This window comes from Anastrepha ludens, chromosome X, assembly GCF_028408465.1.
Source record: "Anastrepha ludens isolate Willacy chromosome X, idAnaLude1.1, whole genome shotgun sequence".
In the NCBI taxonomy this organism is placed as follows: domain Eukaryota; kingdom Metazoa; phylum Arthropoda; class Insecta; order Diptera; family Tephritidae; genus Anastrepha; species Anastrepha ludens.
In genome coordinates this window covers 90,633,231-90,705,319 of record NC_071503.1, presented here as the reverse complement: position 1 = coordinate 90,705,319, position 72,089 = coordinate 90,633,231, and the positions used below count along the sequence as shown (strand labels likewise).

The following is a 72,089-nucleotide window of genomic DNA, read 5'->3' as shown; positions in this document are numbered from 1 at the left end:
AGGCAGAACTAACAGCGCGATTAAGGCCGATGATCAGCGGTATACTCCATCAATTGGACGCTCTTATAAAAATTGTGCCTGAGCGATTAAGTTCTGCGGCTCGTAAGGTAAAGGTAAAGGTAACGTAAGTGTGAATTTATTTGTCAAACTTCGCGGGATTAAAATTTCGCTCTAGTTATTTTTTCATGAGTTGGCAGCACTGTTAATAATATCTGGGCCAACTTTCAAGTGAATGTCATTATCAGTAATATATTTACGCTTGTGTTTACCAAACGACCAAGAGGGCATTTTTCGATTTTTACAATGTCTGATTTGATTGAGCAGAGAAGTGCCATCAAATTTTGTTTGCGGAATGAAATTTCGGCTGCGGAAACGTTCAGCATGTTGCAGAAGGAATTTGGTGATTCGACCATGTCGCAGAAAAATGTTTATAAGTGGTACAAAGACTTCAAAGAGGGTCGAGAACGTGTTGATGACTTGGAGCGCTCCGGACGACCATCGACGTCAACAGATGACCAACACGTCAATAAAGTAAAGGAGTTAGTGCTCAAAAATCTTCGGTTGACTGTTAAAGACCTTACTGATATGATTGAAATATCAGATGGATCTGTGAAAACCATTTTGAAAGATTTGGGCCTACGGAAAGTCAAATCTCGTTTGGTACCGAAAACTCTCGATTTCTTGGAAAAAAGTCGTCGCGTTGATGTGTGTGCAACAATGCTTCCAGACGATCAGGACAAGCTCAAATGCATCATTACGGGAGATGAGACTTGGATTTATGCTTACGATCCTGAAACAACCGACCAATCAAGCGAATATCGTGCTAAAGGCGAGGCCAGAGCGAAAAGAGCACGTCAAAGTCGTTCAAAAATAAAGGTCATGATGACAGTTTTTTTCGATTTTCGTGGTGTGGTGCACAATGAATTCCTTCCACCTAGCCAAACTGTTGATAAGGAATATTATTTATAATCTAAAAAGACCAGAATTATGGGCCAACAACTCTTGGTTTTTGCATCACGACGCATCAGCGCCGTCTCACACTGCACTCGTTCTTCGTGACCATTTCGCCAACAATTCCACGCATATCGTTCCGCAACCACCGTATTCGCCTGATTTGGCTCCGTGTGACTTCTGGCTAATCCCAAAACTCAAGAGACCACTTCGGGGAACGCGTTTCGAGTCGATTGAGGAGATAAAAGCTGAATCGAAGAAGGTGCCGATGGCTATACCGGAAATGGACTATTTGGCATGTTTCGGGGATTGGAAAAATCGTTGTCATAAGTGTATTTCATCGGGAGGGAATTATTTTGAAGGGGATGAAATTGATTTACAAGAATAAATAAAGATTTTTCATTTTATAACCAAATTCCCCTTTCTTTTTGCCCACAGTAGTACAATCCTCTCCAACATCAGGTTAAAAAACCACACGACAGCGAGTCACCCTATCTGAAACCTTATTTGGTATCAAACGGCTCGGAGAGGTGCTTCCCAATTATGACGGCACCGCTCGTATTGAGCAACGTCATCTTGCATAGCCGTACTAGTTTTGCGGGGATACCAAATTCAGACATCGAGGCATATAGGTAAGTCCTTTTCGCACTGTCGAAAGCAGCTTTGAATTCGACGAAAAGATGGTGTGTGTCTATTCGCCTTTCATCGGGTTTTTGCAAGATTTGGCGTATTGTGAATATTTGGTCGATGGTAGACTTTCCAGGTCTAAAGCCACTGTGATAAGGCTCAATCAGTTGGTTGACGGTGGGTTTCAGCTTTTCATACAATACCCTCGCTAGAACCTTATAAGCGATAGGTAGGATACTAATCCCACGGTAATTGCCACAGATTGCAGGATCGCCCTTCCTATGGATTGGGCAGACCACACTTAAATTTAAATAGGCAGGCATGCTTTTATCCGACCATATTTTGCATAGGAGCTGATGCATGCACCTTGCCAGCTCCTCGCCGCAATGTTTGAACAGCCCAGCCGGCAGTCCGTCGGTTCTCGCGGCTTTGTTGTTCCTTAGCCCAGTGATCGCTATTCTCACCTCGTCATGGTCGGGTAGCGGAACGTCAATTCCGTCGTCAACGATTGGGGTATCAGGTTCGAGAAATGTTCCCTTCATAATTTAAGTATGCTCTGGATGCCAGTCACCAGATAACCGTCTTTGTTCTTACAGAAAAACGCCCCGGTCTTAAAACCTTCTGTAAGCTGCCGAACTTTCTGGTAGAATTTTCGGGCGTAGTTCCTATGGGCCAGCATCTCAAGTTCCTCGCACTAACGTATTTCGGCCTCTCGTTTCTTGTTTCGGATAATACGTCTCTCTTCCTTTTTTAGCTCTCGGTAGCGATCCCACATGGCTCGCGTTGCTCCAGATCGCAGCGTGGCTCTATAGGCGGCATCCTTTCTTTCTCCGACAGCATGACATTCCTCGTCGTACCAAATGTTTTTTCGGGCTCGCCGGAATCCGATTTCTTCTTCGGCGGCGGTACGAAGAGAACGAGAAATGTTGCACCATTGTTCGTGCTTGCCGGTTTGAGAGCAGGAGTAAGAGTCGAGTGGAGAATCTTCTGGCTGTCTGTGGTGATTGCAGCTTTTCGATGTTGAACATTCTTTGCGTAGTTAGATGTACGTTTTCTGCTGCACAGAGGCGTGCGCGCAGTTTGGGTGCAACAAGGTAATGATCCGAGTCGGATAGTATGTACATCTTAAACACTAGAAGCGTGTCTTCCATCTATCACAACATGATCGATCTGGTTTCGCGTTTTCCGATCAGGAGACAATCAGGTAGCCTGGTGTATCTTTTTATGGTGGAATTTGGTGCTACAGACTACCATGTTTCGGGCCCCGGCGAAGTTGATCAGCCTCTGTGAGTTACCGGATTTTTCGTTGTGTAGGCTGAATTTTCCGACTGTGGGACCCAAAATTCCCTCCCACCTTGGCGTTGAAGTTGCCATGCACGATTTTTATGTCGTGGCGGGGGCAGCGCTCATAGGAACGCAACTCAGAGGATGCTTGGGCTTATCCCGGGAATGGTGTGCTGCTTGAACCATATACTGCTCTTCAACTGCTCAGTGATAAAAGTACCATTGGAATACCTTTTCCCACGAGTAAACTAATAATCAAAAACAACATTATCCAAAAGACCAATAGGTCATGGAGATATATAGATACATGGGTAACAGCTAGGCTAGTATGACCGCAAATAAACAAGAAAAGGGCAAAGGAATTGCTTAACCTCTCAAGAGATGATATCTCAAGGGTCGTTGCTTATACTACCGGTCAATGGCTATTTGGCAAGCATTCCTCGAGACTAGGAGTTTTCTCTCATGAATATTGCAGAAGTTGTAGAGATGATGAAGACAAAGAAATAATTGAGCACTTCCTTTGCAATTGTCCAGCCCTAGCTAAAATCAGAGCAGGTTACCTAGGTAAATACTTTTCCAATTCCCTTACAGAGCTGTCTGGCGTGGGATCAATTCTACGCTTCATAATAGCCACAAAATGGTTTCACGAAGGAAAGTAAATGGGGTTCCCGTACAGCACAGTGGTATCACAACGGACCTGTAAAGTCTAAGTCAGTTGGTCGTACAGATCGACTGCCGCCAAACCTAACCTAACCTAACCTAATGTCGTTGTCTTGTTCGAATTGTATAAATTAATTTTTTTAATAAAACACAATTTATTTTCGATGTTGTGTTTATTATCCTTGCTATGCAAGGGCAGCCGTAACGCTGAGCGAGTTAATACAAACTGATAAATTCGGTGACTGCACCTGAATACCTAACTTCCCTGACCTTGAAACTTAGCTATTGCATGTGGACAACGCAAGACTTGAAGTTGCTGATAGAGCATCTGCCGCATGTTGGTGATATCGGCTTAAGCTCGCTGCTTGAACGTGGGAACCACTGACGATCGCTGCCTAACTCCGCGACTGAATTATGCTGTGGGTATTGTTACTCATGCTGCATTGCTTGCTCTGAGGATATGGTGGATATTGTTACATTTATTGTTGCGACTACTTTGTTATTAGAGCCGCAACATGGGTTATTGCTGGTGTTGTTGTCATGTGCCAAAAATTATTATGTGTTAACTTATATAAACAGCTCTTTTGGCTATCTCATCTACAATTTCGTTTCCTGCTATGCCCTAATGACCGGGTATCCAATAGATGTATGACCGTCTGCTTGCAGCTAGTCTCTCTATGGCGACCCTGGTCCTAAGAAAATTTTTGAACGAAATTTCATATGAGTTTATTACCTTTATTGCCGCTTGACTGTCAACGTATATATTTATGTTGGAGTTGGTCGTTGCCCTTACTAGTGCTGTTTCTGCAGCCTTTCCTACCGCAAAAACTTCTGCTTGAAAAATACTGCAATGATCAGGGAGCTTAACTGGCCGCCTGATGACCAGCTCTGCACAATAAATCCGTGCACCTACTCCGTCCATCATTTTCGTGCCGTCGGTAAATATGTTAAGCGTATTGGGGCTAGGTTTCATACCTCTTTTCTACCCTCATCTTCTATTGTTGTTCGGAATCTCTTCACCCAATTACATTTCGGAGTCATATAGTCCGTATTGGTCCGATAACTCATACCTATTGAGCATTGTCCGAATATTTTACAGGTAAATTCTCCCGTTGCGTTAAGTCTTGCATCCGATCTAGCTGCTAGACCTTCTGCCGCAATGTCAATGGGTGGTAAGTTGAGTATTCCTTCAAGTGCTGCCGTAGGAGTAGTTTTAATTGCCCTTGTCGTGCTGAGTGCACAAAAACGTTGACTACTTTCAATAGGTGTTTTGTGTGTCATTTTTCTCAATGCAGTCCACCACACTAGAGCACCATAGAATAATATTAGCTTTACTAGAGCTGAAAAGCACCAATACATTATTGAAGGAGATAGACCCCATGTAACCCCCAGCATTCTTTTACATGCATTTAGTGCGTTATTGGCCTTTTTCTTCCTCTCCAATATATTGTGCTTCTATGATAGTTTGCTATCCAGAATTACTCCAAGCTACTTTGAGTGGCCTTTAAGAATCAGTTTTACGCCGTGTAGTTTCGGGGGATGCCAATTCGGCGTCTAGTAAAAAGTATCATATCCGTTTTATCGGTGTTTATCCCCAAGCCTGTCTGCGTTGCCCATTGATGCACTGTTGCGAGTATATTATTTATTATGTCACTCACGGTATCTAGGTATTTGCCTCTTACTACTATGGCTATGTCATCTGCATATGCTATTAGCTTAGATGCCGTGCCTTCAAATTTCGTTAATAGCTCATGAGCTGCGAGTAACCAGAGAAAGGGCCACAGAACATCACCTTGTGTCGTACCGCCACATGCTAGTTTAGTGAGTTTAGCTTCGTTCCATTCCGGTCGTATTATTCTCCAACCTAAGAGGTTCTTTATCCATGAATAAGCAGCGGGTTCTGTATTTGTTGTATCTAAGCCCCTTAGAATGGCTTCCCTCACACATTGTTGAATGCACCACTATTGTCTAGAAATACTTCTAAAGCGTATTCCTTGTACTCTAGAGCTTTCTCTATAACTAACACTACTGAGTGTAACGCAGTCTCTGTGGATCTGCCTTTGCGTGTTGTGCCTTAGACATAAACTTTGACATCCTATTTTCTCCAATATGGGCGTCGAGGATTTTCTCTAGCGTTTTCAGAAGAAATGAGGTCAAATTGATTGGCCTATATTCCTTTAAGAGTATGGGGTTGCTTTTATCTGCTTCCCGAATAAACACAACCCTTGCTTCTCTCCAGATAACAGATATATAAATAGTTACACCTCAGCCATCCTGTGTATATCGCTTTTAACCATGGTACCAACAGATTGCCTAAAAGATTGTCAAAAGTGCTTATTGCCCATTCTATTTTTTGCGTTCTAATAATGTGCTCCGGAATGTTTACTACATTATTTCTTACAGGCTTCTGACCGAAGAAGCCTATGCATCCTGGAAAATGCGTACAGACTAGTGATTCTTCACAACTATCAGTCCAGTCTACTTTGGACTTACTTATTAAGTTGGGCGTAGTCGGGTGTTTTTATAACAGTTTCCTGAGCCTAGCCGCTCTCTCTATGCTTTCCATATTGTCACAGGAGTCTTTCCATGACTCTGTCTTGGCTCTTCGCACCTCTTTCTTGTATGCTCGTCGTAGATCATTATGCTCTTCCCAGCAGGATTCATTATCGGCTACTCGAGCCAGTTTATAGAATTCTATTACGCAACGCCTTTTTGATCCCAGCGCCTTGTTCAACCGAGGTGGCTTTGATCTGCATTTTAAGCGTAGGAGAGTGCATGCTGCGTGATGTGCTTTATTAAGTGCCCTTGTTACCGTTCTAACACTCTCTTCCAGTTCAACAAGAAGCTGAAGCTGCGAGGTCTCAATGGTTTGTGCAATAGCACTTTCCTAAACAGATCCCAGTTTGTGTTTCTAGGATTTCTGAACGTTTTGCTCCTTAGCTTAGGCGGAAATGTTATTTTGAATTGAATGTATTTATGGCCGGAGAAAGGTGGCGTTTTTAATACTCTCCACACTTCCACAATCGTTTACGAATAGTTCGTAAAGAGAGTTAAGTCTAGAACACTTTTGGAGGTAGGCCCAATAAATGTTGTTCCTCACCCTGGTTTGCTGTTCCTAGGCTAGTCTGAATAGTCACCACTGTCAGATCATCTGTGGAGAGATTGGTATTAAAGTAGGAACATACACTTAGTTTGGTCAGGCCAGTCCAGATACCACGTTTCCCGAACCAATCTATGTTTCCTAGACTAGAACCACTTCTTAGTTGACCCCTTCTAAATTTTGAAGGAGCTCAACTGAGGCCTCCTTGTGAAGGTTAATTTGAAAGATCTTCAGGATACCTGCTCCAGCTCACCCACCTTCTTGTCCAAGTTCCTAAGATAGGTTTCGAGGATGTCTTCAATGTCGAGATCCTTCTCCCTTTCCCCAATTTTGAGCGCGTTTTCGTTTTCATCCGTTGGATTGCGTTTTTTGAGACGAAGGAACACGCTTCCAATGCCCCACACCATCGTTCATTCCCAAATCGTTCATACAAAATATCCTCCGCCGTTTTATTTATTTCGAGGATGTAGGCGGCCGCCGTAGCCGAATGGGTTGGTGCGAGTCTACTATTCCGAATTCATAGAGAACGTACGTTCGAATCTCGGTGAAACACCAAAGTGAAGAAAAATTTTTTTTCTAATAGCGGTCGCCCCTCGGCAGGCAATGGCAAACTTCTGAGTGTATTTCAGACATGGAAAAGCTCCTCATAAAAAATATCTGCCGTTCGGGGATGGGGACCATTTGTGAAAAATGTGTACGCGCCAATTATATATATATAAATATATATATAGTTCTGGCTTCGATCTGCGTTCGTTGATTTAGCTACTTTCAACACCTTCCAGTCGTTGGTAGGAACTTCTTTGTTCTGCATTTGTAACAGACGCAGTGCATGCTCCGCGTTGACCGTGCGCGGTATTAACACCTTCGCCTTTGGTATCAACGGTACACAGATGCGATCTACTATTTCAAGTGATGCACCTTTTCATATACATTACAACTTCTTCGCAGCCTCCTTAACCCATGTGAGAGAGGGGTCGTCCTTGCACTTTATGCTTTTGACGCCGCTGAACCATCCTGCTCCATCGAATGTAGGCATAGATGTGTTCGGATCTGCGTCCATTCCTGCGAAAGAAGCTTCCAACGGCTACATTTCCACTGATTTCCACTGGTCCTGCGACATTTACCCCAGCGGGTTACCTTGATCAATAAATGCCACAGTCAGGGGATTTTTGGCAATCTCATTGGCCGCCGGCGCTGCTTTGGACGTTGTCAGCTTTTCGTCGTCCTTTTTACTGTGCTTCACATTTTCGCACTTTCTTTTTGTGGTGAGCATCCTACCGTCGGATTTCGGATTTCCTCAACCTTATTGACAAACTCCGGGCCTGATGCAGCACATCCAGCGCGATTCGCAAAGAGAGCACGGCCCTTTTCAACTTCCTTTTTAGCCCATGCCAATCGTTCCGCTTTAGCTTGCGTCAGATTGGACATACCACTAAACCGGACGCAGATTTTGACCGCAGCCTTGTAGGGTGCTTTCGCTTTCATCCCCTCCTTGGTTGGCTTAGCTCTAGGCCCTATCTTACCCCCAGAACTAGCACCATCAAGCTTCACCGGAGAGCGAAGTAAAGCTTCTTCTTCGGAGGTGTTCACGCTTGTAACACTTTCTACGTCAGAGTCTTTGCGGACTATGACACCCGTACGTTGCTTAGCGTTTTTCGTATGTTTGGCAGTATCACTACGACCACGGTAACCTGCTCCCAATGCAGTAGAAGTTTGGTCGCCTGAGTCAATATTTGAATTCATCTTTCTCGTACGACCACCTGCTCGACAAGGCAAGCGCAGTGGGGGAATTCAATGGTCCACCACGGCAGCGCTCCATGCCGTGACAAGACCACAGTTACTCACTAAGGCGGACCGGTATTAGAGAGTCACCGTTAAGATACAACCCGTCTGGTAAGCCCCCTGGCTGCAAGCCATCCAATGGGCACGGTGTGGTATAACACCCCGGACTAGGGGGTGGGCAAGGAGAGAAAATAATGGGATGCCGGGGGCTTAGCAATAACAAGGGATCTTCGCCGGTACGGTGATCTTCGCATGGGGATTAGATGGCCACCAATTTCGCCATAAAACGGATGGATACTAGCTAATTCTCATATGGAGCTTCCCTCTTACTTCATGTTGAGTTAGTTCCCATTTAAGCCTCATTCCCGCGACAAGGAGACCAACATGATGAGAGGATTCCAGGTTAAGGCTATATTAATTTTTATTTGATTTAAATTTATTAATCAACAAACAATATATGCTCACAGACTACGATATTAAAATAAAGATAACAGATCCACACAAAAAAGATATAACAATATTATTGTAACTGGCGTCTTACTAATTGATTCTTAAAAATTAGCGTAGAAGAGAAGAAATCAAATTCTATGGGAAAAAAATAAGCGTTGTCTTGTGATAGCGCCGCCTTAAGAGAGTACTCATGTCATATGCAGCTTAAGATATATATACGCTTACTTCTTTTTTCCGTTATTTAATAGCCACACCGCATATATAATATATATATAGAACCTCGATGTTCTATATTGCGTTTATTCAAATCAAAGTAATTATAAAAGACAAATGTTTGTTGTGTACTCGCGTGAGTTTTTACATCGAATGAATAGTCAGTTGCAATTCAATTTTCTTCAGCGAACTTAGCTACGGTTCCTAACAATTAGCTGTTTCAATGTTGCCACCTCCTGTTATACTTGTAGTTAGGGTACTCACTACATCTGCCCCTTTCCAAAAAAATTGAGAAAACACCTCACTGCTTAACCGCTATTCGTTACTTCTCCCCATCGGAAAATATGCCGGTTTAAGTCTGTCGATCGATACTGTGACTGGTTTTGACCCCATCAGTATGGTGTATGTCTTAGGGTATCTGCTGATCACCAGGTATGACCCGTCGTACGGTGCTTTCAGTGGCTTCTTAATAGTGTCATCCCGCAGAAAAACGTGACTACAAAATCGTAGATCCTTAGGAATGAATACAGCAGGTTTCCCATGTTGCGAAGTCTGTACCGGCCTAACTGTTTCGAAATGTTGACACAATTCTCGTACAAAATCCTGTTGATTCATGGAGTTGTCTTCATCCGTCTCTATTATATCGCCCGGGAGTCTGATAGTTTGCCCATATAACATTTCTGTCACCGAGACGCCTAAATCTTCTTTCACTGCCGTTCTTAGTCCCAACAGAACTATAGGCAGCACATCTACCCAGTTCGCATCTGCAGAGTGACACCTAAGCGCAGCCTTTAAAACCCGGTGCCATCTTTCCACCATACCATTAGCTTGTGGGTGGTAGCTGGTGGTGTGTATATGTTTGACTCCCAAGAGCTTTGCCAACTCCTTGAACAAACTGCTGTCAAATTGACGTCCTTGATCAGTGGTAATGAATTTCGGTAAGCCAAACCGACTGATCCACCCACTAAGGAATTCCCGGGCTACAGTCTCGGCTGTCATATCCTCCAAGGGAATTACCTCTATCCATAGTGAGAAACGATCCACACTAATCCAATGGCTACAATGTTGTCAGCCCCACTGATGTGTCGTATACCTGAAGAAAACTGACTGATGAAGTTCAGTTGTCGAGTTTGTCGTGGCGAAAGCTTCTCCCATTTTTGCTCAAATACGTGTGTTAACGGTTTGTGGTCGGTGAAAATTGTGAAGACAGATCCCTCTAAATGGTAACGGAAATGTCGAATGGCCTTATAAATCGCTAACAACTCACGATCATAAGCACTGTAGCGTTGTTCCGCTGGATTAAACTTTTGTGAAAAAAACCCTAATGGCATCCATTTACCGTCGACCAACTGCTGTATAACTGCTCCAACCGCGATATCTGAGCCATCAGTCATCAAACCAATTGTAGCATCCCGCATTGGAAAAGCCAAAAGGGTAGCTTCAACTAACTGCTTTTTAAGTTTTTCGAATGCTTCCGTCGCTTCTTTCGTCCAGTTGATCTCTGTCTTGTCACGTTTCTTACACGGACCCATTAACTTCTGCAACGGTGCCTCCGTAGCAGCAGCATGAGGCAAAAATCGCCTATAAAAATTAATGGCCCCCAAAAATCTTCTCAGCTCCTGTACTTGCTTCGGTTTTTTGTACTGCAAAATACCCTCCACCTTCTGCGGCAGCTGCCTGATACCCTCGGCTGAAACTAGATGACCCAGGAACTCCACCTTCGCTTGACCCAGTTGACATTTTTGAGCATTGATAACCAACCCTTTCTCACGATATCGTGCGAAAACCTTGTTAAGATGTTCTGCATGTTCCTCTGGCGACGTCGAAGCAACGATCTCATCAATGTAGCGTTGAAATGTTTGGGCAGCGTTTCTAAGCCCGAAGGTCATATATTTAAACTCAAAAAGTCCAAAAGGCGTCACGATAGCTGTCTTCGGTACGTCTGCAGGGTGCACTGGTATCTGATGATATGCCGTTTTGCAATCAATCACCGAGAAAATCGTCTTCCCGAACAAATCGCTTCCAAAATAGTGAATATGTCGTATGGGATAGTTGTCAGGAATTGTTTTGGCATTTAGCCTTCTATAATCCCCACAGGGTCGCCACGTTCCGTCGGACTTCTGCACCATGTGCAACGGACTTGCCCACTGACAACAAGAACGCTGACATATACCTCGTTCGATGAGATAATCAAATTCTCTTTTTGCAGCTTCCAGTTTTTTAGGTGAGAGACGGCGCATCTTCTGCACTACTGGTGCTTTTCGCGTTTCTATATGGTGTTGTACTGCTGTCATAAGCCTTTTATTTTTTGGTATGTCGTCAGTCAGATCGGGATAGCGCGCTAAAATTGTATGAAAGGAGTCCGCTCGCCTCAAAGAAAGTACCCTATGAGGCGGCATCATGACTTGGCATAATGCTTGAGTACTCGTTACTCTATCGATAATAGTTTTGTTTTTTAAATCTACCAAAACGTCGTAGTGCTTTAAAAAATCCGCACCTATTATAGGCTGCGCTACATCAGCAATGATGAAATGCCAATTAAATTTTCGCTTAAGGCCTAAATCTATCGTGATATGTCGCCTACCGAAAGCATCAATTGTAGGGTTGTTTGCGGCAACCTGTCTCAAGACGGAAGGTTGTTTACTCTCATCGTTACGCTTGGGCACCACCGACACCTCGGCCCCCGTATCGATAAGAAACTTCATTGAGGAAATTCTGTCTCTAATAAAAAGGCGGCTGGAATTAGTTTCCTCCTCCGGTTTAGCCGCTTTAAACGGAGGACTGACTAGTTTTCCGAGCGCTTTCGATGGAAAACACACGGCTGTCGGCATCGTGTTGCCTTCTCGCCGAAAGTGCGATGGTACCAGCAAAAATCGTTATACCTATCTCGTGTTGCTCCGCTGCGACTGTTTACTGATCTTGCCCGTTGCGGAGGTGCGCCACTCCGTCGACCTACATTGCGGCTTTCTAAACGATTTAACCTATTTACCAATTCGGAAATGGTTGCTGGTTTGCCAAGTCCTTCATCTCCCGCAATAACGATGTAGGTTTCTTTTGACCTAACTCGCAACTTCCCACTAAACGCCTGAGCCGCTTCTCATTAGTCTCGCCGAACTCTCCAATTAGCCCCTGTTTTAATGCATCATATTTTCCCACACTAGGTGGAGTCGAAATAATGTCGCTAGCATGCGCCAGTACCGCTGAATCGAATCGTTTCGTCAGTGGAAATTCCAGCTCGCGCGAATTGAGCTTCCACCTGCGCAAACCATAGCCGCGGATCTGGTTTCCAGAACGGTGGTGGCTTAACTGCTACTGCATCTTGAAAATTATCCTCATTCTCGACAGGCATGATGTTGTATATGTAGGTGTAATTTACGTATATGATGTTCCACTGCCATCGGGGTCACCAATTATAGAACCTCGATGTTCTATATTTCGTTTATTCAAATCAAAGTAATTATAAAAAACAAATGTTTGTTGTGTACTCGCGTGAGTTTTTACATCGAATGAATAGTCAGTTGTAATTCAATTTTCTTCAGCGAACTTAGCTACGGTTCCTAACAATTAGCTGTTTCAATGTTGCCACCTCCTGTTATACTTGTAGTTAGGGTACTCACCACATATATATATACAATACTTATACGAAACACATATATAGATATAAATAAGATTTGATATATATATAAATATATGTATATATTTAAAGTGGTTTCGATTCGCCCCTTCTCTGCTCGATTAAAAAAATGGTGAGAACTCAACCTTAAAAGCGTTTGAAAGCGGTTGAAATTTTGAGTTAATGCATTTTATTTAACTAGCTGTCTAATCTGTGCTTCAGATAGTCTAGTTTGGTAATCAGTGAGTTAATTACTTGTCTAACATAGATTTAAAGAGAGTCAATCACTAAACATTGGTTTACTTGCAAGTCCCAGAACTAACGTTTTTACCTATAATTACTATTTTATGCCTTTTAATAACTATTTTATACAGCAGAGATATGCATATACATACACTTATTAAAAATATTATATATATATTACATATATACATATTAAAAATATTTTTAAAAAATAATATCTCTTAACATTAATGCCCCAAAATAAAATATGATTGCTACAAGGAAGCCCCTCATTATTACTCAAAGTTAGCCCAAGTTACGGATTTTGCGTATACCAGCATCTTTATATAAGTGCATGTATGTAAGTGTATGTTGTCCAAGTCTTTCAGAACCTTGATGTTGGGTAGCCAGTATGCATCGTTACTTTATCTACATGTATATATATATGAGTACAAATTGCTCTCTTACAATAATTGTTCCATTTTACACGATACATCGGTATTAAGGCCAATAATTTCAAACACATTTACACCAGATCGGAAAGCCAACAACATGAGTCAACCAATCCTCACCAGCTACAAAACCAAGAATCGTGATATAAAAGAGTTATTATAATTTTATAAAGAAGAAATTAGTAACTATATCCTTTATATACATAGTACCTAGCGCAAAAATAACAAAATCATGAACTGTCACTGTCATAAAATCCATTCGTAAAAATCCTTTCAGATCCATATGTTAAGGTGTGGCTTCAATTCGGCGATAAACGTGTTGAGAAACGAAAGACTCCAATATTTAATTGCACACTCAATCCTGTCTTTAATGAGTCCTTTAGTTTCAATGTACCATGGGAGAAGATACGCGAATGCTCCTTAGATGTTATGGTAATGGATTTTGATAATATTGGACGAAATGAGTTAATTGGAAGAATTTTATTGGCTGGTGAGTAAAAAACAACTAAAATACATTCAAAATCCTTTAAAAAATCAAATATGCAAGTGTAATATAATTTCAAATGATATAGGAAAATTATGCGTAAATTAAATGTACATACATATTTGTGTTTGTACATAATAAACTATGCATTATTTATGCAAATACTAAATACTAATCACATGATATAAAATTATGCTTATATCCGAATAGCTCAAATGGAATTAAGGTCTTGAATAATGGTTTTCCTACTATAGTAAATCATATTTTTTGCATGCCCTTTTCTTACAATAATATACCTTTTAAGCAAGAAATATATGTATGCGTACTGAACGCACAAAACTCAAGTTTTATAAAATTGAGATCTGCTAGTATTATAATGTACCAAAATATACATCAACAGAATATAAATTCATATGATTTTGTAGTAGAGCATGAACAAAATTTTGAAATTAATATTTAATGCGGCTTTAAACTGGCTTTTCTCTTTTACGTACAAAACTATTGAAAATGAATTTGGAAACCATTCTATAAAAAGTGGAAAGCGAATTTAGCCAATAAGTTATTTTGATACAGGTAAACCACCTGCAGCAGTGTTTTTGACAGAAACCGTAGGCGCTCCTACTTTACTAATTACTGGAAGATACTATCGACGCAACTAAAGAATTTGTATTAGAAGGCCTTCAGAGTTATTCATCTAGTTTAACTCGGAATAGGTTTGCTTGTCTATGTTCAACTTTATTATCAGTTGAGATAAAAGCAATACGATCAGAGATGAATAAACGCCATATAGCGCCAGTAGTGCCAAAGTGCGAAATCCCCTGTGGCCATAAAAAATAATAATGATCAAAAATGATATATGATTATAATGATAGAAAAGTTTTTTCTCATCACTTGCCAATCGGCATGCAATGGCGAATCTCCGACTGTATATCTGACATGAAAAAGCTCCTCATAAAAATCACAATATTCAAGACGCCGTATAACTGTAGGTCCACCCATTTGTGGAGCAACATCAAGACGCACAATACAATACACGAAGTACCATATACATATGCATATAATCCTGCAATCATTTTAAGAGTTTAGACGAATTATTACAAAATGCTTTAGTATTATAAGAACATTCCCAAAAAGAATTTGCCGAAATGGTTACTGTCACGACGAAAAGTATTTTTTTACTTTAAGAACCCAGTTAGTAACGTAGTAATTTAATTCCAAAAAATTCGCTTTGGATCCAAATAAAGTTTCAATAGTTTTGAGGTTTTCTAAATTAAATCGTTTCTGATATAAGGAAACTTTATATAACTGTTGCACCCAACTACAAGTAACGAAAAGTTAAAAAAGTAGCACTATACAACAGCAATGGATTCTGGTAGAGTGGAAAAAATATATAAGTTTAACGGCGATTTAAAAATTTACGTCAGATTATATTTTAGCGGGGGTCAAATTTATTAAAATTAATAATTATTTTTAATCTAGAAATCCTGAATTTTTTTCAGACTATGAAAATCAAAATAATGCTAAACAAATATGTTTTAGTATAACAATTCAATTAAAAATGATTTAAACAGTTTACAAAGTACGAACTTTATAGAATACTTAGAAACTAGTACGAGTATTTTGCAATAGTACCTTGTGGAAGAAAAATCAAGACCAATAGGATTTGAAAGCGAATTAAATTATCTCAAAGGTTTAAAATCGGAGCATGCGGAAACATAATTAGTTCAACCATCCCTAGTAAGAAAATATCAAGAGGCTTTGCTGAGGAATATTGAAATTAATTTCCTTGGTTAACAATTTTGAGTCAAATGGGAAACGAAAGTGAAATAGAGAATAGCTCTTCTATATACTATCTAGTGATTTTAAGTTAAGGAACAAGAGTCGACCTCTGTAGGATGGAATTGAATCAATGAAATTCGAAGAATGCAAAGTATAACGGACACAGACTTTCTGGACGCTTTGATTTCCAAAGAAAGACTGCATATTCTAGATTTAAACGCACCAGAGAGGAATATAACAGCTTAAAATAATATTATTATTATTAGAAGGCCATTACGCACTGCGATCAGAGCTGATCTATTGTGAAAGGCCTATTTTTGTAACCCCAATTTTAGGTTTGTTGTTCCAAAGATTTCATGGAGATACTACGATACCACCAAGGTGATGAAGTCTCTGCCTGCAACGCAGGACATTCACAAAGCACATGTTCTGAGCTTTCTATGTCCATTTCGCAAAAGCGGCAGACATTGGTCTCAGATAGACCAATATTATTTAGATGATACCTGAGGCTGCAGTGACCTGTAAGATATCCTGTTAAAAGACGCAGATCTACTCTGCTTAGTGAGAGTAGCTTGTCAGATTTTTCTTTGTTGGGACTTAGGAATAGCTTGGCTTGAGTTTAGCCAGTGTGCAGCAAATTTTCATTCTTCCCATTTCCTAAGGAATTCATTAATGTGGCTTTTTGTGAGTCCACAGAAAGTCTCAGGACCAGTAAGTTGCATATTTGCTCCTTGTTTTGCAATGTCATCAGCCATTTCATTTTCACCATGTAAGTTGCATATTTGCTCCTTGTTTTGCAATGTCATCAGCCATTTCATTTTCACCATGTCCTTCATGTCGCGGAATCCAGTCTAGTGTTACTATGTTGAGGTTTCCTAACGTGTTGAGAAGGTTTAGGCAATTATTTACCAATTTAGAGGTGATAGTTGTTGATAGAAGGGCTTTTATAGCAGCTTGGCTATCTGTAAGTATGTAGATGTGAGTACCTCTCATTTTCCTGCTAAAGCATTCTCTCACACATATTTCAATGGCATGTATTTCTGCCTGGAATATTGTTGGGTAAAGTCCCATCGGAATCGATTTTTTGAACATGGATTCCGATGGATTCCTGCCCCTGTTACCATTTTCCAATTTGGACCCATCAGTAAACCATAGCTGAGAGCCAAGTTTGAAAGTGATAGAATTAGTTCTCCAGTCTGTGCGTTCATTAATTATAACTTGGAAGTTCCTGGAGAGTATTGGTTTGGGTGATAGTATATCATCCCTGTGAAGAATGGGACTATGTAGGAAGTCTTCTAAGATCTTTAAACGTCCTTTCATATCCCCACTTTTAAGTTCAGATATACTTTTAATCTTAAGGCACTCGAGCGAGCTTCCCTTTCAATCAAGATTGGAAGCGGTGGTATGTTCAGGAGCACACCCAATGCATCTGTGGGACATGTTTTCATAGCCCCTGTAATACCAACACATATCAGGCGATGCAGTTTGTTTAATTCGTTTACTGATTTTCTTTGCTTGAGCTTGGGCCACCATGCTAAGGATGCATAAGTGACTATGGGTTTCATAACTGCGGTGAATGTCCAGAAGGGCATTCTAGGGTTTAGTCCCCATGTCTTACCAAAAAGCCTTGTGCAGGCAAAGAATGCCCTTGTGGCTTTTGAAGTAACTCTCTCAATATGGGAATTCCACGTAAGCGTTTTGCCAAGACTGACTCCAAGATAGTTCGCTTCTGTCGAGGGTTGAAGTGTTGTTCCATTAAGGGTCGGACATTTGAGATTTATGTTCCTTCTCCTAGTAAACGGTACAAGTGCTGTTTTGGATGGGTTAATGGAAAGCCCGTTTTCCGTGCACCATTTGTTTATTATTGTAAGGGTTTGCTGTTTGCGATCCGAAATGGTTTCCTCATGCCAGTCTAATGCATAAACTACTAGTTCATCAGCGTAACCCTGAGTGTGAAAACCTAGGTTGTTCAGTTTGTGGAGAAGTTCATTCATGACTAGAGTCTACAAAAGAGGAGAGAGTACGCCTCCTTAGGGGCAACCTCTTGTGGCTTTGATAGATTTGATTGCTCCTCCTAGTTTGGTGCTGATCGTCCCATATTTCAACATGAATATTATCCATCTAGTGATGGGTTCAGGTGCCTCCCTTAGATGTAGGGTATTATAGATTGCCTCATAGGAAGTGTTATCAAAAGCCCCTGATATGTCAATAAATGCACATAGAGCTATCTGTTTGGACTCAATAGCCTTTTCAATAACTGTTACCAGGCTGTGTATTGCAGTCTCAGTGGATTTTCCCTGTTGATAGGCAAATTGAAGTCGATGAAGTGGGAAGTTAGCTAAATTGTTTTCCCTAATATTTGATCAGTATATCTATCTATCTTTTCCATTGTTTTAAGGGAAAATGAGCTGAGACTAATTGGTCTGTATGATTAAGGCAATTGTTCGGGTTTTTTCCCTACCTTTGAAATAAATACAACCTTAACCTCAGCCCATTTTGTAGATAAATATCCTAGCAGTAAGCTTGCTTTGTATAGTTTGGTCAAATTAGGCATAATATGGTGTGCACCCTGCTGTAAAAGACAGGGGAATATCTCATCAGGTCCAGGAGAATTGTATGGGCTTAATGTTGATATCGTCCATTGTACCCGCTTTTCATTGTGTAGCTTCCATCTGGCTTTTTCAGGGTACTACTGCCGTTTGAGTGATCTTGTTGTAGGGCTTTTTGGTTAAGAATAGCATTCGCAAGGCTACAAATCTTTTCACAATGATTCCTCCAAGTAGCCTTTTAGATTTCCTCAATTCTTTGTTGTAGTTGGTGAGGGTAGTTGAGCAGGAGGACCAATCCCCCGTTACTTTAGCTCTATTCCATAAAGTTCTTGTTTCTTTACGCAGGTCGGAAAGTGTACTATTCCACCAAGGAACATTTCTTTGTGACTTTTTCACTTTTACTGGACAACTTTCGTGAGACGCAGATGTTATGTTTGAGTGTAGTTCGTTCGATTCGAACTCAACCTCTGATATAAGCTGAATATGACGCCTAGAGCAGTTAAAACTTTGTTCTAAACAAAAGTGAAAGTAGTCCCAATTAGTTTTTCTGGGGTTTCTGTAAATTGTCATTTGTAGTTTGGTCGCACCTATATCAAATCTAATATGTCTGTGATCCGACATAGATGTTTCCTCTGACGCATGCCATTTTGACAGTTCAAACAAAGCATTATGACTAGAGACAGCAATGTCAAGGACTTCTCCCCTGGTTGCATTAATGAAAGTCGGTTCGTTGCCTTGATTTAGGGTAGATATATTATACCTAAGTATAAATTCAAGAAGATACTCACCTCTTGGATTTATGTTTGTGCTCCCCCACGCGGTGTGATGGGCATTTGCATTACAGCAGAGGATCCACCGGAGACGTTTTTGTTGACAGTATTCCACCAGGGCTATAACCTCCCTTGTTGGAGCAGTAACCTCGTCTCCTGGAAGGTAAGCGGAGGCAAGTACTACCTCATGCTCACCTTTGCTCGTTTGCACTTTTACCCAAATTGCCAACAGTTCTTCTGTAATAAACTGTTAAATTAGGATAACGGTTAGTTGATTATTTATTATCAACGCCACTTTGGAACGGTCTTTGTTATCAACTTACCGTTTACGTCCCAGAACGACTCCTTTACGTACCCATGGTTCTTGAATGAAAGCTACATCCAAGAGTTCTTGGTTAAATCTCCTCGTAAGCACGTCCGAGGTTGGAGATTTATTTGAAGTCATCCGAGTTGCCTTCTGCTGTTACGAGGTTTTTGCGGTAGCCAGGTTATCCAGTGATCTTTCGCTTGGCAATGGCTGCCTTTTTTTTACCTCGGTTGCTTTTCAACAAGACTGCTTCCTCAGCGGACATCTGATCCCCTCTTCGAGCCTTGTTATGGCTGTGCGTCTTTTTATCGGCCTCCAGCGTGGGTCGCATGCTAATGCCCTCAGCCATGTTATAGCGCCATGTGCTGGTTGTTGTTGGCTTTTCTGCATCGTGTCTGGAGCAACTGACTTTATCGTCCTGGGCTATTGAAGCCGGTGGAGTCAAAGTTCCTGCTTCCTCCGAGCTTTGTTTCACCGAAGGTTCAGAATCCTTTTCGGTAACCTTGGGTGAATCAATCGGGGCTTTAGATTTTGGCCGAAGTTGGGTTTTACCGAACCCGTAGTTCAGCCAATTGTTGAAGGTTTTTATGACCTCTGCGGAGATTGGGTCGATGGCAACAGTGATTTCCACCACAGTACCCTTGCGCACTCTGTTGAGCACCCGCCATTCATTCGTGTTGAGGCCCTCATTTTGGCCATTTTTTTGTATCCTGAGCGAAAAGTGCAGCTATTAAATTTGGGCTTTGCAGCACCAGTCTGCTTTTTCCTTATAGCCTCCAGGATAACATGTTTTATGGCCGTTAGTTTTTCCGTCGACCATATTGTAGTTGGATAGTCAGGAGGTATTATTCACAACTTCGTGCTACACGCCGCGTCTTTGTAAGACATTTTTGTTAAGTCTACCTTGACTTCTGGATTAGGCACTGCTGCCTTTGGCCCTTCCATTTCGGTAGTCTCGTCTGCCTTTCTTCCTACGCTAGAGCTCCCCTGTAAATTGGCACGCTTAGGGGAGCTTTGCTTTGACGTGGTGCTGCTGGAGCGTTGTCGCTTCAGATCAGCTGGGCTTTGAGGCAGCTCTCTTGCCTCGTCAATGCTGTGACCCTTTCTCAGGAAGCACTTTAGACGCTTTCTGGCGGCACCACACAGCCGCACCTTGTTTTCATCCTTTCTTCCTGAGTCACGAGTGGGAGAACCTAGTAGTTTCTCCTCTTCCTCTGGTGATATTGCAGAAGCTTTGCCATCTGGCCCCAGGGCCATGTCGTCAACTTTCATATACTTGATTTCGCTGGCAGTTGGAGGGCAGTGGTTGCTCTGAGCTGCCTGCGATATTGTTGGTAGTTCGGCACTGTTTACCGAAAGGTCGTTAGGCACTCCCTTTTTAATAAATTAAACACTTCTTTTTTGAATTTTTTACAGAAATATGGCTTAAGATACTTTAATAAAATCAGTTGCATGTTATTGTACATCTTTTCAATAAGTTTTTAAAAAATATTAATAATAAAATATTGACAAATAAGCCCATGACAGAGTTTTTTTGGAGATATGTTTTTCGAGAGGTGCTCTGCGGTGCCAATCGGCATTCGTCGTAGAATCATCTGAATCTAAAAAAGTCGAATTTTTCAGTTAAAGTATGACGTAATGCTCCCCCCTACATTAATACAATTTTTTTTTTTTTCATTTTTGTAGTTTTGGTGGCAAAAAAACGTAAAACGAGCATTTTTGGCGAAAAATTTCGCCATATTTGTAAGTGAAAAACAACCTTAAAAAAAAAAATAAAAAAAAAACAGTGTAGGGGGGAGGTATTTTTGATTTAGAAAACGTGTGCCAAATTTGAAAAGAATCGGTTGAATAGTTTCGGAGTTGTGATTGGCACCGACTTTTAAGAAGTCGTTTCGGGAAAAACGCGTTTGAAAAAATGACTCTGAGAAATTATCGATGCTCCGCATTCGAGGTAGAGTGCCTACAAAGGCTATAACTTTGGGAGTTCTACTCCGATCCACTTAAAATTTTGACACAACATTCTTGAAATGATTTACTATAAGATGAGTGAAGAAAAAAATTTCGATTTTGTGACCCTACCCCCCCCTTAATGTTTGACTCTGCCATGTGGTCCCACGAGTAAAGGCGAAGGGTAAGGTGGAGCCATGACAGTGCGTCGGTGTCGCGGTAAGGCTAATTACCGTTATAAGACACACTTACGTAGTGCCATTCATCCTATAGGCACGGTTCGAATTACACCTAGGATTACGGGCTTTTTCGAGTTTTGCCTCTCCAGATCCGCCATTTTTAGTTAAAAGCAGGGGCACCTCGTGCAGGAGTGGCATTCTACCACAATGGTCGGTATTTAGGCTACTGGCACAACTGCCATACGCCTCTGTGTGCATTGCCCCAAGAAGCAACGTACACTTCACCCCCAACAGCTTAATGTATATATGCGAGTATGTTCCAATAAAGGCTGGACTAAAACGTCTAATAAAAGCAAGTACAGAATATGACCATCTCCTCAATAGATAATCATAATAGAGGGATATAGCAGGTAAAAATGTACCAAAAATATATTTTCCATAAACAGGGGGTGAACTCAAAATTCAACTTAAACGCAATAAATAAGTCAAAACGGAAAATGTATAACGGTTATTTAGTGTTAGTGTTGAAAATATTGTTGCCATTATTTGTAGTTAGTGTATATATTTATAGGCGTTTATTTTTGTTTGCCCGCTTTGCCATAATCCACTGCCGCTACGTTGTTATTTTGGAAAAAGGTTATTTGATTTTTTCTATCCTACAAGATACGAGATGTGTTCAAAACGTATTGCGAATTTTGCACTTGTGCCAAAGTTTTTTCCAATCTTCGAAGCACTTCAAAAATAATTTTTTTATCTTGTTCAGCTCCTCCTTCGATGCCGTATTTATCTCGTAAATCGTAGCGTAGCGTCGTTCTTTCATGGGCTCTTCGGTTTCGGGAACAAGAAAAAGTCACAGGTGGCCAGATCTGCAGAATACGGTGGCTGTGGCATCATTAGTGTGTAGTTTTTGGCCAAAAAGTCGCGCACAAGACACGATGTGTGAGCAGGGGCGTTCTCGTGATGCAAGAGCCAATTTTTATTCTTCCACAAATCCGGGCGTTTCTGGCGGATTCCTGCTCGCAAATTGCGCGTAACTAGCAGGTAATATTCTTTATTGATCGTTTTACCCCATGGCAAGAACTCATGATGCACAACGCCCATGCAATCGAAGAAAACGGTAATCAAAACTTTTGCATTCGACCGAATTTGGCGCGCTTTTTTCCGTCTTGGTTCGTGCGGCAGCTTCTATATAGGTGATTGAGCTTTGGTTTCCACGTCATAACCATAAACTCACGATTCGTCACAAATTTGGGTCGTCGCGGACAGTGTGCAACATCTCTTTAGCAATGTTCACGCAATGTTGCTTTTGGTCGAAATTGAGCAGTTTTGGTACAAATTTCGCGGCGACCCCTCTCATGCCCAAATCATTGAAAAAATCAAATGGCCCGAGCCAATCGATATGTCTAGGTCCTCAGCAAATTCTCTAACGGTAATTCGACAATTGGCCAATACCATTTTCTTGGCTTCATCAATTTTTTCGTCTGTTGTTGAAGTGTTCGGGCGTCCGGCAGGTTTTTCGTCGTTCACATCTTCTCGGCCTTATGAGAACATTTTGTACCACCGATAAACGTTGCTTTGGTCCAAAGTAGCTTCTCTGTATGACACAGTCAACATTCGGAATGCATTCGCGTACTTAATTTCGTTTTTTACATAAAATTTGATACAGGTTCTTTGATTCTTCTTTTTGAATAGGTAAAAATTGAAGACGAGCCGAAAGACGAGCAAGCAAAGCAGCTGTCAACAATTAACTGAAAATTCAAAATGGCCGAACTCGTCAGCATGAGTGAGAGACATGAGTACCAACATATCGCCACAAAAAAATCGAAATTAGAATATACGTAACCTGCGAAAATTTAAAATTCGCTATACATTTTGAGCACACCTCGTATATTTTCCTTTACAATTTTTTGTTTCTTATTCTTTTAACAAATTAATCATATACAAATTGTACTAAAACTATGAAGTATAGAATTATTTTATTTGTTGTTTAAGGGTCTTAAACGCGTCACGTGCTCTAGTATTCGTATATAACTAGGTATATTTCCTTACTGACAAGCTAGGGATTAATACTACATTATAAATAGATATTTTTTTTACACACAATAACACTAACTTTCGAACATTTAAAAAAATTGTTGGGTTCAAAAAAACTCAGAGACAGGGGTTATAGCTTGTTACATCAAAGGACGGACGGAAATTTCGTCTTCACATATAAAAAGTGGGCGTGGTTTTTATTCGATGTCTATAATATTTCGGTTGGATATAAATGAGGGGGGAGATGTACGGATTTACTCAAAAGTGGACGCGTGATTTCAGTCCAGCAAAAAGCGTCCATTTTTCAATTGGTTCCTGGTAGTCAGTATTATTAATGCCAACATTATTTTATGTGACGCTCTCACCATGATCTAGGCCTCAAGCTAGCTGGCTAAAATCTGATATCCCTGGAACTGCACGTGTATTAGTTTGCAATAAACATTGCTCATGCTACTTATTACGATACGCAATTCAAATATTCAAGATTGAAGATGAGCGGCCAATATTGCAGGCATTGATAATGAATGGCGCATGGGCAAAGTCGGTAGTGCAGCAGTTGAAACCCGTGCATGAAACACCAAATGATAGAAAAAGTTTTTTCTAATAGCGGTGGCTCCTTGAAAGGCGATGGCAAGCCGAGTGTATTTTTGTGTAAATATACAATATGCAAATATACATACAATCACTCACACCTTATTTGAAGCAGATACGATTTTTTTGTGGGTTGCTCTATACTTCATAATATTTTGCAAAAATAGAAAAACAAAGTGTTAGAGGAATTATGGTAAGTATTTTCTTAATCCCATAACACTGTGGAACAAATTCAGGTTAGCAAAAATTAGGTCCATTCTGAGAGTGGCGGGTGAAAATAGAGGCGAAATTAGAAGACCCGTATCGCGCCGTTTTTTTATGTTGGTTCGAATTTTTTTTTAATCGGCCTTCGAAGTTCGAAATCGGAGCAAAATTGTTTATATGGTTTTTTGGCTATAACTCGTCGACTAATTGATATTTTTTCAATCTGTAAAAGCCAAATTATTGCTAGAGACCTGTGCAATTTTTACAATTTTTGAAAAAATTGATTTCGAAAATTTTTGTGGTACTTATGAAACAATATACTGAAAATCGGCATTTGACTGCAAACTTCGAAGGCCGATTAAAAAAAAAATCGAACTAACATAAAAAAAGGCGCGATACGGGTCTTCTAATTTCGCCTCTGTTTTCACCCGCCACTCTCAGAATGGACCTAATTTTTGCTAACCTGAGTGTGTTCCACAGTGTAATAGTATGTCAAGTTAATAGTCAAGCAGAAGTGACAGGATTTATGTTCCTTACTTGTAATTACAGGCAAGTAAAATGATAATTATGATTGCAATATTGTGCATACAATGCTTACTTTTTGTGCGCTTACAGAAATCCTGTAGGAATAACGAAATTCAACCTTAAGGTATTTTCGATAAAGACAAACCAACTTGAAAATTAATTATTTATGTTTGACTTAAAACCACATAGGGCTCAGCCGATTTCTTCGGCATACACAGAGTATGCAGGTTTCTTATTTATTTTGCTTTCATCCAGAATGCAACTAGGGCTTCCGCACCATTTTGTTGCCACATCCTCGGTACCAACTTGTTTAACAGTTATTTACAGCATGACTATATTCAGTCTGTGCGGCTTAAGAACCTTATTTGACAGTTGTTCGAGACACTCGAGCAGGGGTTTCCCCAGGGTTAACATTATACCCTTCTGTAGGGCAGGGCGTTATGGAAGGGCATTCACAGAGGAAATATAAGATTGTTTCCTTTTTTCCGGTTGTTTACAATTGTGACAGTATGTGTTGGAGGGATGCCCATTTTGACCAGTTGTGACTGCCGTTAGTCTCCTGGCATCCCGTCGTTTCATGTTTATCAATGTTGACGATTACTTGAGGTTGTAATAATGTTCTGCTAATTTTGCATTTCTTCTGGTCTCTCCATCTACAATCCGAGATTCGGAGGTATTTTATGGAAATTGTATTCTTGACTGAACCTAATGGTGTGAATAGCGATTCTGCAAGAATGTTATTCATGGCAGATCACTCTCTTGCAAGTTCATCTGATTTTTCGTTATCTTCCATGTTCCGATGCCCCGGGACCCAAATTAAGGTAACTTTATGGTTTTCACTCAAGGTAGTAAGGCAATTCCTACTTGGTTCCACCACTTTGGAGGATATTGTAGCCGAATCCAGTGCCTGTATTGCAGCTTGGTTATCCGAAAGAATAGCGATATTGCCGTTAAAAGAAAAATCTGCGATTAGTTTCCTACAGACTATCGAACCATACGATAAAATTGGTCATATAATCGCCTTATACAACCATAGTGCATGCTTGGGTTGAAGGCCCCGTCTTCTTGCAAGCATACGTTTACAGGTAAATAAGGCAATTTCTGCTTTCTTTACCCGTTCCTCAATATTTAATTTCCAGCTAAGTTTGGAGTAAAAAATTACCCCTAAAGACTTTGCACTGGGTGGAAGTGAAAGAGTTTGTCCATTAATATTTGGTAGGGTAAAAATTAATACCTTGTATCTAGTAGTGAAACGCATAGTTCTGTTTTACGCGGGTTTAAACTTAAGCCACAGCCTGAGATGACCCAATTACTGATGCATATATTGGATGGCTATATTCAAGAATACCGCTATGGTATAATGTTTGTTCTCTAGAGAGCCTATTGTTTGGATAACCTCGTGAAGGGCTGTCTCCGTAGCTTTGCCTTTAAGGTACGCATGTTGTGCAGTTGATATACCAGAGCATTCCAAAGAGCTTCTGAGGTGTTAATCCACAAGTCTTTCAAAGGTTTTTAACAGGCCTAAATCTTTCGCTGATTCCTGTCCTTTTTGGTATGAAAACGATCTTAACTAGTTTCCAACTGTCTGGAATATGGCTTAAGTTTAAACACGCTCCAAAAATTTCTGACCCCGGAGATTTAAAAGGTGAAAAAGATTTGATTGCCTTTGCAACTATCTCCTTGGTAATTATTTTATTTGCAAGATTTTCTGGATTACATTGCCTCCATTTAATACTTCCCCTCCCACTTTCGTGGGCGCTGCTTTCCGGAAAATTAGTGTTTAGCAGAAGTTCTAGCGATTCTTCTGTCGTAGCAGTCTAATTGATCAGCCTGCTTTGGCTGGTGTTTCTGGCCACGAGTTGATATTCTTATCCTACAACACCCAGTTCAATAGACAAAATGAACTGAAGGATATTTTAAGCTTATTTAACATGATTTCGTAAATAAGGAGGCTGCTGAGCTTAATTGAAATATGTGTTGGTTATTCACATTCAACATTTTCAACATTTCAATGCTTTAGTCAGTCACCTATTTGATAGTCCTGTTCCGTTGCATATAATATATAATGTTGCAAGAAATAAAGAAACGCAAGCACTAGAGATGCCAAAAGGGTATATCTACAATAGAAGTTCAATAATAGTTTACCTTGGAAAGTCCTTTGGAAAAACCGTAAAACCTTAGGTGTCTCAGGAGAGGATAAGCCCGTGTTCAGTTTGGATCCAGAAGTTTTAAATACCCACTTTCTAGCATCTAACAGGGCTCCACTCGGCATACCTATAAAAGTTCCTCTAGGAGAACATGCTGATGACGGTGAGTTTGAATTTGTGTCTGCAACAGGGGCGGATTTGATACAATGTGTACATACTGTCGAATCTAATGCTATAAGGACCGACGGTATTTGTCTTAAATTCCATAAAATTATTCCACCATTTGTTATACCATCACTTACCCTCATCTACATTTCCATATCTCTGGAAGACGGCAAATATAATACCTGTTTCAAAAATAAAATGTTCTACCGCTCCTCAGCACTTCAGACCAATAAGCATTTTATCTGCCCTATCGAAAGTATTTGAAAAATGTTTGGCGCGACAAAGTACCTGCTACTTGGACAAGAATAATCTGCTGAGTAGTTTCCAGTCGGGTTTCAGAAGCCTGCATAGTTGCTCTAGAGCTATGCTTAACATTTTTGAAGCTGTTCGCCCTGCTTATGATAAAAACTACCTAACAATGTTAGTATTATTTCAAAGGCTTTTGATACATTTTGCTGCGGAAAATTGAGTTATCACTATAAGTTTGGTGCATTTTCGTTTGCGACTAATAAAAAGTTACCTTTCGAATCGGCTACAAGTTAAGTGTAGTGATAAATACTCAAGCCTAAAACCAATTACATGAGGTGTGCCGCAGAACTCTATTTTGGGTCCCACTTTATTTTGCATTTTTATTTATGATATTGTTGAGTGCTGCCAAAATTCGTCGATACATCTGTATGTTGATGACACTCAGATCTACCTGTAAAAGCCTACTTACTGTCACGCCAAACTAAATTAAAACGTGTTAGATCACTCATTGTTCCGCATGTATCATACGCTAAATTAGTATATTGCAGGCTTGATAATTATTCGAAATATAAATTGCAAATCTCTGTAAATAATGCAGCGCGTTCCGTGTTTGAAAAAAGAAAATATGACCATATATCTCTTTATTCAAAAAAAATCCCTGATTCCAGATTCCATTGTTCCGACTTATACTTACTTGGAATCAGAGCGTATGTTCTTTGATAGTGCTATAAAACTATGGAATTCTATACGGACTACAATAAAGCTTATAAAACAAGCAAGGTGTTTTAAAACTGCAGGTTCTAACTACTTCTAACCTTTCAATCTTCCTCATTACAAAGGTCTATACCTATGTGCCTGAGTCCAGGTAGCCCTTTTTATTTGGAGAATTCCCTTCGCGAAACTATTGATGATCTCCCACGTTTCTTCGCTATTTAGGTTAGGTTAGGTTGGTATGGTTGCCCTGGGAGTGAGCGCACTTGGACGAAGAGAGATTCGACCTTTTTGATACCATTGTGAGGTGGCGATGGTATGGTGCGTGCGAATTACTAACGATGACTATGTTTGCGTCAACCTCTTTGTGGCGCTGATGAAATTCATCACATTTTTAATGTCAGCGCCAGTTATATCAGCAGGCGTGGCAAAGAAGTAAGAGCCAGGATGCCTGGATCTTAGCCCCGTCAGAGCAGGGCAGCTAAGGAGAAGGTGCTGAGATACTTCCACCTCATCCTCCATACATCCAGCGCAAAAAGGACTCGAGGTGATTCCAAGTCTCACAGCATGCATTCCTCGCGCATTGTGTCCTGTGAGAGAACCCACTAGATTGGAGAGCTGATATTTTGTCAGCCTCAGAAGCTCGCCCGAGCGCCTCCGGTCCACACGTGGCCAGAAGGATTTCGTGACCTTACACGTTTGCGTATTTGCCTAGCGCTCGTTGAGTTGGCGCGATGCCCATTTTTCCAGGAGCAGACCGCAGGTAGTCAGGGGGATCACAATTTTCTCCATTCGCGGGGAAATTACCTCACATGCCCCTTGTCTGGCCAGCTCATCCGTCTCACAGTTTCCCACAATGTCGCTGTGACCGGGAACCCAGATGAGGCTGATGTCAAGAAATTCGGGCGCAGTCGAAAGTGAATTCAAGCATTCTTTGACCAATTCCGAATGCACCGCCAAAGACCCGAGGGCAGTTATTGCCGCTTGGCTGTCGGAGTAAATATTTACTTTCTTGACTGTTAGTACGCATTTGAGCAGCCAATCAGCTGCCTCCTTGATTGCGGCTACCTCCGCCTGGAACACACTGCAGTGGTCCGGTAACCTGAATTTGAGTCTGATGCGGAGCCCCTCGCACAAGACTCCTCCGCCAACGTTTCCTTCCAACTTCGATCCATCCGTGAACAAGTTCACCAGGCCTTGCCCCCAAGTGTAGCCCTCCGTCCACCCATCCTTTGACGGGATGAGAGTAGAGAATGTTCCGGTTGGACTAAACGAGGGTATACACTGGTCTGTTGACAGAGGGATGAACTCGAAGTTTCTAAGAATGCTTAAGTGCCCATAAGTGAGGTTATGGTCTTGAGGTATAGATCCCGCCACTCAGTCTAATTGCGGTACGTGTAGCGGCAAGTCTGCCTGCGATGTCTACGGGTACCACATTTAACATTGCGTCGAGCACCAGAGTAGGAGTCGTTCGAAGCGTCCCACTGATTCCAATGAGTGCCGACCTCTGAACTCTCTCCAGCTTCTTCACCAATGTCGTCTTCTCTAGTGAGTTCCACCAGACTATGACTCCATATAACAAGATAGGCTTTACAATAGTATTATATAGCCAGAAAACAACTCTAGGCGAAAGGCCCCATCTTTTGCCAAATGCGTCCTTGCACCCATACAAGGCGATTGTTGCCTTCCTCACTCTGTCCTCAATATTGGGCTTCCATGTAAACTTGCTGTCAAGAATAATACCTAGGTACCTCACCTTGTCAGAAAGCAACAGAGGAGCGCCCCCTAGTGAGGAAAGTTGAGCTCTGGGTATTTTATGTTTCCTCGTAAATAGGACGAGCTCCGTCTTAAGAGGATTCACCGACAGGCCGCAATCCGTTGCCCATCTAACAACTGCATTCAGATATCCCTGCGTCAAGTTGTACAGAGTGTCCAAAAATTTTCATCTTACAATAAGTGCCACGTCATCCGCGTAGGCAATTACCCTGCAGCCCCCTTCACCAGCTCCTCCAGCAGGTCATTTAAAACAACAACCCAAGGGAATGGTGAGAGAACCCCACCTTGCGGAGTGTCTCTACTCACCTGCCGGTGGATGGAGATACCGCCCCACTCTGCCGTGACAGTTCTGTCGCTAAGCATTTAGTGGATAAATCTTATAAGGTCGGTTCCGACCCCTGGTTTACCTAGAGACCTGGTAATTGCCTCCGGGAGGACGTTGTTAAAAGCCCCCTCAATGTCGAGGAAGGCGCCTACCACAAACTCCTTCTGAAAAAGAGACTCCTCAATCTGTTCCACGATTGTATGTAGGGCAGATTCCACAGATCTGCCCTTGCAATAAGCATGTTGAGTATGCGACAGCCGACCCCGAGGAAGTTCGCTTTTTATGTGCAGGTCAATCAGCCTCTCAAGGGTTTTCAGTAAGAAAGATGAGAGACTAATTGGCCTGAAGTCCTTAGGGGAGACATGCGAGCTCTTGCCTGCTTTGGGTATAAAGACAACCCTCACGGCCCTCCATGATCTTGGTATATAGCCCCTGGCTACGCAGCTCGCATAGATGGGGCTCATCCAGCGACATGCTACCTCCGCAGATTTCTGCAGTTGGGCAGGAGTGATGCCGTCAGGACCAGGCGACTTGAAGGGCCTAGAGGAGACAATGGCCCAAGCCAGGCGACGCTTATCCAGCAACCAGCCCCGGTCCGGAATGCAAGTTGAAATGCTATCCAGACCGGTGCTACTAGGTGCTGGGCTCATCGGAAAATGGGCGTCGAGAAGTAACTTCAGTGACTCCTCGCCGCTCATCGCCCAACGCCTCAATTCGTCTCTTAAGTACCCCAAGGGAGCGGAATTCTTCGTGAGTACTCGTCTAAACCTGGAGGACTCATGCCAGTGCGTCGATCGCTTCTTCCGATAGATCTGGATTTCCTCCCGGTGCTTTGGGGAGTAAGCTCAGCAGATTTCTGTAGTATGCATCCTAGTCCGTCCTCCTCAGGTTCCTGTAGGGGGATCTTATTGGACGAGTTTGAGTGAGAGAGAACTGAATATACCTATGGTCCGAGAAGGAATGAGTGTTAAGCACCCTCCAATCGGAGATTCGGATTATCAGTGAAGAAGAGTAATGTAAAGCAACCTTTCTCTAGCTGCGGTAATAAAAGTGGGGTCCTTACCCCTGTTACATATAAAAAAGTCCTCGTTTAAAATATAATCAAAAAGTGACTCACCTCGTGCATTGATGTTTGAACTTCCCCAGCAGGTGGGATGGGAGTTCGCGTCAGTGCCTATGATAATGCCGATTTTCCTGCGTTTTGCTTCAGCCAGGGTTTCCCTTAGCAGCGCCGGAGGTGGTTCCACCTCGTCATCATGTGCCATATAGACGGACATCAGCCATAGCTTTCCAGCCGGGCCCTCCAGAGTCACCGTCGCAATGTCTTCATTGCTGAAATTAGGCAAAATAAATGCGTTAAGTTCCCTCCAGTTGTGCGTGGGAAGTTTGGGGTTACAGTAGCGGAGGATTTCCTCCATCTCCTTCGAAGCAGAGGGTTCGGAGTGGAGCCAGACACGTGCTCGCGGACGCACAGGTAGATCCCTTCTGTCCACTACCTTCAGCTTGGCTCCCTCACATACCATACTATTCCACCAAGCCACAGCCGCCCTATAGATTGAGACTGACCGTTCGTCAGCGCAGACGATTCTCTTGTAAGAACTGTAGTGCCATCCGGCACTTTCAGAGCTTGGGGGTGGTCCAGGGTTTTCCCTCACTACCTTCATGATGCTGCTGAGATGGTGGACGCTACCCTCTTCCACTCCTCCCTAGATATGGCGCCGTCTTCTCTACCGCTGTTCATCACCCCGAAAATGATGGAACCCACCTGTTTAGCGACTTCGCTAAACGATTTTGGCGGGCCACCACCAATCTTGGGTCTCTTTTCTTGGGAGACATCCTCCTCCTGCGAGCGTTGCCTTTTTACTTCCGGCCGTCATCGTTCAGGAGGCCGTTGAGGCCGCAGATCATTTAGCGCTACCTAGGGTTCACCACGCGGAGGTGATCTGCCTTACACCCCCTATCGCTACTTAGCATCTTATCGATTACATTTTTAGTGGTTATGCATGCATTGGAAGAATGTATGTTCGACGTCATCTCCGGCGGCATCCCCGTATATGTATGTGGGGTGTTCGCATTTCCCTATTTTGAACAGGTATTTCTGGAAATACCTGTGCGCCGAAAACATTTGGGTTGTATAAAAATTGACTTCGCCGAAGTCCCTGTGTTCCATTTATAAGCCTAGCCGTCCATCTGCCGTGGGTTTTGTTAATCCATCAGTCTTGGTTTTCTAACTCTTTCTTCCATTCCCTCTGGCCATAGCTTTTTCCTTTCAAAAGCTAGTAAGTCTATCAGTTCGTGCTCGGACTATAGATATATTGAGTTTCAGTGTGGCGAGGAGGCACAAGAAAAATCGACTGGCAGATGCTTGGGAGGGCGTTGCGGGGCTTTGACGTGACGCCACCAAGATTTCGGAAACAACAGAGTATTGAGGCCTGTTCAATTCGACCTCTCCTTAATCGGACTCGCGTTCCGTGGTGGAACCGAGCACTCCAAACATTGAGGCGCGAGTCGGGAAAACTTCTAGACAGGGCCTTCAAGACTAATCTTGCTGAGGACTGGGAGCGACAGCATCATGTCCAGAGGAACTACCAGGAGCTTATTCGGGAGTCGAATATGGCCTCGTTTAGGAAATTAGCTGTTGTCAGAGCTGCTACACCTTCTCGGCGTGACTGGTACGTTACCAGATCTGGGGTGAATGAAGCCGCCATTCAATTTGCCATCGAACCTGCTTCTTTCATGCTGAAAAGTCTCGTACGGCTAGTGGAATTACATATGTGTCAGAAGTCGCTGAAGGTTCACCCACTCTCTCCATTTCAGCATGTCTATCAAAGCGGCACTGCAAAACCTTGTTGCTAGGGTGAAGCAGGCCATCGACAGGAGCGACTACGCTATTGGCATCTTTTTGGACGTGTGCAGCTCTGCCAGTAGACATGGCGTATACCGAGTGCTAGTGAATCGGATACGTTCAATGCTAGCCCAAAGAATCGTTACGGTGCGGGTGGAGCAGGATCTGCTGATGTCATCTGAAGTTAATAGAGGCTGCCTCCAAGGTGGTGTGCTGTCTCCATTTCTCTGGTGCATGGGGATCGATCCTCTACTCACCACCTTAAATGAAGCGGGAGTCTACACGCAGACATATGCGGACGACTTTGACTGTTTGTTAACGAGCCTTTCGCTTATAAACATCAGTAGGTAGAAAACTCTGGATTTGATCGACATTTGGGGCTGTGCAAATGGACTTATAAACATCTGTAGAAAACAACTCTGGAATTGATCGACATTTGGGGCTGTGCAAATGGACTATCGGTCAACCCCACCAAACCTGCTATTGTCCTCTTCACCAGAAGAAGGAAGCTTGATGGACTCGTTCTGCCTAAGCTGAAAGGAGTCTCAATCCAGTTATCTAAAAAATCAAATATCTTGGAGTAATCCTCGATAGTAAACTTTTTTCAAAGTCATACGTTGAAACAAAGACATTCAAAGCACTGACAGCTTCCTGGCGGACCAAAGGAGTCTTTGGGAAAACGCGGGGTCTTTCTTCTAGCAAATTTCTATGGATCTACACGGCTATGATAAGGCCTATTGTCACCTATGTACTGTGGATAAGTAGACTATCTCTCGCGGGAGTCAGGAGGACCTTATCAAAACTACAACGCACTGTGGCCATCATTTGCACCGGAGTTTTTCCGACTACTTCAACCACAGCATTAGAAGCAATGGTTGGTCTACCACCACTTGATGCTTTCATCTAAGGAGAGGCCTTCAAGGTCGTTTGTTGGCTGAAACACGATGGGCATTGGTAAGGCCCCTGTCCGGTATTGGAAAACAGAGAAGGCATGGACTTCGATCCAACGATTCCTTCCATGCCCCTTGACTCTATGTCATCCAGAGGCGTACTTGAAAAGAGATACATTGTGGTGTTGTCAGAGGCTCAATTGTGGTCAAACTTTGAAAATGAGCCCGGCAAACACTGTTTTCGCATTTTCACGGATGGCTCCATGACCGAGCACGGTTCCTGCTCTGGATCTACGTGGAATCAAGCAGGACGAGACTACACTTTGCTATTGGAATGCATGCATCTGTGTTTCAAGCGGAGGTGTATGCTGTTTAAGAAGCGATGAACTTTATTGTGGAAAATAGATGGACAGGCAGATCTATTTGTGTCTGTAGCGACAGCCAAGCTACACTCATGGCCACGCTGACAGGCTGACTATGTCGGTAGACATAATAGCCTGATGCTAACATGGTCACGGGACATGTGGGTATCGTGGGTAATGAGACCTCTGACTCCTTAGCTAGGATGGGCTCTAAGGCCGGAGCCCGTCTGCAACTCCTTTCTGCAGCCATCAAAGCCACGGTCAGCAAATGGGTTACTATAACCCACAAGTGAGGTTGGCAGGCTGAGAGAGGCTGCAGTTGGACTAAACTGATGTTACCTGTCATGTCCGACCGACTGTTGCAAATCCTCCTGATGACGGGCCACTTTCTGTGGGCAAATCACTTGGAAAAGGAAGACATCTCAGACAGTGTACTCTGCTCAGCGTGTGGAGAGGAGGATGAGACGGCGGACCACTTTCTGTGCGTCTGCCCCGCCTTCGCTCGAATCAAGCTTGAGGTGATTGGCACTGAAGATCTACTCAGATTTCTTCAGAGGTCAGGTAGATGTAAAGAAAATTAAAAGGGAATCCGAGTGCAGTATAATGGACTTAATTGGGTCTGAGTGCTATTCTTGCTAATCTCTCCTGACAAAAACCAAAAAAAAAAATTGTTATTAAGCATATGTATATGAGTCGAGACGCCGTAGCCGAATGGGTTGCTGCGTGACTACCATTTGGAATTCACAGAGAGAACGTAGGTTCAAATCTCGGTGAGATGCCAAAATTAAAGAAAACATTTTTCTAATAGCGGTCGCCTCTCGGCAGGCAATGGCAAACCTCCGAGTGTATTTCTGCCATGAAAAAGCTTCTCGTAAAAATATATTGCCGTTCGGAGTCGGCTTAAAACTGTAGGTCCCTCCATTTGTGGAACAACATCAAGACGCACACCACAAATAGGAGGAGGAGCTCGGCCAAACAGCCAAAAAGGGTGTACGCGCCAATTATATATATATATATATATATTATATATAAGCCGAGGTGCATGTTGAATGAGATATTCAGTTGGAAATTAGTCTTGGTCTAGTCTAGCGCATAAAAGAAATAGAGTGATTCAGTCTAACGCTGAATATGTACATTTGAGCCGCTTTTTACAGCTGGCTTGATAGGCGGATACAATTTTCAGGGCTGCCGTTCTTTGCCAGATGCTTTAACTTTAGCGCATTTGCCCACAGTTCAGCTCGGTATAAGAGGACGAAAAGCGTGGTATTCATCATTATTTCCCCTTTCGTTGGACCTCCTATGTTTGCCATTAGTCTACTGAAGAGGGATGTTGTCTTAGCAGCTTTCTCTGCTGCGCCCTTTATTTGGCCCCAGAATGTTAGTCTTGAGCCAAATTTTGTGTCTATGTACTTTAGAACCTATTTTGTGGCTAGCGTATTTGAGCAAGTTTGCATGCTAACTTCTAATGGAATGTACTTCTTTGTTAAAAGTATTAGCACCATTTGATCTGTGTTTACTTTGAGTCCACTTGACTCTAGCCACGTTTGTGTGTGCGTATCAGAACTTGGTTAAGTTTTCTACGAGCTTCTTCAAAGTCTCGTGCTGTGATGACAGCTGCGATATCGGAGATTGAAAAGGTGCTATCGGATATTTCTATATTGAATATCTCGTCTTAACTAATGTTTCAAAAGTCCGAACCGAGAATTGATCCTTGTGCCGCTTTTAATGTGACGTCTATATGACGATAACCCTCTGCGGCTTGATAGACGAGTTTGCGGTCTCGTAAGTAATTCTTCATTATGCGCTGTAGGTATGTCAGAATTTTGAACCTTAGCTCTAAGGCGGCCAACATGCCCGCCCATCTTACGCTATTGAAAGCATTCCTTACATCTAAGGTGGCAAGGAGGACTATATTTTGCTGCGCTGCTCTCACGCTATTTATGACAGTTTCAATTGCCTCTATTGTGGACTTTCTGCGTCTAAAGCCATACTGTCTTGCTGATACGGCCAGTCGAGGCTTGATCAATATTTCAAGGAGCTTTCCTGCTGCCTCGAGCATGCATAATGGCCGATATACTGATGGGAGTTTCGGGTTGCCTTTCCATTGCTTATTAGCAACGGCTGCTCCTTTCTCCAGATTTCCGGGAAAATTCTACCCCTAAGACAAGAGTTGTACATGTATAGTAAGTCTTGTGGTCGCATTTTTCCGATCTCCTTGAGGACTTTGGCGGGTACTCTATCCCTATCCTTTTGCCTTATTGTACTTTAGCTCGCTCGCAGCTGACTGGTGTTCCTCACTGGTGAATACTGGAGGCTGTTCTGTTACGTTTATTTCGCACTTGGAAAGAGTTCTTTTACGATGTAGTCCATCACGCTCGAGCTTAGTTCCGGTGTAGGTATCCTGGCTACCAGCTTTTTCACCACAATCTTGTACCTAACTCCGTACTCCGGTCTGCCAGGAGTTCCTCTCATTTTTCTTTCTTTCTATTTGCAATAGCGGTCTGAAGCTGCCTCTTTCTACTCTTCTATGCTTCTGCGATCACAGTGGCTTACCCGATTCGTCTGCCTCTAGTGTATTTCCGTCTGAGGCGAAGACAGTCACGTCTTAGTTCGGTTATTTTCTTCGTCTACCAACAAACATAGCTATTTTTCGTTGTCAAAGTCGAAATCGCTTTATTACAAGCTTGTTTGATGCATCGTATTTCAGCTTTTACAAGTTGCGTGGCGGTTTTAAGCACTTTGCCACGGTTTGTTTTAGCACTTTGCCACGAAGTTTTGATACATTCCACTTCCGGATGCCACTTTTCCTTATATTTGTTCGGGTGCTCTGATACCGTCAGCGGATTAAAAATGTGTTTAAATGTTTTTTGGCTACAATACATGATTTAAAATTTAATTGTAATCGCTTATAGTACAGATTGTTCTTTTTCCCAGAGACCCTCTTCACCTCGATGCTCCGCACCCAGGGTTTCTGGATTAAGGCGATGTTAACGTTCTGTTCCCCTAGGAAAACGTTTAGGTTTGTTCGTTGCAGTCTGTGAATGCAACAAATTATTTGGACAACCTTTAAAACTTAAAACCATGTTTATTTATTTTCTTTTCCAGGTTCAGCGCCATTTAGCTGCATACCAGCCAGCAGTTCGCGGGTGCCGTAGACCTCTTCCTGCTCCTCCTCCGGATTCGCAGAACGTGCATTCGCTTAGGCCTTCCGTATACCGAACCAAAGTTTATTTTCCACTTTTCCAGGGATTCGAGGCTCTTTTCTGTGATTTGAAGATGAAACGACATGCTGTGCTTCTGCGGAGCCTCCGCTTTGGTAATCGACCAGTCGGTCATCGGCACTGAGCGGCTTTGAACTTGGAGGTAAGAAATCAGCTGATTGGTTTCAAACTCCATATTTGGTATATAGCTGCGAGTCCTCAGCTTCGTTGTATCTCGCTGGCTGGAATGAGCTTGAGCTTCAAGTCCTCCCAGCTGCTCTTAATTTCGCCATTCGCGTTTATCAGAAGAGAGAACTATGAGAACTGTTCATCGCATTTGATTGCATGGTAATCGCGAACCACCTCGACCGAGTCGAAACCTGAAGATTGACCCTCCGGGCTTGCCATAACATGGTTGACGATTATACGAGACAGCAGTGCCACAATCTCCGACCATTTTTCGAGCACAGGTTTGCCGCGGTTGAAAGTTTTGTCTACCAGTGCCATTTACAGAAAGTGGTACGGGACCTCCTCACTAAATTGCTTGATAGGTTTGGAGGCAACCGCACCCTGATCTGAGATCTTGTGCTTCTTTGTTCCTTTGTTTTCCTGTCCGAACGGCTTGCTTTTTTTTGCTTCTGTCTTACAGGCGGTTTGGAATTCCAACCTTTTCCACCAACCTTTTCACAACTTGCCTTGTCAGCCTCATCTTTGGGATGAGCTTTACCTTCGGTCTCGTTCTTACGAATCCTGCCAAGGATAGCGAGAGACCTCTGGTAAAGCTTATGCCTCGTTCGACCTTTATTTACGTGTTTTTGCCCCATGGCTTTAACGGTCCACAGCTTTACCCTCAACTGCCAGGAACTCATCCTCAGCGGAAGACCCGATCATCACTATATCATGGATGACCGTTTGCTTGAATGTTTTTGTTTGTGTTCATTATCCATTCCGTACGGTCACCTGTCCCGATCAGGGAGTTGCGCATGTTGCCATGCGCGGTGACCAAGGAGGATTAAAGGCAAAATAACCTGTCGACCAGGGCAGTGCCCCATACCACGGTAAGGCCACCATTACAACCTGAGCCGGCCTGATATCAGGAGGGCTCCGTTAGAAGACAGCCTTATTTAGTCCTTCGGCTGCTAAACCCACCCAATAGGTACAAGTGGCATCACACCTTGGGTTGAGGAATTTTTTTCTAACGAAGTTTACGTCTTCGACCTGTGTGGTTCGCGGTAGATATCTATTCTCCTATCCACCACCTGGGGATGCGCCCTCTCCCCCGAGCGACGTAGCATGGAGTCAACCAATTTGTTTGCGTATCTGGACTAATTTGGTTCCACTCCACTCCTTTTTAAGATGAGATGTGATATGGATGCCATATGTTCTCATATTTGTCTAATAACCGACCGAAAAATTTCGATAATGTTCAAATTCGTCGTTATATTGATGAAAAGCGAAAGTCATCTTCAATTTGTAATTGTTTAGCACATCACCAAAAGTACGGCGCTCCACAACGTTGCAGTCTTATTTAGATGGTCACGCGCAAACTGCAATTTCTTGCTTCTATTCGTTTCTATTTAAATTTACCTGCCTCAGTACTTTTCGAACAGCTTCCGAATGGAAAGTCCTATCTAAACCCTTTTCGGCCTTTCCAGCTAACTTTGAAGCACTTGTTGCCGGATTTCTTCTTCACACTCTTTCTCCGTGAAAGTTGCAGCCTGCCGTCCCTTATTTACCATCTACTCGTACAGACATTTTCATACATATAGCGCTCAATAATGTGCTCAAGTGTTGACGAGCTTAAATGTACCACTTCAACTATTTTACGTTGCAAGATTCCTATTTTGAAATGCTTCAAAACTAATTCAAGCATTTCTATGCAAGTATTGGCCATGGGAATAAGTTTTCGTTCTTTCTTAGCCAAAGTTATGAATTATTTAAACAATTAAATAATAAATGATATTATGTGAAGTATGTGCCATTGGGAGCTACAACTTTACTCCATCGTTTAGGCAGCATAAGGATTCCTCTGACGAAAAATTAGAGTTCTTATGACTTGATCCATTCATTAACTCAGTTTGCAATGCTGTAGTGAAAAGTGAACCGCTCTCCAATAAGGGCTGACTGTAGTGTTCGGAACAGATGGTAATCCGAAGATGCAATGTCTGGGGAACACGGCGAGTGGGGCACGATTTCCCAATTCAGTCCCTCTAAATATTTCTGGACCGATTTAGCAACTTGTGGCCTGGCGTTGTCATGCAACAAAATCAGTTAGCATGTCTACTGTCCCATTCCGGCCGCTTTTCTTTCAGAGCTCAATTCAAACGCATTAGCTGAAGTCGCTAACGATCTCCAGTGAAGGTTTCTGTTGGTTTAAGGATTTCATAATAGATGACATCCTTCTGATCCCACCAGATGCACAACATAACCTTTAAAGCATGAATATTTTTTTTCACTGTCGTTGGACCCGGTTCACCTGACAGGCTCCATCTTTTTCGACGCTTAGGGTTATCATTATAGATCCAGTTTTCGTCGCCATTGACGATGCGATGCAGAAAACCTTTTCTTCTCTGCTGTTCAAGTAGCATCTCACACGTCACCAAACGTCTCTCGATATCCCATCGCATGCAAACGTTTACCGACGGTTGATCTGTCAAGATCCAACTCTTTATACATATCACCAAGCGTTCGACATGCGACTTCATCCAATAATGGTTTTAGTTGAGTATCTTCGATTTTTTTCGGTGCCCCTTCGCGATCTTTATCACTCACGTCGAAACCACTCTTTACAAGTTGTATTTGATGGAGCGTGATTAGCGTAAATTTTGATCAATATATGACACGTTACAGCTGCACTTTTCTTTAAAAGGTAGTAATGAAGTACAACTTCCCGAAAATGCTGTTTTTTCGGGACGAACATACGCTTCAAACGAATGTCAACTACAGCGATCGAGACCTCACATAGAAACCTTCAAATCACCAGAATATTATTAGACCGAACACTGAAATAATATCAGTAGCGATATATCTTGTATGAGGGCGGAAACTTATTACCATACCCAATAGTTTAAAGAAACATATGTTAAACTTAATATTGTTTTATGTCAAATTCTCTCATACTAAGAATACATTTTTTTTTTGTCGAATCTTGCCCCGGAAATAGCAATACTTTTAACTATATATAATATATGATTTAGACTAGTGAATTCTCTTTTCTTTTTGTTTGTATTGCATTACAATGAAATGTTTTTTTTTTAACTTTATGTTGAGAGATATAATGAAGCAAAATAAATAAGGTGCTTGCTTAATGTGTTTCTCAATTTTCGCAAAATATTATGAAATCGTGTCTGCAGCAAATAAGGTGTGAGTGACTGTATGTATAGTATATAAGTATATATATGTACACATATACATATATATACATATGCGTATGTTATGTTACTACTTTTATTCACTATTGGTTTAGTTTTTGATGAAAATGTTTTATAAATACGGCAACCGAAATTAAGCTCGAATAAAGTTGTTTTAAGCATTGAAAACACCATAAAATCCTCGAATTAAGCCCAAAACAAACGAATAAAACTTATAAAAGTAAAAAGCAATCGCTTGAATTCATAAAACAATATTGACTTAAAAGTAGCAGCAACAAAATAAATAAAACTCTCAAGTGGCGTTAGTCTTCTAGTATGTAAAAACTAGTAAAATTTGCATTTTTCACGAATAAGTATCCACCATCAATTCAATAAAAGCTTAATTTTGGTTAGCCGGTTTATAAGTATAGCTATCAAGTGCATAGCTGTAAGATGCATCTTTATTTAGAATTGACACCTTTAATTTTGTCATTAACGTTCAATTGACTCAATTTTTGTTGAAATATGTAAGACGTTTAAGCATATCTTAAACTAACCCTACATTTTTGATAAAATACAAGCCTTATTTCCGTTAAATAGTAAAAATGAGACTTTTAAATAAAGCCGTCTTCATATTTTTTATACAGGGTGGCTGATGAATTTTGCTACATTAAGAAACTCAAATAACTTTTTTTTTAGTGTATGGAATTCATTTATTTTTTTTTTCAAGTTGAAGGTCATTAAATTTTATTAAATGTAGCTTAACTAATATAGTTTTAAAAATAATTGAATTTAAATGCCCCCCATGCTCGTTGACACAAGTGCGGCATCTTAGTAAAAAGGTGTTCATTGCTGCTTTGAGAGTTGCGACAGGAATAGCCGCAATTGTTGCCCGAATGGATTGTTTTAGTTCATCCAAATTTGTTGGCTTTGTTTTATAAACTTCTTGTTTACATAAACCCCATAAGAAAAAGTCAGGTGCAGTAAGGTCAGGCGACCTGGGGGGCCAACGAAATTCGGAGTTTCTTGAAATCAGTTTATTGGAAATTTTCGTCGCAACTCTGTCATAACAGTCTGGGCTATGTGAGACGTTGCCCCATCTTGTTGAAACCACACAGAGTTGAAAGGAATTCTCTTTCGGCGTAGTTCTGGATAGAAAAATTCTTTCAGCATTTTCAAATAACGGTCTCCAGTAACCGTAACGGTGTGACCATTTTCTTCAAAAAACTAAGGCCCGACAATACAGCGTGAAGAAACCGCACACCACACTGTCACACGAAGAGGATGCAATTCCGTCTCGTGGAGTATCTGTGGGTTAGAAATACTCCATATTCGACAATTTTGTTTGTTCACATTGCCGTTTAAATCGAAATGGGCCTCATCAGACATGAAAAGGCAGTTTAACATGTTTTGGTCTTCTTCCACCATTTGCAGGATCTTCTGGCAAAATTCCAAGCGAATCGGCAAGTCTGCTGCATTCAGTTTGTTAACCATTTGAATTTTGTAGGGAAATAAGTCTAAATCTTTGTGCATTATTGTTTGCAAAGACTGTCGGCTGACACCAAGTTGAGCAGATAAGCTTCTTGTTGAAACCCTTGGATTGCTTTGTATAGCTGCAGCTACAGCAGCGATCGTTTCCTCCATCCGAACTGGTGGGTTTGGATGATAAGGCCTTCTTGCGACTGTTCCTTGCTCAGCAAAATTATTCACCAGTCTCATTATGGTCCATCTGCTCGGGGGATCACCGCCAAACATCCGCCTGTACCCTCTCTGTACCAAAACTACGAACTCCAGTGCGTGATAGCGGCGGACTATCCAAATTCTTGTTTGCGTGTCCCAGTTATCCATTTTAATAAATTTTAAAGATCAATCTGCAAATTAAAACAAAAATGGAACAGATAACTTAAAAAGAAAAAAAGTTATTCAATTTTTTTTTGGTAGCGGCTTTCATCAGCCACCCTGTATATTTATTTATATTTTGAAATTAGGAATTTCGTTGGTTACATTTTTCCAAAAAATTCTTTACATTTCAAGTTTGAGCTGCGAAAATTCATATTCAGATTCTGAAAAAATGGCACTGCCACAATTTCTTCTTCTTGATTGGAGCGCTAACCGCGTAAACGATTTTGGCCAAGTTGAACAAAGGGCGACGACAGTCGTTTGTTTCGTGTTAGCCGGCACCAATGCAAAGGAAACCTTCCTCTCCTATCACCAGTATCACCAGCAAGTGCCGCATCGAGTACTTTCAGCAACTACTTCAATTATAATTTACTTCCCTAATCATATTTTCCAAAAGACTTTTACTTATGTAACATATATACATATTTGAAAATCAAATGCTTAGTGAATATGACGGGGGAAAATAGAAAAAAGAGCTTTCCGTTATGTTTGGTAATGAGAGCAACATTATATGAGGGATATTGTCGAAGAAGAAAACGAACTTAGCAACAAGGTCGAGCGTTGTAAAAGTAAGCATAAAATGACAATAATCGTTCTATTTATTACAAATATCATAATTTTTGACCTATAAATAAAAAACTCCAATTAAATATTAGTGTGGGGAAAAAGAAACCCATAATTTTTCCGCAAAATTTTTGCGCAAATGGCTTAAAACTGTTTCATGGTCGATCTTTAACTCGTGGGCGATGCTACGACTATTAACATGCCGATCGATGCCTTCGATTATTTCTGCTAATTTATCGACATTTTCTTTAACATAAAAAATGCCTGAACGGAATCGATGAAACCAAAATTGCAAGTAATTAGCTTCCATTGTTAATACCCTATAACTCAAATGAATCAAACAAAAAACAGCAAACAAAATTTTTTTAGTGTTAAATGTCACCTTGAAAACAAGTACTAAATTTAAATTGTTTGATCGATACTTTACGAGATATCGATCACTACAGCCATCTACCGAAAAATTTATTTTTCCCCATCCTAATGTATAAAAATTTTTTTTTATTGTTAATTTAAACCAACATTTAGTATAAACGAAAAAAATTGGATTAATTATTTCCCTTTAAGGAAGTAGGGTTAAAATATTCGGTTACATTTTGAAGGTGTAACGCAGCGTAGTTAAATATATAGAAAAAACTTGAACAGTTATTTGTAGTGGGTGTCTAACTGATAAAAGTAATATATTTAAAACAAAACCAGCCATACAAATCTGACAATATCATACAAAACCTATTTAAAATGCAACTATTGTCATCATAAGTAAAAAGCAGAATTGAACTTGCGATAAAATAAATTCTTTTAAGCTCATAATGTCGAAATATTGTCATTAATTCTTTATAACCATAAACGAGCGAATACCCCAGAGGATCACGTAAGGAACTCGTAGCAGCAATATTTTTCCAACCAGCAATTGCACCACAAAGGATTGTTTTGTCTCTTATTTACCAGTTATTTATGGATTGCAACTGTTGATTTGAAAAAATTGTACGTGATGAACTTTAATTTCCCATTAAATGTTTGGACACAGTAAATATTTTAATTTTATAAAAATAGTATATTTTGCTAATTCACGCTGTATACAATAATCGTTTTATTAATTTTTCCGTTTCTTTACGAATAAAACAATCAACTCTTATAACTCCAACTGACCAAATAATCACCGCCGCATACATTAATGACCCACTGAATCATCACAACCAACTAAAACCACTTTCGCCATTATATCACCACTTGGCCTTTGTCTCTTACCATCAATATTGCGAAAAATAAATTTCGATAAAACATGCCCGCTTGGCTGATATGAAATATAACTTGGCGACAACTAATCACCGTTCTAATCGTGTTTTCATATCTGCACGTCGACGCAACAGGCAAAAACGGCTCCGGCGCCTCCGAAACTAAACACTGGCAGGATATGATCTCGAAGCCGCGTCAAACTATTGTCCAGTGGCATAGATTGAAACCGGAGTAAGAACATCAAACCAGAAAATATAGGAAAGAGAGAGCAAAACAGCCTCGATATAGGCTGAACCTCTAACTCATTACGTAAGCTAAGAAATCCGTGGACCAGCAGGGAAACAGGACGCAGTACTAACTAATCATCAAATAATCTTTTATCACTTATCAATTATGAAATGCAAAGAAACGTAAATGTTATTCTCGCTGTTTTGAATTGACGTTTGAAGTTGGCAGAGCAGTCGGATAAGCTTTGAGGATCTTAAATTGTGAATAGAGGAAAATAATACAGAATGACAGTAATAAGAAAAATACTATAAATTCATAGTTATGTATTTGAAGATACCATATAAATGAGACCAAACAAACTTGTAGAAGGTAACGCTTTTAAAGATTACCTTAACAAATACAAAATGAGGCTTCATAATATATTATTATTATTATGAGCAGATTCAGGACAGCGACCTGAAAGATCTATTTTGCATCATGATATAGTATATACAAATGTGTTTATGCAAAAATGCCTTCAGTTATATATACATGCATGCCCCAATATACATATGTACATGTGACAGGAAATATTTACATGCTAAAATTGACTGGTAAACCTATGCGATTTCATACAGGCAAAAAAAATCGCGAAAAACACAAAGTATTGCTAAAATCCACATTTGGGCGATGAATATAGAGGTTTGAAGTATTTTTCTTAACCATTAATGCAAGGGGAATCTATTAAAGTTGATATCAGTAGAACATCTAGTTTGCTTTTTTCTAGCGATTTGGTGGTTTCAATCTTAAGGTGATATGTTTCCTGTTTGTTTGATTATATTATAATTTAAATTTTGATATTCCAACCACCAAATTGCAAAAACAAAATCCAAAAAAAAAATTTGGTTTTTGTATATTGCTGTCACCTTGTTTAGATTCATCTTGCTAATATGCAATCGTTATCGTAAATATAGTGTTTCTTATTTTTTATCAATCGAAGAATATATACATATGTATGTATTTAAAATAGTAAAGCTTAGAATTTCGCATGTGGAGCTCATAATGTTTAGTTCATGAAATCATAGAGAAAATGTCAAAGGTTTGTGTGTAAGAGTTTCAATAAGAGCCATATGATTAAACTTACGAAATGTGAGATACATACATATGAGAAAGGCAATGTTTATATATTTGTACTTATTTAAATACAATACGAATCTACTCATATATGTATATAGTCCAGCGGGTAAGAAAATTTTCTAATCCTAAGTCTGGAATTTGACGTTAAGATTAATGCTGAAAACAGTGAACACCCTACGCAGTCCCTTACCGTGCACAAAAACGCACCCCCGAGAACAACTGCGTTCTTTAAATTACATATTTACACAATACGCCGGTTTGTGTGTGTATGTGTTTGGTTGTATCTACACAATGTTGCCATTGATATTTTTGCTTACACACATTTTCACACATCCGCGTTATCAGTTACAATTTTTCATTGTTTAATAAACCAAAGCCAAAAACCAACAAATGCAAATAGTTCATTTATCTATATTTAACATTATTCAACAGTATTTTTAAGCTATTTTAACAAAAATTATCATTTTTCTAGGTTTATTTTGTAAATGATTTCGAAATGTACTGCTTGGCAACGCTGTATGGTGAGAGAGCAATCAACTGAGTCGGTATTACGGGATTTTTTAAAAATCGTGAAATAAAATCTACGGTACTACGATACGGAAGGAAGGAATTTTTCATTTACATGGGGTTCTCATTAGTTTGATCGGAACAGCTGACTGGGGATTGCGTTTACGGTGTTCACTGCTTTCAGCATAAGTGTTTATAAAGCCTTGCACGATTAAATTACTTGGAATAAAAGTATATTAATTTATGTAAGTGTAAAATTATATTTTCCAGGGCCCATTTCAAAATTTCAATAATAGGAAAGAACAAAAATAAATCAGAAAAAGGTATTCACGTAGAAAAATATCAACGGTTGTTCTTCAAGAACAAAGACTTTTTGGACCTACTTAAATTTATTAAAAAAAATAGACTATTATTTTTTATTTACTATTATTATAAGGCGATCATCTCGAATACCTAGTTTAAATGCTATTTGTTTTATTTGTTCTAGTATATTATGTATAAAAATTAAATAATACCTACTGATGTGTCCCCTATAAACTCGGAAGGCACTTAAAAGAAATGTGTTGGTCCAAAATTTACTCTATAGGTGGCGTGAAGTCGAGATACTTCTTAAAAAAGTAGGTTATTTCACAACATTCCTGCTTTAATTATATTAACAAAAAACTTATAGATTGCCTAATAAAGGTCATCACTATTACTGGAAAATGCGAAGAAGAAGATACACTCTTGCATCGAGCTCAAATTGTACCCACAGTCGTTTTATTTCAAATGATTGCAGTTTCCTGCCCTTTTGCATTACGATGGCAATCAACAGATGGAGGCAAGTTTCTTCAAGTACGCGGATTAAATTTAGAAGACCGGTGTTGCTCGCAGGACTTGTTTTCACATATGTAGCTGCTTTCACTTATTGCATACAACTATACATGTACATATGTATGTATTTAACAGGATAGAGGTGTTACGCTGATAATTGGCCAAAAAAATAGTTGTGCTGAAATTCGTGGAGAGCACGGAAAATAAACCAACCAAAATGTCTAAAGAAAATATAAGAAAATTTGGTAAGTAATCATCTTTTCTATTTACGAATGTGACTATAGTCAATAATTGAAATTCGTGCAGTATTTAATTGGAAGTAGAGATAAAAGCAAGTTGCTTACAAGCTAAACAGATATAAACAAACTCGTTTAATGTGACTGCCGCATTAGCGAAAATGCTCGTCAGTTTTGAGTGAAAGCTCATAATGGCGACATTCATTCATGTGTAAGCTGATTTAAGCTGAGAAATTTGAACAAGAAAGATTGAACAAAATAAAATTGAGTTCACTTTACTTCATTAATAAAAAAAATGTAACAAATGGACCAAATTAAAAACGTGATGGGTTGCTAGGAGAAAAAAAGGGTTGGGTACGTAATGCTGTATGATACAATATTCTGTTTACAAAATGCTGTATACAAAATTCTGTATTTAAGAATTCTGTTTTATAGAATTCTGTATACGAAATTCTGTATTTCAAAATTCTGTAAAAAATATTCTGTATTGTCGAAATGCTGTATTGACGAAATTCTGTATTGACGAAATTTTGTATTGAATAAATTCTGTATTGACGAAATGCTGTAAGTAAATGATAAGAAATTCAACAAATTTTATAAAAAAAGTGCGCACTTTTTTTCTTCAGTTTCGATAGGATCTACCGCATTTTTGCGTAGAACTTACTTTTCGCGTGGGCGGCCTTCGGCCGCGCTTCAAAAAAATAACCCTCATCAGTCCAACTCTGGCTACGCAATCCACCGTATTTTTGCGTAGAACTCCTTTTCGCGTGGGCGGCCTTCGGCCGCGCTTCAAAAAAATAACCCTCATCAGTCCGACTCCGGCTATGCAATCCACCGTTTTTTTGCGTAGAACTCCTTTTTTCGTTGACGTTTGTCAACACAAAATTTGTTCAATACAGAATTTTGTTAATACAGAATTTCGTCAGTACAGAATTTCGTCAATACAGAATTTTTTTAAGACAGTACAGAATTTTGTTTTTACAGAATTTTGTAAATACAGAATTCTGTAAATACAGAATTTTGTCACTGCAGAATTTTGTTACGTTAATTTACAGTATTTCGTACGAAACGAATTTTGATATACAGCATTTTGTAGGGATCCCGAAAAAAAATTATTATAATATATATAGATATATTTACATAATTGCTGCGTACACCCTCTTTGTGTGTTTGGCCAAGCTCTTCCTGCTATTTGGGGTGTGCGTCTTGATGTTGTTTCACAAATGGATAGACCTACAGCTTCAAGGCGACTCCGAATGGCAGATATTTTTTATGAGGAGCTTTTTCATGGCAGAAATACACTCATAGGCTTGCAATTGCCTGCCGATGGGCGGCCGCTATTACAAAAACCTTTTTCTTCATTTTGGTCTTTTACCGATATTCAATCCAACGTTCTCTCCGAATTCACGCACCAACTCATTCGGCAAGGGCAGCCGAAAAAAAAATTATTATACGTGAATATTTGAAAAGAAATTCACGAATTTAAGCCTGATGACCTTAAAAACTAGTTTAGATGTCGTGTAGTGAAAATTATAATTATTTTCTGAAACTCATAACGCCACATACACGAAAATATAATAAGAGCCGGATAGGTCTGATATGATGGATGCCTAAAACTGTAAACGTTCAATTACGATGGGGAGCATAGATGTGAAGGCTTCACATATCCTTTTTCTCATTATCAGTCACAAAAGCAATATAGCCCCTGACTTACAGTTCAGAGAGAGAAATTTGAGCAAACTGACGAGAATGTACAGCAATGTGTCAATCATTTAAGTCGCTTCTACTTGCTTATATAACAACTGTTTTTTCGTAAAACTTTTTCCCTAAGTAATCCGACCTTAAAAAAGCATAGAAGTGGCGAATAGAAGGCCATTGCGCATTGCAATAAACTTCCATTATTTAGTAAATAAATGCATATATGCGAATTAAAGTTAGTCTTCAATAGAATCACAAATACTTTTCTTCCATTAACACTTTAAGACCGTCACTAAGGCAATAAAAATGAATAGGTTATGACACACGCTGATCAAGTGCCACGTTAAAATTTAAATATTACTCCAGCATTTTGTGGGTGCATAAATATTAACAGCGCAAAAAGAGTATCGCAAATCCTTCAAAAATTAAATGCAGTGTTTGCTAAAATAAAAACTGGATATTAAAAAAAAAGCTTCCAAGCGATACTTTAAAAAATTACTTTGTTGGGTAATACGTATAAGAATATTCAAAGTAAAAACATTACATGCGAAATGAAATAACTATTGGGCACAAGAAATACAGGAGGTATCCCTTTCAAAAAGTTTTTTCACAATATACAAAAAAATATACCTTTTAATAATTTTGATAAGACTTTGTCAAAAAAAACCTATGAAAGAAGAATTATAAACGAATTAGGGAATTAAGGCATACAGAACTTTAGAATCTATTGTATATATACGAGGTTTGTTAAAAAATAAGGTGAATTTTCAAATTTCGCGGGCTACGTACATTCTACTTTCGATTATTTTTATTTTTTTTGTGTTGGTACACTAGTACCGGAAATATGTTCACGGTTTTAGGAATATAGCATGATTAGTTTGTTTGTGAGAGACATAAATAAGACAAGTGTTTTTTTGTGTGTTCGGGGATTTCATCGAATAAAATTGATCAAAGAAGTTGCATCGAATTTTGTGTAAACAATGGAATTAAGTGCTCAAAACACTTGACAATGGCATACGGTGAGAGTACTCTGAGTCAAAACAATTTTTACAAGTGATATGAGCTTTTCACAGAAGGCCAAGAAGATGTGAATGACCACGCTAGCTCTGAATACCCTAGCGCATCAACAACCGATGGAAATGTTGAGAAAGTGAAGAATCGTCGAATCACAATTGGAACAGTTGCTGAGGATGTGGGCATATCGGTTCATGCCATGCAATCTTTTCGGAAATTTTGGTCATGAATTTTGACCAAAAGCAACGCCGCATGAGCATCACTCAGGAATTGTTAAATGACGTCAATGGTGATCCAGATTTGCTTAAAAGGTTCATGAGTATATGGTTATGACATCGAAACCAAAGCCCAATCGGCCCAATGGAAGAGTCCAGGAGAGCCAATGGCAGAAAATGGCAGAGAGAGTCGATGGCAGAAAATAGCTGAACTCGCAAAATACTTGTCTTATTTATGCCTTTCACAAACAAACTAAACCTGGTGTATTGCAGAAAATCGGCGAACAAGCAAAATACTTGTCCTATTTATGCTTTTCACAAAAGAACTAAACCGTGAACATATCTTTGATACGAGTGTACCAACATAAAAAAAATAATAATCGAAAGTCGAATGTACATAGCCCGCGAGTTTTGAAAATTCTCCTTATTGTTTTAACAAACCTTGTACATATATAATATATTTAGATGAAACAGTGCCGTTTATAAAGTCCCCGAAGCTCCCTCAACCGCCCTCGATCCACCCGTGCCTGGGAAGATCTTGAGATCGTACACGTTTATCTTACCTTATATTTTGCTCAACGCTGGGCTCCCACATCGGTATTTAGGTACTTTCATTTTCTTTTTGGTTGACGCGATAACCGCTTACGTGATTTTGGCCGAGTTTAACAAAACGCGCTGGTCATTTCTTTTTCGTGCTAACCGGCGTCAGTTGGAAACACCAAGTGAAGCCAAGTCCTTCTCCACCTGATCCTTCCAACGCAGAATAGGCCTTCCTCTTCCTCTGCTACTACTACCTGGTATCGCATGGAATACTTTCAGAGCCGGAACGTTTTTATCCATTCGGACGACATGACTCATCCAACGAAGCTGCTGGATTTTTGTTTGCTGCACTATGTCTATGTCTTCATAAAGCTCATACAGCTCATCGTTTTATCGTCTGCGATACTCGCCGTCGCCTACGTGCAAGGATCCAAAAATCTTTCACAGCATCTTTGACTCAAGCACTCAAAGTGACGTCTTATCGGATATCATCGTCGTCCAAGCTTCTGCGCCATACGTTAGGACGATGATATCAATATCAGCAGCATATAAAAAATCGTTATAACGGTCATGTTGAGAGCCTTATATAGTGTTAGTTTTGTTCGTTGAGAGAGGATTTTGCTATTCAATTGCCTACTTAGTGCAAAGTAACACTTTTTGGCAAGAGAGATTCTCCGTTGGTGATTAAGTCCGATGATATCAATACCATCAGCATATAAAAAATCGTGCATGAGGTATTAAGTTCTGCGGCTCGCACGATCTTTTCTAACATTAGGTTAATAAGGTCACACGATAGCGATTCACCTTCTATGTAACCACGTTTGGCATTCAACGGCTCGGAAAGGTCCTCACCAATTCTCATGACGCTGCTGATTTTGAGCAGCGTCATTTTGCATAGCCGTATTAGTTTTACTGGGATTCCGAATTCAGACATCGCGAGATATAAGCAACGCTTTTTCGTGCTGTCGAACCCAGCTTTGAAGTCGACGAAAAGATGGTGGGTGTCAATTATACTCTCATAAGTCTTTTCCAAGACTTTGCGTATTGGGAATATCTCCTCGATTTTGGATTTTCCTGGTCTAAAACCACGCAGATAAAGTTCAATCAGTTGAACGATGGAGGGTTTCAGCCTTTCACACAATACGCTCGCGAGAACCCTCTAAGCGATATTTAGAAAACTAGTTCTGCAGCAATTGGCAAAGATTGCAGAACCACTCTTCTTATGGATTTGGCAGAGCACTTTAAATTCCAATCGGCAGGCTTTTATCCGACCATATTTTGCATAGAAGCTGATGCAAGCACCTTACCATCTCCTCGCTGCCATGTTTGAGTAGCTCAGCCGGCAATCCGTTGTTGTTCTTTGAACGCGTTATCGCTATTTTCACCTCGTTATGGTCGTATAGCGTATAGCTGCCACTGTTTAATAAGTTCCCTTCACAATTTTAGTTTGCTCGGGATGTCGTCGCCTTATTGAGTGCCCCTACTCACCTACCGGCGGAAAGAGGCGCCGCTTCACTCTGCCATGACCGTTCTGTCGCTAAGCATTTTATGAACTTCCAGTTTATCCGAATAATATGTGATTGCCTCCGGGAGGGTATTGTTTAATACCCCCTCAGACGAGGAAGACGTTTACTGTAAACACTTTTTAAGATATCTTTAGGAATCTTATGCAGAACATACCCCTTTCAAGAAAATACTGACTAAAGCGAAGTCTTCAGAGAAAACATGATCCCCCGGCAGGTGTTGATCTATTCCGGATCCATGGGCAAATGGGCTTACAGAACTAATTTTAATGATTCTTCGTCGTTTATTGCCCAACCATCACCGACTCTTGGTAGCCTTCTAAGCTTTCATGAGTCCCTCTTAGCTTCACTAATTTCGGACTTATAGATTCATGCTCCTAACTTATACAGTTCACATCTGAAGCAAGTCTTACTCTTTCTTTTCTTATTATTAAAAGTAGCTCTAAGTTCAGAGCGCTCAGTTAGCTTAGGGAGCATTCTCAATGGTCGTAAGATCTATTGAAAGCTGAGTTGAAAATCTCCCCCATCGATCCCTGCGACAAATCTTGATTTGCCCACGGTGATTACCTGAGTAAGACCTGCAGATTTCAACCGCGCCTACACAACCAACTCAATAGCGACGGAGATCCAGGAAATAGTAAAGAACATAAAGGATAGTCCAAAAAAAGGAAGCAAGGGCTGTCACAGTTCAAGTCTAAAATACGCCGTTCAAGCAGCAGGTCACGTAATATACCCTGCACTGTAATATACCTACATAAATGAAACTCAAAACATTAAAACATAAATTTTTGAATTTCTTTACATATTTTAAAGTTTGTAATCCTTAAATATTTAAAAAAAGTGAACAGGCGTTTTCCTTCCTACGTTATATAATTTCTATCTTATATATAGATTTAAACCGGACATTGAAATGAATTTGATTTTTAAGGATTGTTACATATTAGATGAGAATTTGTTGATATGAATAGAGTAATATAACATTTCCAAAAAAATAAAGCTGATGGCTTTGACTTTTAGCGATTGGGTGATTCTCGATTGGGAATGCGTTTCTGTATACTCGATATATGATACCAATCCTGGATTATAAAATTATTGATACATCCGACACATACGAAAGCGATATTGATACTTAACGGACGCCAGAAATAAGTTAGTTAAGATAATTATTGTATAAAGAAATTCTCTAATTCAAGGTCTGAAACAAGAGGAACTCGTGATCTAAGAGAATAATTTAAGCTTGCAAATTTTAAGAGTTACTAATTAATGAAAACTTTATAAATATGAATATATGTAAAAGCATTGACCTTCTCTTGTAGCACTTGATCCACCTTGATACGATAAGAGTTTATTCTAAATTTTCCTTTCCAAACACATTCAACTTACTAGAACTATTTGATATTTACGATTGCATTAAATCTCTTAAGCACCTACATTAAATACGTTTAAATCAAGCTTACGTCCCATCAAACGCTTAGGTTACAGATTATATAAATAATGTCATATTTAAGTTGCATTAAAATAAAAAGATCTGAGCACATTTGATGTAAAAGCTTCTATATGAAACATAAACATTCAGAAGATTCAAAAACAAATGAAATTACCTATAACTCTGAAACTGTATCAATATACCGCCGTTTATCCTGAGTCAGTCCTGTAAGCTTATGAATGCTAATCTATTGGGTTGTAATAATAAAATAATTTTTAATATAAAATTAAATATTTAGAAAACATATATGTATACATATTCTCATAAAAAATATATGTACTTAATCAAAGATTGCTGAAAATGTATAATGTAATATCCCCACCGATTACAGCTTCCCAATATCACGTACGCACCTGAGCTACTGGGAGGGAAAAGTTATAGACATTTATATAATACGTATAAATGTATTTACGTCTGTAGACCGTAAAGTAAAACCACAAAATTCGCAAATACTGAAAAAGTGTCGTACATGATTTTTTTGTTTTAATTCTTAATTAATGTCAGATTTTCACTAAGCAAGTATGTACCTTATATGACAATTTTTTTTTTCTAATTTCGAAATGCATACCCACTACACTTTTTACTAATACTAGAAGATTCTCAAATATATAATTTAATCTTTCTTGCATAATTGCAAGCAGTGCCCACCGAGCTTCAAAGTTTAGTAAAAATCGTGTTTTGTCCTGATATTTCGGTCTGCTATAAACTCACTATAAATGTAATAAATTAACTGAATAAAAGTAAAAATTAAATGAGATGAACATTAATATTTAATTAAAAACTTAAAGTAATAACAATCAGTCAAGGTAACTTCTTTTTGGAGTAGTTTTTTTTACAGTCCGGATACAATTTTCTATGTTTTTGGACACAGCGCATCAAGAACTGTTTTTGTTCTTCTTCAGCCGTTATAAGTCCGTTAAAATCTTGCATTAATTTAACCCTTTCGGAGTATTGTTCATAACTCTCAACTGCCTTATTATTCTCTTTGCTTCCCGAGAGGCAGTATTATTATTCCAAGAAGATACCCTATGATCAAAAAGTATCGGGAATAATTAATGTAAACAAACCGCGCACGTGGGAACTGGTCCATATTTTTTTCTTAAGTTGGTAGGACTGTAAGACACACATCTGTCACTTTTTAGCGCCATCGGATCATTAGTGTCTGCCTGGCGTTTGTTTACATCAGTCGAACAATTCTTGGATTTTACAAGATGATAACACGTCATCTTTTTGTTTCCCAAGTTGAAGTTACCTCTTCGTGGAAGCAGATTTCAGTCGATAGAGGAGATCAAAGATAGTGCGATGAAGGAGTTGAAGGCCATACCCTCATCGGCCCACCAGCGTGCATGGAGGACTGGGTTAAACGTTGGAGCATGTGTGTTGCCTTAGACGGGTCATATTTTGAAGGAGATAAAATAAATTTGCCTCAAATTTAACTCTGTTTTGTTTTATTTAAACATTCCCGGTACTTTCTGATCACAGGATACATGTTCCTTTAGAAAACTTTCGAAGATCTGCAGTGGTGATAGAAAATAGAAAAACCAGTGCTTTGTCTTAAAAAAAAATTCATAAACAAAAAGAAATCAGCAAAAGATTTAAAAATATCACAAAAAGCCAATTTAACTTACCAAACCCCTTTTGAGTCAGTTTTTCCTTCGAAGGGACATACCGTTTGATAATTTTTGATGTTTTTTCCCTGTTGAAGTTGGAAATAATTTTCTTTTTAGTTTGGTTATCGACTTCATCATCAAACAGAGATAGGAAGGCTTTCTTTTCACATAAATACCACAAATGATGACTAAGCTTGCTTTTAGAAGCTTTAGATACAGTTGCATCAACTTTTTCGTGCTCTTTTAACATCTTCAAGAAGCGCAAATCTTGGTTAGGTGCTTCGGTCGAAACTGTGCATTCGAGTCAAGCTTTAACATACAACATCGCGACAAATAAATACACATCTTGTAGAGCCTTTATGTCCTTCGCAGTTATTTTTCATTGTAATATGAAGTAAACATATTTTTCAAGAATAAATCGTTGTCGCCATCCAGCGTCCCTGATGCATAGCTCCAGGGGCCCTTAGCTTTAATTTTTGCACTGTGTCTCCTCCCAAAAATATTACGCACAGTTCGACCAATTGGCGGTAGTCATCTCTTAAAAAGCCTTTGTCTAATTCTGCCTTATAAAATATTAACAAAGCTTGAAGGCCTGTTTCTGCGATACGTTCTTTTATGAAATTGAGAGGTGGTTCAGTGCTACTAGAATCGATGTTTTTCCCTGAACTTTTTGTACATCGAAATATATGGGATACTAGTAATTTGCTCAATCTTGGTTTCAAAGGCAGCTTTTAGGACCAATTCATAAACATGAGGACACCAGGCAAAAAACAGCGATTCTTTTCCCAAAGTTTGCTCCAAAATAGCACCAGCTCCATTGAAAGGGCCAGTATTGGAAGCTATTGTGTCGCAGTATATTATTTGTGGTTTATCGTTTCCATGCAAAGGTAGCTGTTGAGACGGCCTTAGCGTGATGTTTTCCCAAAGAAATGTCGAGTCTTGGCACTGCAAGAAACTGTTCTCTATCGTGAAACGAATTTGGACTTCGTACATCCAACCCGGGTAATAGTTTTCCAGCCCAATGGAATGTGACTACTTCGGGTACATTGTTTCGGAAGCCAGATTCGCTAGATTCTCAGATTCTTTATGAGGTTTCAATTTCGACCTTGTGGTCTTTTGCGCCCTCCACTCATCGCATTACTTCATACAAAACCAGTTCCTTTATTAAACTTAGGATAGAGCTGGGTTGGATTGAGCATGTGTGCCTTTATTCTGGATGCAACTGGCCTTCTCCGCGCTATAGCACTGCATTTCAGGAGAAGATGCACTGGAGTCTCCTGAGACTGGTCGCAGAAACGGCAAGAGTCCATGGACCAAATCCCGATCTTGTGCAGATGCCTATGTAGTCTGCAGTGGCCTGTGAAAATGCCCGTGAGCTTTCTCATATTATCCTTGGGGAGGATTATGAGTTTTTTACACCTCTTTTGGTTGTACCCTCCCAGTAAAGATTTCCCCGGGCGTAGCCCCATAGTTTGATGCCAGCATACCTCCCTTAGCCCTAGCTCTACACTCTTGAACTTCTCCGTGGGAGTGTGTTGTCCCATAGCAAAGGAAGAGCTCGGGTCTTATTAAAGGCGGGGCCGCAGCCTGTCTCTCCAATGTGTCCGCTATTTCGTTCCCAGTTATACCCCTGTGTCCTGGGATCCACATCAGCTGGATGCAATTGTGCATTTCTAGTAGTTTAAGTTTCTCGATACACTCATGTAACAGTGAAGATTTGATCGCACAGGACGATAGGACCATGAGTGCCGCCTGACTGTCACTCGGAATAGGGATTCGCTCATTTCGGACATTCCTGTCCAAGCTTACCCTCCTGGATTTTCTTTTCAAATGAAGGTCTATTCCAGTTAAACTTATTGTTTCGTTCAATTCTGAACTTCTTTTCAAATCTGATCTCCTTAGTGATATCTTTGAGTAGTTTTGTGAGTGGGAGCTGCAGCCTTAGCACTTGCAGGTTTGGATGACATCACTTTTCCTCTCCCGAAGCCTTCCCTGGTATTATTCAGCAGGATACGCTTGGCTGATTGTTGAATAACTATATAGACCGGTGTCAGCTCAAGCATCAACCCCATTGCAGCTGTAGGGCAGGTCCGCATCGCTACAGTGATGCACACGCATGCCAAGCGCTGAAGCTTAGTTAGCGCAAGGGACAGTTCCATATGTCATCATTGGTCTTATTATCATGATATACATCCATCTCAGGATTCTTGGGCTACAGCCCAGGAATTTTCCTGCTAGACGTTTGCAGATCATGAGAGCCTTTGGTGCCTTGGACAAGGTTGCGTCAGCATGCCTTTTCCAGTTAAACTTGGCATCCAGGTTAAGACCAAGATACTTAACTCTTCTGGCCGAATCAATAGCAACCCCGTCTATGCTGATATCTTTCATTCCCGATAAGGCTCTTCTCCTGCTGAATGGAATGGTGGCTGTTTTGGACAAGTTCATATCCAGACCTACCCCAGCCCACTATCTTTTTGTCTGGTTTAAAGATCTTTGCAGTATATCGCAAATAGTGTTTTTGAACCTACCTTTAGCTATATCCATGACAGCGGATTCCATTGTTTGTCAGCAAGTGAAGTGAAGTGTTTGTCAGCCGATCATCTAATACTAGTAGTAATGGAGTCGTTAAGACTTCCTACCTTTTCTTCCAGCATCATATTGTTAGTACCTGGCCGCTTACCCATGCTATGTAAATTTATACCTAGCACATTTCTAAACTTGTCTTGGCTGTCTTCCTGGGGTTTCTTCTCTGATTTCCTTAAGTGACTTCTTTTCCTAGTTCAAACTTATTTATCCTGAGGTCAGATAAGGAAGGCTAGGAGGAAACTTTGCAACCCGACACTAGGTTTCTAACCAGTTTATTGCATTGGGTCACATCAAGAACTACGTGTCTATTCCTTGTTTCAAAAGTTGGTGTACAACCAAAATGTTGCATATATAAATAAGTACTTAAATTAAACGGCCTGAAGTAAACCCCACATAAGGCCAACGGGTGAGTCCATCCTTTAAAGACCCCATCCTTTATAGCCTCTTGAAGCACAGTTAGGTCTTCCTGCCCTAGCGTCTCCGCAGGATAATTCTGGGGCAGCACTGCCAAACGGATGCCTTTGAGAACATCTGAATAGCTTGTTTGCTGTCCATTATTATCCAGCGGGGCTGCCAGGAGAGGAATACTCTGCCGCTCCCTGGGCCACACTGAAGCAGGCAGTTGATGTGCTCGATGTCTCTTAGCACTGAGTGCCTGCGGGGCCATCTTCCTGCTTTGAAGTGAGGGTGGGATAAACTATTATTTCCGCTTCCCTGTTCTGGGACGGGTGCAGGTGAAGTTCTTTTCCTGTCTGTCCTATAGACTCTGAGTACCGGAGAGGTTTGTGGTTCTTGCTTATGAGAGATGGCTCCCGACTTCGCCGCTGATATACCTCCTGTCGGTTACTAACCCGAGAGGCATCCGGCCTTGTCCTAGGCAGCAACGGCGACGGTGTTAGTTGGTGAGAACCAACGGTTGCTTCTCCTCGAGGGTCTCCCCGCTTTACTGTCTTAGATGCTGAGTTTGTGGTGACTGATCCGCTCGTTTTCTCAGCATCTAGGGCTGGTTCGCAGTACAACCCACGGCTGGTAGATGGATCATCATCTATACGGGTGTGGTCTTTAATAGCGATACTTCCGACCCTCAGAGCCCCGCGAGGAGATGTTTGCCCTGCCTTTTCCTGTCCTTTTTGTTGTTGTTGTTTTGTGCTGATTTTTATTGTGGTTCATCTTGTTCGAACGAACATCGGCTTGACAAGGCAAGCGCAGAAGTCTTCAAATTTTTTGGGGATCTCAATGGGTCCGCCGCACCAGTGCCCCCTGCCGCAATAAGGTCACAGTAACTCGTCAATTCTGCCCGGTGTTGAGCAGGCGCCGTTAAAATACACCCGAATTTATCTTCTGGCTGCAAATCACCCAATGGGCACGATGACGCATAATACCCTGGATTAGGAGGTGACAGCTCTTGGTCATCATTCTCAAGCGGTAGCAGACATCTGGATGAGTTATCGTTTGAACGATAGTTCCTCCTGGTACTTGGATCTGTTTTGAGATTCGATTAAGCCCCTGCACCGCGTCAAGGTGCCTGCCGTAGCAGGAGTTCAGATTCATTGCTTCTGCCATTGATTTTCTAGTGTCAGTACGAATTCGCTGAATCGAGGTTTTGTTAATAGGGAAATAATGGCTACTGCGACCAAGCGCTTTTATCACCGCCTTACGAATATAAACAGAGTCTCTTATGCTTAACTGGCATCGATCTAAAGCTGCAACTAGTTAGGTGTTATGAGATTCATTCTAATGCTTTTTGAACTCTGTTTATGGCAAGGAACGTCCGGCAGCTGAGTTCAGAATTAAAAATCTGTTGGGTTGTTCAATCTTCTATACTTTCTAAGTTATTTGTGGTGGAAGTTGATGTAACAGCCAGTGATTCTCTTTGTCTTACAATCCTTTCCCCTTGTTCCAGTCGTCGTCGCCTAGATATTTCTTCTTTTCACGCCAATTTGTGTCTACACCACCTAACTATCCCGGGCGACCTAGCTCTCTCTGTTTCAATAAAAATAATGTATCTTCCTCTATTTTCATTCTCTCTAAATCATCAGCGTGTGCAATATCAAACAAATTATGAGGTGATTTTTGAAATTGTTCTCACTTCTCTTAAACGTAACCTGAGTTTTCTTAAAATTTTTTTGTAACTCTCTCCAAACATGATATAAATCAACAAGTTTATTTACGCAGTTAGGAAATGCTCTTGTCAGAATTCTTGGTTTTTCCTAATTCCCTATTCACAAGATTTGCATTTTCACTAACAGTCAGTTTAACCTGCCGAATATTGTAAAATAGGACTGATTGAACTTGTCGAATAGATGTAACTTTGCACCATTTATTTGATAGCTCGGCAATCCGATAAGGAAAATATTTTGTTTGTCACTCCGTAGTTCCGCCAACATTTTTTTGCACTAAATAATGGAGCACTAATAATCTCAAAAATAACGTATGAGTATGCAACTTGTATGGAACAGTTTAAACCGCGAGTTGGCACGGGTTATGGTTTATAAATCGAGCTAATATTTTTTTCTAGATAATATCGGGTTATTACGAGACTTTTATGAAGGTGTGCGTAAAAAAATATTGAACTTAAATTTAAGAGACACTTTAATATACAATCGAACTTCGATAACTCGAACTATGGCTAGCCACAAAAACAAAAACCGAGCTATCAAGATTTCGAGTTATCAAATATAATATACATATGTACATACATACATAAAAATCCATAAACAAAATAAAACCTGATGGAAAAATAAAACAATCCATAAAACTCAAGGGTTAGCAAACAATTTTATTGATAAAACAGTACATGCTTCAAATTATGTATAGTTGCTATATATTATTGTATGTGTATATTCTAAAATTATGTATATATACATAATTAAGAACATTGTATGAATAGATGTATAGCTTTCATTCGCTTAAAGTAAAAAAGTCAGTTATTTGGGATTGACAAGAGGATTTTTTATTATGATCTTCAAAAAAAGCTTCAATATTATTTAAACCATTGTACAGAGAATCGGTTGTATGTTCATTGGCTTTTAAATATGACCGCAAAATCTTGAACGGATTTGCAACTAGCTCGTTTGAAACTGGTTGCAGCATATCATCTTGCAAATCATCTTCTATATCACTTTCGCTATCATGCTCAAATTCGGATTTAGATCCCAATAGCTCCACAATATCTTCATCTGTGGGAAACTCTGAAGTAACAATATCGTCATCCACATGCATAAAATCATTAAAGGTGACACCTTCTGTACCTCTGATATTTTGCCAAGCTTCATAATCATTCTGCAGTTGAATTTCTTCCTTACTCCTTTCTTTTATGCGTTCGCTTATGAAAACCAATGGAATGTCACCTTCTTCCACCCATTCAGAATATTGACCGAAGCCGACTTTTCTAAAACAATTAGAGATGGTTTCAGGCTTAACATCGATATTCCATGCATTAGTTATTTCATCGACAATCGAATTTAATTAATTAATCTAGATTTTTTTAAAGACGACCAGCGGAACGGGCGGGTTTTCGCTAGTTCAGTATATTGACCGAAGCCGGCTTTTCTAAAACAATTAGAGACGGTTTCAGGCTTAACATCGATATTCAACACAGCCCATTAATGTAATGTTAAGATTTTTGTTTACTTCAAAGCATTTTATAGTATTTTATAAAATTCTGCGACGATAATGACATTTTAAATTTTGTATGACACCTTGATCGAGTGGTTGTAATTTTGATGTCATATTCGGGGGCAAAAATGCAAGTTTGAAACTTTAATCTCTGTTGGATGTCTTTAGGATGGGCTGGGCAGTTGTCAATAAAAAGTAGAATATTTCTTCCGGCTTTTCCAAATTGTTTGTCTAAGTTAAGAAGCCATTCTTCAAAAAAGGCTCCCGTCATCCACGCCTTTGAATTTGCTTTATAGTCGAGAGGTAACCATTTAACACCTCTAAAACAGCGGCGTTGATTAGTTTTACCTATCAAGAGTAATTTCAATTTTTCTGATCCATCCATGTTTGCGGCAATCATCAATGTAACTCTCTGTTTACTGTGCTTTCCTCCATGGCATTTCTGGTTTTTTAAAGTTAAGGTGTTATCTGGAAGACATTTAAAGAATAAACCCGTCTCACCTGCCTTGAATACGTCCCGTGCTTGATAACCTTCTAATAAATGAAGTAAAACGTTGCCATTTCATACAGTCATCTTCACTTACATCATTACTCTCACCACACGCCTTTTTATGACATATACCAGATCTTAGAAAAAAAAAAAACTTTAGGTGCCAGCTTGCACATTTATTTTATGAATGTACATACCTTCGTTTCCAATTATTGAGCCAACCAGTGCTTGCCTTGAAATTCGGTTGTTCTATATTAATTTTTTACTAAATTCCAATGCTTTTTCTTTAAGTAATCCTCCGGATATAGGCAAATTCCGTGTTCTTGCCGATTTAAACCATTCTAAAACTGCTTTGTCCACATTTACGTATGTTGGCTTTTTTAGTCTCTTTGAACTCCCACTTGCACCACCATTTTCGATTGCAGTAATAACCGTTTGTTTATTTTTTAAAATAGTTGACACTGTATTTGCCGGAATAGCATACTTTACAGCTACATCTTTTTTTCGCGCACTAGAAATGTTTTATTATTAGTTTAAATTTTTCATCAATAGATAAAGTTTTTAAACAACGTTTTGATGACATGTCAACAGAGTTTATTTTCGCGTAAGAACTACTAATAAAATACATGTTTGCTATAAAGTAAGCAACACGTAATAAGGGGATTCCCCCGGAAATTCGACTTATCAAAGCTGGCGCCAAATATTCTGTTCGAGTTATCAAGATATTCGAGCAGTAGAAGTTCGAGTTATCAAGTAAAAATTACACACAATTCTTACTCTAAACGCCATTGCCAAGCAATTTGATTCGAGATATCAAATATTCGAGATATCGAAGTTCGTCTTATTGAGGTTCGACTGTATATGTTATAATTACAGGTCAGCAAATTCTAGGGATTCTAGTTGCAGCTTTGTCAGCTAGCGGAACCCTTTTCTGCGCCACACAACTACTTTTATTGGAACAAAAAATATGTATATGAACATGAGGCCGGGTCGATTTGTGGGGAGGCAAAAAAATCGTCCATTGCTCTGTGAAAATCATATTCTAGGGATCAAAATAAGAAACTTTGCCGAAGGAACCATACCTCTAAAACGAATTCTGATGTCCCCCAATTTGGGTCGAACTTTTTAGTTTCTTTTCTAATTTAAAGGCCAAAAATGGTGTTATTTTGAAATTATTGTATGGGGAACCCCCCAGGGGAGTTCCAGGGGGTGTGCCACTGGCATGGGTGGATCGGCCGTCCAAAGATAGTGGGGATCGGTCATACATTTGGACTCGATTGGAGCACTCTAAATGGGTCAAAGTGGGAGTTTTCGTTCGACCCAAATTGGGGAACATCAGAACTCGTTTTAGAGGTATGGTTCCTTCGGCAAAGTTTCTTATTTTGTTTCCTAGAATACGATTTTCACAGAGCAATGAGCGATTTTTAAATCGACCCGCCCCAATGATATGTGGATATATATGTAAGTATATATATTGTATATTATAATTGGCACTTACATCCATTGTTGGTTGTTTGGCTAAGCTCCTACTGCAATTTTTGGTATGTACCTTGATGTTGTTCCATAAATGGGTAAAACTTCAGGTCTCAGTTTCAAGTCGCCTCCGAAAGGCAGATAGTTTTTCATGGCAGCAAAATACTCGGAGGTTTGCCATTGCCTGCCGAGGGGCGACCGTTTTTAGAAAAAACAGTTTCTATCATTGTGATGATTCGTGCCAACAATGGGTTCCCAGCTTGGGCTGAACACTGACACAGAAAGTTTTCCGTAGATAATTGATCTTATTTATTGGAACGAGACTGATTCTCTTGACTTACGTCCCATTAAACAGTTTCTTGCTACTGCATCTACATCATATGCATATACATCTATAACTTTTTTCTTTGTATAACTTTGATCATATATCTTACAGATAAAATTAATTCTAAAATGGAGAACCTCTATCAGGCCCGTACGCAGACCCTCAGATGTAGGGGGGGTTTTCAAAAAATGTTACAATAAGCGTTACATTGTGTCATTTCTTAAAGTTATTATAAACAATGAGATTTTGCATAATTTTTTCTGTTTGAACCCTGAACTCATAGAGATTTAGAGCAAGGGCTGGTTTTAGACAACTATGGGTTTTAATATTAAGAGGTTGTTCTTATTGTTGTGTAAGTTAATTACATTCAAAGGCAATTTAAATTTATGGTTGCTGTGATTGATGAGCGCCAATTTTCTACTTTTTCAATGAAATTTCAAATAAAAAATTAAAATATATGCAAAGAAATGTGCCAAAAAATTAAATACATGATTATAAAAAGGAGGGCTTGCAAAGGACCAGGAACTAATAATGAAGGTATGATGCCTAATTGAAAAAGACACTTTAACGAGAGTGATAATATGTACATTTACAAATAAAGGTAAAAAAACTAAAGAAAATTGTGAAAATCTAATGAAAATTCAAAAATTTCATCAGTTTAATGGCCTACGTGAAAAAAATATTTAGGTACCATATACCTGAAAAAATACAGAGTATATAATATTATATATGTGTATGTAATTTCTATATATTTATATAAATGTATTATAAAAACCATTTTTAATTTTTGTTAATTTCTGTTTAAGTCTTTTTGTATTGTATTTATACACCACCAGCTAAAACTATCACAGGGACATTTTGTGAGAACTATTGGTATAGAATACTATTTTAAATTCATTAATTTATCTCGTTGAGTTAAAAACTTTTAAAATATGTAAATATGAAATTTAGTGCATGTGCACACTTGTACGTTCTTTTATTATATATAATATATGCATATATATCTTATGGTAAACAGTAACGAAACCAAAACCAAGTGAAATATAATATACATGTATGTTTTAATTTTGAAGCATAGAGTTATACAGGCCGCTCCAGTGCCTCACCAAACATAAATGATGAAAACGTTGATATCAAATAAGTCCTACATACATAGTTATAATAAGGGAAATTCTCAATGATATGTGTATGACTACATGAAACAACAGCGTGTAGATGCAAACAAGCTGTATATTTCCAGGAATCTATAAAGTGATTAATACTTATTTACTACAAACAAAGGTACTCTGTAGTACGGAAGTACATACGGACAACAAAAATCTGGCATACATACCTACATATTTCCATATTTAGTTAGAAAGCGCTGATATACATATTTCTGCAAATATCGGGTGTTTTTTTAGCCGCATGAGAACTATGGTTTGACAGAGAATGGCAAACTATGTTGACATTTCTCTTCAGTAAGGTTTGGCAAGTCATCCTGAATCATTAAACGCCAAAACAACGCTTCTAAATTTAGGAACGCTTCTACTTTGAAAAAAATGTCTTCCATTTTACGATCAACACAATCGGCCTAAGGAGCAAGTAATTCGTGTAGTCATTGATCATTTTCGTAATAGTTTTACTCTTCTCGGATTAAAACCATTAACAAGACAAAGAAATGTGCGTACCGAAGAGATTATTGGTGCTGTAGCGCGAAATGTTGAAGAATACGTTAAATTACATAAGTATCTTGGCTGATGTGCCTATAAAATACAGTTCGTGCAAGAACTGAAGCCAAATGACTATCGTTTGCGTCGCATTTTGCTTGATTGGGCTCATTTACATTTATTTTTCAGATTTATTGGAAAAAGTAGTTAAAAATGGGATTAATCGAATGGACATGGCGGATATCATACACAAAAAATAAATGCCATGAAATTATCTATCAGATTGCAATAATAAAAAATTATTCTAAAAATATTTCGGTTTTGCATAATATTATAATTTTTAGTTGTCAAGATCTAAAAAAAACGCCCGATGCATAACCGACATTCACCCTATGTACTACTAAAGTATTCATGTTACGTATATTGCGGAGTAGCTTTTTCTTTTTCATATTGATAGCTATTTTCTCTCTCATTTTAGCTAGAAACTAGTTTTAACATATCTATGGTATACAAAATTTTAAAAAGGAATTTTAATTTAAGTTGGCTTTTCCTAAACTATCCTTTAGCATGACGTCGGGCCAATACGCTTGCTGCTTTGCTATATTATTTAGCTCAAGATGCCGGTCCCAATAATGGATATGTGTATAATGTAAAATGAAAAATGAAATGCTAATTGCAATTCATTGTGGTAAGGATTGGCAGCACACACAGAGAAACAAAAACGCAGAAATGGAAAAGGTTATGTTACAAAATCACAAAAATACATTACAAGTTATGTAATTGTACGCGAAGCAATTTCTTTGATAAGAAAAATCACGCCACAAGCGTGTATTATATACATACATATGTATATACATACAAAATTCTTATAATTTTTCGTTACAAAATGCTGTTATATCTACAATAGACAAATTTACATAATACATTATTGTAGGAGTATCTATATACATATTAATAAGAATAAAAAGCAGGATAAATCAGTGCAATGTGAATAAAAATGTATGCATAGATAACGCATGCACATAGAATAATGGCACAAAATGGACTCAGCCAATAGAGCCAGCGTATATGTATGTATGTATATTCTTTCATTGTGATACAAGTGTTACAATGGCAAAAAATTATAGTAGCGGGAAGAAAATAATACGTCAACTTACATTTTAGCAAACTTTAAAATATTATATATCTAATAATTATAGAATGAAATAATAATATACATTGATATATTCAAAAGCCACCAATATCATTATTTTCGTTACCGAGAACGAAAAGTTTCATTCATCTTTCTAAAGCGGTGATGTTTCCTAACAAAATTTTGTCTATTTTCTTAGAAGGTGAGTATAGATAGGCAGCGTAGTCTCGCCAACATTGCTGCTCAGAGTTGCAAAAATGAATAAGGTTGTTCATATCGAAGTACCACTACTCCAATACGTTGTAATTTACAATAATTAGTCCGAAATAGAGACATTGGGCATCAATAACAAATACGCGCTACCGGCTGAGAGAACTGAAATTTGTGAAAGTAACTTCAGCTGTCACGTCATTGGGGATTTGGTACGGTGTACAGAAACTAAAGGTGGGACCTTTCGAAAATCGGTAGTTCATTTTTCGCGATTTTGACAAGCGGTTGATGCCATCACTGGAAATAAACAAAAGGAGAAGAAATTACTTGTTTGTAAATATTCAGTGTATGGCTTGGAAATATTATACGTTTAAAATTTGTGATTTTTAAATTAAGCAAACTAATACAAAAAGAAGTGCCGTGTGTTAAACTGGGAAAGCACACATTATAACAATACCTCCAAACGCAGTTTTTTGCCATGACTCCGTGGCTAAAAAGTGTCTGTGTGCGTGTGTATACTTACATAATTTCTTATATTTGGCAGTATCTATAGCTTTCGGCTACTCTTCCGCTTCACAAAACAGTTAAGGTATATTCCGTTTGTTTGTATATTCACAGCGATTACGTCACAGTGAATTCGGAAAGCACAATCTTGTATTCCATCATTTCTGGGGATTCGGCAGCAGAACTCCACGCGTTTATTTCAAACGTATCCACACATTCGTATAATCACACCTTGTACAGATGACAACAAAGTAATATCAGTGCTGGTTGCGTTGTTTTTTCGCATATCATCAACACACATCAGAGAACGTTAATATATAGAGAAGTCTCACGGACTACGAATAGTGTGAATTGTCAAAAATTAAGTCTAACCGCCGCCATGGTGTGGTGAAATTTTTAACATAGCTGATTACAGTGAACTCTCTCTTTAGTATAAGAGGTGTGTTCAAAAAGTATAAAGAGGGTATAAATAAGACAACTATTTTGCGTGTTCGGCGATTTTCTGCCATCGACTCTTGGCTCTCCTAGACTCTTCCGTTGAGATGATTGGGCTTTAGTTTCGATGTCATAACCATATAATCATGATTCGTCAGCAGTTATGACCTTTTTAAGCAAATCTGGATCATCGTTGACGTCATTTAACAATTCCTGAGCGATGCTCATGCGACGTTGCTTTTGGTCAAGATTCAGTAATTTTGGAACGAACTACGCTGCCACACGCTTCATGCCGAAAAGTTCTAATTGAGATTCGATGATTTTCCTTAACCATTTTCTTCACCTTCTCAACATTTTCATAGGTTGTTGATGCCTTGGAGTGTCCAGAGCGAGCGTCGGCATTCACATCTTCTCGACCTTCTGTGAAAAGCTCATATCACTTGTAAACATTGTTTTGACTCAGAGTACTCACACCGTATGCCACTGACAAGTGTTTTGACCACTTAATTCGATTGTTTACACAAAATTTGATGCAACTTCTTTGGTAAATTTTTTCGATAGCAGAAAATCGCCGAACACGCAAAACACTTGTATTATTTATGCCACTTACAAACAAACTAAACACACGTGAACATATCTTCGAGACGAGTGTACCAACATAAAAAAATAATAATCGAAAGTCGAATGTACATAGCCCGCGAAATTTGACAATTCAACTTATTTTTTGAGCACACCTCGTACACTAAAGAGGGAATTCACTGTAATCACCTCTGTTAAAAATTTCACCATACCGTGGCGTCGGTTAGACTTAATTTTTGACAATTCACACTATTCGTAGTCCGTGAGACTTCTCTATGTATTAACATTCTCTGATGTGCCTCTCAAAGAATTTGAAGGAATCAGCTGAGTTGCGCACGTAACCAGGGTTATGACAGCGGTTTGTTCACGGTAAAACTGAGATAGAGTTGGTGATATGCAAAAAAAACCCACGCTGCTTTAATTTAAAAAGACGATTGCACATACACAAAATATATTGTAAAGCAACCTCACAACTTGGTGCGTGCGTTTTAGTATATTTAAAACTTTCCACAAATTTTTACTAATTTTTTGTGTTGAAACTAAGTTTAGACGAGAATTCATGGGGAGTACAAGTGTTTTGGTATATTGGTATATGTATGCATTATATATACATATAATTGGCGCGTACACCCTTTTTGGGTGTTTGGCCGAGCTCCTCCTCTTATTTGTGGAGTGCGTCTTGATGTTGTTGCACAAATGGAGGGACCTACAGTTTCAAGCCGACTCCGAACGGCAGATAGTTTTTTGAGGAGCTTTTTCATGGCAGAAATACACTCGGTGGTTTGCCATTGCCTGCCGAGGGGCGACCGCTATTAGAAAAAACTTGTTCTTAATTTTGGTGTTTCACCGAGATTGGAACCTACGTTCTCACTGTGAATTCCGAATGGTAGTCACGCACCTACCCATTCGGCTACGGCGTATGTATATATGATGTTGGTTATGTTTATGCAAAGTTTTAATGTCGTATATGTTCGGTATATTCTGCCATTCGTCCATTATTACAGCTGCAACGCTGCTGTATTCTTTGGATGTCTTTTGTGGACTCTTTTCTATAAAAAGGCCCACAAATTTTCAATTTCAATGTCTTGGTAAAATTTAAAATTTGGCTTATTTTCAGTGATAAACCCAAATTTTTTAGCCGACTGCCGACTGAGCTTTTTGTTCAATATATTTAAGTGTTTTATGGCGTGCATTATGACGTCAATAACCACCAAGCTTCCTACTCCTTTGCTTGAAATACACCTCCCAACCATAACGGAAATTTAAGTAAAGCTTTCAAGGGCTTTCGCCATACTCTAGTCGGTCCATCGTTGTAACACAGCATTATCTTTGTCTCGTCGCACAATATAACATCGTCCCAATAGTTTTTTGGTTCGGAAATGTGGTTCAAAGCAAAAGACAGGCGTTTTTCAAAATTTTGTACAGGCAGCGATGGTTTCTTGCGTCCTGATCTCGATGAATATTTGTGGTGCAGTATGGCTTGACGCACTGGTTCATGAGAAACAACAATATCACACTTCTCGTTAAGCTCGTTTGAAAGTTTTCTCAAGCAAATTATCGGGATCGAGCTTATATCATCCATGTACACCTACATGTGTATGTACATAAATATTAATAAAAAAATTCAAAAATTGATATGTAAATGAAATTATTCAAATTTGAGATACAAAAAAAATACAAGGTGGCGCAAAAGTAACCTTGCAATGTTTCTGGCTGTAATTTAAAAAAATGAAAAACTTTGATTCTTCTTGTGGATTATTTTTATTTGGTCTTTTAATTTGTTTTACATCAAGTCGAGAATATGATGTCATGTAAATGGCCGCCGCCACAGTTGATTGCCATTTGAGCCCTTTTTATGGCATTTTCCATCACTTTGGCCAAAACTTCCGGCGATAGGTCCTCACATTCTTGACGGATATTGTCTGTAAGAGCTGTAAGAGTCTGAGGCTTGTTGACATAAACCCGCGACTTCAAAAGCCCCACAAAAGGAAGTCTGGAGCGGTCAAATCAGGCGATCTTGCTGGCCAGTGCAAATCGCCAAAACGGGAGATTAGGCGCCCTGGAAATGCATCCTTCAGCATATCGGTTGTGGCACGTGCAGCGTGTGCCGTTGCACCGTCCTGTTGGAACCACATGTTTTCCAATCCCAATTCATCAAGTTGCAGCAAAAAGAACTCGTTGATCATTGCTCTGTAGCGCTCACCATTCACAGTAACCGTTTGGCCCGTGACGTCTTCGAAGAAAAAAGGTCCGATGACTCCTCCAGCGAAAACAGCACACTATACAGTGACTTTGAGCGGGTGTAATGGCTCTTCGTGGGTTACACGCGGATTTTCAGTGCCCCAGAAGCGTAAATTTTGCTTATTTACGTACCCGCTAAGATGGAAATGGGCGTCATCACTCATGATTTTTTTTGATGAAAAATCATCTTCCTCTTGGTGGTGATTAAGGATGGCTTGAGCGTATGCTAGACGCGATTGACGGTCAACAGCTAACAGCTGATGCACCGTCTGGACTTTGTACGGAAACGTCTTGAAATCTTGTACCAAAATTCGCTGTAAAGACCGTAGACTGATACTCATTTGCGTGGCACATCGTCTGGTCGATGTCGACGGCGCTTCCATGACATCCTCGGCTACAGCAGCAATATTCTCTGCAGAACGGCTACTCCGGGGTCTGCCACGCCTGGCAGCATCTCATGTTGTGCCAGTCTCTTCGAGGCGAGCGTCTAAACGTCGCAGTGTTTCACCAGTAGGCGTTGGACGGCGAGGAAATCTGCGACGAAATTCACGTTGTGCCAAAGTCACCGACCGATTATTGGTGAAATAAATACTCGTAGTCAGCAATATTCCGCGTTCTGGAGCAGTGAAGCGTAACATTGTTTATTAACGTGTATTTCGCATGTGTTTACTACACAAATGTCAAAACAGAACTGACATTAGGGGCCAATCGCTAAATTTATAGCATTTTCTTATAGGAGGATTACTTTAGCGCCACCTGTTATAATGATAATAATGTAATGAACGCGAAAAACACAAGTATAAATAAATACATAAAATATTGCAATTTTTTAATATAACATTAAAACTGTGTAACAAAAAAAAAATTCTGAAACAATGAACAGAATAAGTTAAAGCGGATAACCTTTAATCTTTGTAAAATATTTCAAACTCCAATGCCCTTACCCACACTTTTCAACCATAACATATTTACGTAAATACAAATTTACAGACATAAACCAACACAAAGTTTTTAATAAAATTACATATATGTAAAATGTATTCATATATGTACATAATACTAATTAAAAGTACAAGCCGAAAAGGATATAAAAGGCTTCGGAAAATTCTAAAAACTCACTTGAATTTAAATTATTATGTTTCAATTAATTTCATTTTAAGACAAATAATTATAAATATTTCCATCACGCCATTTTTCCATGAAGCAAAAACGAACTGTTTTCGTCAGTTATTTTCGGAGCGTTTTTGTGGCAGCCCGCCATTTTGCCTATCAGCTGTTCATCACTCCATGATGTGTGAATGCTGCCAAGTTTTGAAACGAGCTCATGGACGCGCTAACCTCAAAGGCAGTGTGGAAATTAAAAATTCCCAATTCTTGTTTAAAAAATACCCATTCAATGTTTCTTCCAGTGTTGCCTTACTG

The 72,089-nt window shown here is 39.7% G+C and overlaps 1 long non-coding RNA gene across 2 annotated transcripts; it reads left to right on the top strand.

The window, feature by feature from the left end:
• Positions 1 to 13,363: 13,363 nt before the first annotated feature.
• Positions 13,364 to 47,760, top strand: LOC128869509 (uncharacterized). 2 transcript variants are annotated; one of them, XR_008455325.1, is made up of 3 exons: positions 13,364 to 13,844; positions 44,574 to 46,907; positions 46,961 to 47,760. It is a non-coding gene; the product is annotated as an uncharacterized LOC128869509 (long non-coding RNA). The 2 variants fall into 2 exon arrangements; XR_008455324.1 differs by having other exon boundaries at positions 44,574 to 47,180; positions 47,239 to 47,759.
• The last annotated feature ends 24,329 nt before the right edge of the window (positions 47,761 to 72,089 follow it).